We start from the raw sequence: 72,089 nt of genomic DNA on the forward strand, positions 1-72,089 counted from the left end.
ATATCAAAAGTTATAACACTACATAAAAAGTTCTGTATTGTTGGTTGTGTGCATTATGCCCTGGGAGCAGGGAGGAATACCAATCCAGCACTATAGATCAGAAATAGGTTCCTATATATGGTAATTTCTTTTTTTTTTTCTGAGCCCAAATAATAAAGAGTAATTAGCTAGAGAAGGAAGGATGTTCCAACCAAGAATGTGTAAAAGCAGAGAGCCCTGAGAAATTGGCATTCATTTGGGAAAAGACAAATGACCTTTTGTGGCTGGAATATAGCCTATCTAGTGAGAAGTGAAAGAAGCAGTTTGTTAAGCAATTTGGATTTTATCTTGAGGATAATAGGAGAGAAAATGATAGGTTAAAAATAGGGGTCAAGTTTAGGTCTGAATAAAGGATTTGCAGGGACTAGAGAAAGGAGGGAGTGGTGATATTGGAGGCTGAAGATAAAGGTAGAAATGTAGAAATTTGGTGGAATGAATTTGTGTAATGACAGTAGGGTAGTGTGGAGGGAGATTGAGAATGTAGAGTTGAGAGAACTTTTGACTACGTGAGGGCAAGAGAAGGAGGGCTGGAGAACAAGTCTCAACTCTTTTATTTCATGAAGAATATTTGAAAAGTATGAACAGATTTTGCCTATGTAGTGAGATTATCCGTACTGAGACTGAGGGGTCTATGTTTTATCCTAATGGATAGTTAAGTATACATTTGGATGTATGTATGTCTGGGGCTCAAAAGAAAGGGAATCATCTACATATAGATGATGTGAGCCCAGGGAAGAGTTAGAGGAAAAGGAACTAGTAGAAAAGTAGGAAAAGGTAGAGAGATAGCAGGAGTGAGGAAAGCTTCTTCATGGAAGTGAAGAGAGGAAGTAATATTAATGGAGAAGGTTGTGCATGGTATTGGAGTCAAAAAGAAAGCAACCAAGTGTTATGAGAGGTTCGGGGATTCGATCAGAGATGTAAAAGACACTTTCCACTCCAAACAAATGGACTGAAGGTTTATTTTATTATATAGAGGATAGTAAAGGCGATAGTCTGCAAACAGATCCGAATAGGTCAAATATTAAGAGGGAAAAAACATCAGCTCGACTGGAAAGGGAAAACATCCACATCAGCTGAAGAGAAATGACACAAATCAACCGGAAAGAGAAACACCAGGTTGACCGAAAAGAGAACACATCAGATCAATTACTTCATATCAAATCAATTACTTCACATCAAATCAATTACTCACAATATCCACGCCCCACTGCCGGGAGAGCCCTGTCAATCGACGCGGCTGGGCAAGGATCACACGTCCTGGGCAGGGTGTCCCTTCCACAGGTGGAACTCTCGCCAGGTCTCAGTTTCCAGCAGTTTATATAAGCAGTTTCAGAGTTTACAGAGCAAGCATCTAGTGTTCCCATGCACAAAATGGTTATCAGTGGCGTACGTGCACTGAGCCCCTTGGCTAACATCCCAGCCCAGCTGTTGTGTACATGCATCGTTCTCTTTGGTTATCGTCTTAGCCCGGCACAGATGGCTAGTCCATCCCGCGCTACGATTCTCCAAGAGCCTTGAAATGTTACAACTTGCAACTCTCTCCGTGGGAGAAAGGCCAGTTTCCGGGAAAAGGCCAGTTCCCACTACACAGAAAGCAGCTTTGTATTTCTTTGTGTGCTGGTGGCTATAGGTCAATGGAGCGGCCAAACATGGCTGTACTCATGTCAAGACACCAAGGAAAAGGTCCAGTGAACTTGGCCACTAGGAAATAATTGATGACCTTCAGGGGAGCAATTCCAGGATAATGTATCTGTACAGATTTCTGAGGATTGAGATAAAAATATAAGGCAAGGAAGTAGAGATGTTGAACTCAGGGCTAACGTTTATTAAACCAGATAATGAAAGAAAGAAGGGCATTTGGGCAACACTAAGATTGTCTATTTTCTTAATGTCTGTGGAGACTCTAGCTTTCTGTCTGTCAAGTGTTGGGAGGTGGTAGCGTGGTGGAGAGGAAGATAATGACTTGAGACGTGATGCTAGCTTGAGCAAGGCCCTGAGGAGGAGGCATGGATTGAATGTGGGAGAAATTACAATCAAGTGAAAAAGCAAAAGACTATTCATCTTTTAAAAAGAAAGGAGACAAAGATATTTATGAGAATGTACTTAGGGATTATTACTAAGTTTTTAAGTGGTAAAATTAAAGTTTTGTAGCTTTCAATTTATCTATATATTTTGCTTTTCATTTTATATGCCAAGATTTGCACTGCTGAGCTAAACAGCAATCTGAATTCTCTGAAAAAACCCACAACCAGAAATAATAGAAACAATAAGTATTGATTGGATATATTAAATCAATTATCCTGTCTCAGAACGGGACTGAAAAATAATTACTATGGGGAATTACACTCTGACCTCATAGAGCACAATGTGATTGTCACATTTAGCCTGCAGTCCTGTATTTTATGTATTGTCAGGCGGATCTCCTAGAGGTTATAACTTTTCAGTTATGATTTATGATGAGTAATAATTTGATCTGTTTTTAATAACTCATTTCTAAGTATGAAGTACAAAGTGACACTTCACCATGAAATAGAAATTTTATTTTTGCCATATATTAAAATATACATCCGGCAAATAAGTTGTAATTTGATTTTTGAAATGATTATTCTTAGAAGCAGCATTGCTTAGTAGATGAGACAGCAATAATGGCACTGTTAATAAAGACTGTGTAAGCTACTGCCATATTTATTCACTCTAACCCTCATAACCAATTGTAAATAGAAAATGCAGAGATCAATAATAGAATATTATGAATTGTCACAACATTTAAAAAATATCATCAAATGAACCAAAGAATTTAATCTGTAGATCTAGCATTCTTGATACCTAAAGATACATGGCTGGGTTAAGAGAAGGGGTTAGGGAAGCAGACTGGAGGGGAGGGACAGGTGTCAGGGCTGTGCAATTTAGACTCTGCATGTAGGAGTGAAAGGGTTCTAACACCCTTGATAGCTCCTAAGGTGAGGAATCTAGGTAGTGTATCTGAGCCAGTCCTGAAGGCCAGTCTTTTTGTATGGCTATACTCATTAGTCTTATTCTGAAGACTAAACTGCATGAGTTACATGGCCTATTCTCCTCTCTGAAGTATATCCCATTTCCTTTTAATATCACAAATTTCTTTACCAGAAGAAAAGTTAAAAGTCTTTTGTTGTAAATGAGTGTTAACAGGGTTAAAATGTAAATACACCCAGGAGAGATAGCACTTTTATGTAACACGGTTTCATCAGAGACAATAACCACAATTACAGGTTGGTATTTGGTTTTTTTTTGTTTCGAGGCTTAAGCTAAAAGGAGGATTTTAAAAGGGAGACAAAAGACAGGATTCACACTCAATTGTACCTGGGTTCCTGTAGAAATTCAGCAGGTCAATAGAAAGCCAAATTTGAAAGTATTTTTGCCTTGTAGAAGCAAAACAGACAGATCTTTATTAGATATAACTTTTTTTTTTTTGCTTGCTTTTAACTAGTCTCACTTCATATAAAGACATTTTGATACCAGGGACTTGTCAATGTACAAAAGAATTTGTTAGAAGAATCTCTTTTGTTTCGCACTATCTAGTAAAACGAAAGTAAGTCATAAATACGTTGGCACTTTTGTCCCTCTGTCAGCATAATAGGCCTTTTTATATTTTCTAATCCTTCACATATTGATTATAATAAAAGTTATTTTCAAGTAAAGAACATACTATCTCAAATGACCACAATTTGAAATGCAAATGTAATTCCTTAATGTATAATAGCAGACAATTCAGTGTTAGGAAGGGCTGTCTCTGAATTCCATTTCCACCTCTTATTCGTTGTGAGACTGGGTAATTTATAGTTTCTAAGCCTTAGTTTCTATATACACTTAGTAGCCACTTCATGCAGTGTTAATGAATATCAAGCATATGTAGCACATAGTAAATGCTTAGTAAATGCTAGTGAAGAAGAATCCTGCCAACAATAAAGTGGTGAGTTGCTTGCCTTTTAATAGTAGAATATAGTATTTGTTGCCTATTAGTATCATTTGAAAAATGATCTTTTTCTTGAATTTAAAAGAGATTTGGAAGCATAACTACAAAGACAGCAATTTTTTATTATATATGTATATATGTACGCATATGTATGTGGCACAGATTTATTAGCAATAGAAAATTCTCAGTTTTTACTAGTTTCAAGATTTTGTTTTAACTAAGATAACATCTTTGCCGTGAAACTCTTTTTTCTGCATATTATTGTATTTTCTAATAAATGGTGGTGGATGATTGGAAAGAGTCCACAGAACTGGGCTTCTGGAAATGGGTGAGGTTAGTGACAGGGGCCATTGGGAGTCTTAGGTAGACAATATCTGGATGAAGCAAACTTGGCGTGGGAGCCAAGGGTAAACATGGCTGACATCCTCCGTGTCTAAGGTCGGCTCTGGGCCCTGATTCGTATCCAGTGAACTGATACTGCTACTTTCTACGTACTGGAAGTCGACAAACTTCAAGAGATTGTTGATTCCTGCTTTCATAGACTCTACCTGCTCAGACATGAAAACTAGACCTATGCTATCTTACAGAAATGAAAACGTATTGTTTTGCAATATCATTAGACAATGAGTTAATTTTTAAATAAACGTTGTTGCCAGAAAAACAGTCTTCCTATATTACCAATGTATTTCATAACAAATCATTTATTATTTATCATCTACTATGTTCAATGCATTTTTGTACCACAATTCCATTAGATCCTTACAGCAAATTTCTTAGTCTCATTTTAATGACGACGACTTTGAAGCTCAGACAGTTGAACAGTTTTGACTAAGGATGCACAACTGGTGGATAGCAAAGCAGAGTTACACTGCTAATGAGTTACCATGACTTTATGTTCTTTTTTCTATTCTCAGTGACAGTAGGTAACCGGTTGTATAAAGCCATTTAATGAGTCTTCTCATATGAACTATAATCCTAGCCATTTTCCCTCCTTATCAAAGAAAATGCTTGCATTGCAAATAAATAAATATGTGTATACTTTTTTTTTAATAAGGAAGTTTCCACGAGCTCATTCTCAGTGGAACGTTCCATTTGAACTTTGTTTCCCAGTATTGGTAATGTGTGTTAATGAGACACTTTGCTGTTCAGGACCAAAATACAGTCATGTGTCGTTTAACAATAGAGATACGATCTGAGAAATGTGTAGTTAGATGATTTCATTGTTGTGCAAACATCATAGAATGTACTTACATACACCAAGATGGTGTAGCCTACTACGTGCTTAAACTATATGGTGCTAATCTTATGGGACCACTGTCATATATGCGGTTCACCAATGACCGAAGTGTCATTATGTAGCGCATGACTGTATAATAATTTAGCATCATTGTTAAGAGTATAGCTGGGAATTCACCAGACCTGAAATTAAATGTCAGTCATGTCACTTCCTAGGTAAATTACTAAGTAAATTTTGCTAAGTTTCCTAATCTGTATAAAGCACACTTTCCTCACATTAAAAGAAGAACTATAATAATACCTTGGTTATTATTAAAGGAGACACTGCACATAAAGCAAAAGGTAAGCGTTTAACGAATGGCACCATTAGTATTATTTTCTAAATTCTCTGAAAGTGATGTTGATTTAGTCAAAGGCCAAGCTACATTTTTTCTCTTACACATCTCATTTTCTTCAACAAAATAAAGTATATTGCATTTTTCAAAATTCATCATCTCTTTCTCCCTAGACTACTCAAGGGCTCAAATTTAATAGCCAGTGAATTATAGTATTTGTTTAATTTAGTGGTCAGCAAACTTTTTCTGTAAAGTCCAAAAGTAAATATTTTAGGCTTTGCTGGCCATGGGGTCAGTTGCAGCTACTCAGCTCTGCCATTGTAGCACTAAAGTAGCCACAGACAATACATAACAAAAAATGTGACTCTGTTCCAATAAAACTTTATTTTCAAAAACAGGCTGTGGATGTATTTGGCCTGTGGGTCATAGTTGGCTACCCTTGATATAAATTATTGATAAATAATCATGGATTATTTATTGTTATTCAGGATACATATGTATAATCCCTTGTATTTATGCACAATTAAACATTTTAAAATACTACACATTAATTACTTATTTAAAGAGAATTACCTGTAAAAGTTTTCTGATGGATTCTTTAGGGTTTTCTATATATAAAATCATGTCATCTGCAAATAGTGACAGTTTCACTTCTTCCTTTCCAATTTGGATCCCTTTTATTTCTTTCTCTTGCCCGATTGCTCTGGCTAGGACTTCCAATACTATGTTAAATAGGAGTGGTGACAGTGGGCATCCTTGTCTGGTTCCTGTTCTTTGAGGGATAGCTTTCAGTTTTTCACCATTGAGGATGATATTAGCTGTGGGTTTCTCATACATGGTCTTTATTATGTTGAGGTACTTTCCTTCTATCCCCATTTTATTCAGAGTTTTTATCATAAATGGATGTTGTATCTCGTCAAATGCTTTCTCTGCATCTATTGAGATGATCATGTGATTTTTGTTCTTCATTTTATTAATGTGGTGTATTACGTTGATTGATTTGCGAATGTTAAACCATCCCTGCATACCTGGAATAAATCCCACTTGATCATGGTGTATAATCTTTTTAACGTATTGTTGTATGCGATTTGCTAGTATTTTGTTGAGGATTTTCGCATCGATGTTCAACAGTGATATTGGCCTGTAATTTTCTTTTTTTGTGTTGTCCTTGTCTGGAAGTAATAAACGAATATGGTAAAGTTGCAGGATACAAAATCAACATACAAAAATCAGTTGCATTTCTGTACACTAACAACGAAGTAGAAGAAAGAGAAATTAAGAATACCATCCCATTTACAATTGCAACAAAAAGAATAAAATACCTAGGAATAAACTTAACCAAAGAGGTGAAAGATCTGTACACCGAAAACTATAAAACATTGCTGAAAGAAATTGAAGAAGACACAAAGAAATGGAAAGATATTCTGTGCTCTTGGATTGGAAAAATTAACATAGTTAAGATGTCCATACTTCCTAAAGCCATCTATAGATTCAATGCAATCCCTATCAAAGTTCCAACAACATTTTTCACAGAAATAGAACAAAAAATCCTAAAATTTATATGGAACAACAAAAGACCCCGAATAGCTAAAGGAATCCTGAGAAAAAAGAACAAAGCTGGAGGTATCACACTCCCTGATTTCAAAATACACTACAAAGCTATAGTAACCAAAACAGCATGGTACTGGCACAAAAACAGACACACAGATCAATGGACTAGAATCGAAAGCCCAGAAATAAACCCACACATCTATGGACAGCTAATCTTTGACAAAAGAGCCAAGAACATACAATGGGGAAAAGAAAGTCTCTTCAACAAATGGTGTTGGGAAAACTGGATAGCCATATGCAAAAAAATGAAAGTAGACCCTTACCTTACACCATACACAAAAATTAACTCCAAATGGATTAAAGACTTGAATGTAAGACCTGAAACTATGAAACTTCTAGAAGAAAATGTAGGCAGTACGCTCTTCGACATCGGTCTTAGCAATATCTTTTCAAACACCACATCTGACCAGGCAAGAGAAACAATAGAAAAAATAAACAAATGGGACTACATCAAACTAAAAAGCTTCTGCACAGCAAAGGAAACCATCAACAAGATGAAAAGACAACCTAACAATTGGGAGAAGATATTTGCAAACCGTACATCTGATAAGGGGTTAATCTCCAAAATATATAAAGAACTCATGCATCTCAACAACAACAAAACTACCAACCCAATTAAAAAATGGGCAAAAGACCTGAACAGACATTTCTCCAAAGAAGATATACAGATGGCCAACAGACACATGAAAAGATGTTCAAAATCACTAACTATCAGGGAAATGCAAATCAAAACTACAATGAGATATCACCTCACGCCCGTCAGAATGGCTATAATTAACAAGACAGGAACCAACATGTGTTGGAGAGGTTGTGGAGAGAAGGGAACTCTCATACACTGCTGGTGGGAGTGCAAACTGGTGCAGCCACTATGGAAAACAGTATGGAGATTCCTCAAAAAATCAAGGATAGAACTACCATATGATCCAGCTATTCCACTGTTGGGTATTTATCCAAAGAACTTGAAAACACCAATTTGTAAAGGTACATGCACCCCTGTGTTCATTGCAGCGTTATTCACAATAGCCAAGACTTGGAAGCAACCTAAGTGCCCATGAAGGGACCAATGGATAAAGAAGCTGTGGTATATATACACAATGGAATACTACTCAGCCATAAGAAACAATGAAATCCAGCCATTTGTGACAACGTGGATGGACATTGAGAGTATAATGCAAAGTGAAATAAGTCAGAGGGAGAAGGTCAAATACCGTATGATTTCCTTCATTAAGTAGTAGATAATAACAACAATAAACAAACACATAGGACAGAGATTGGATTGGTGGTTACCAGAGGGGAAGGGGGGAGGGAGGAGGGTGAAAGGGATAATTCGGTACATATGTGTGGTGATGGGTTGTAATTAGTATTTTGGTGGTGAACATGATGTAATCTATGCAGAAATAGAAGTACAATGATGTACACCTGAAATTTTTACAATGTTATAAACCAATGTTACTGCAATAAACAAAAAATTTAAAAAAAAAAGAAAAAAAAATAAAGAGAATTACCTGTTTTATCAGTTGGCATTTTTGCATACATTAATGTCTCTCTCTTTTTTAAATGTAATTCTGGATTTGGAATAAAGGAAGAAAAGAAGTTGCAAAAAATGGGAAAAAATAATTGTCTAGGTTAGATAGCTTTCAATAATTTTCACTGGACTCACAATAAGAAATACCTTTCATAGCATGACCTGGTAGTTATTTACACAGATCCACAATACCCATGTGTGTGTTTATTTCACCTTGATCTATTCTCTGCTATGCTATTCTGTTATACTATGCTATGCTATGCTGTGCCATTTTATTATATTTTATTTCCAGCAAAAATACCACACTAGACTCACTAAAATGACTTCGTGATCTACTAATGAATTAAAAACTACAATTTAGCGAATGCTAGCATAGGGATCTGAAAACTCAGGGGACAGACCTCTAGGGGATTCCTATTCCGCAAACATCTTCTCTCATCATGTCTAAATCATACCACCTGTCACAAAATTAGAAATTCACTCAGATCAAATCATTCATAAAAATGAAAGTAGTACATGCACCTGAAAGAAACATAAAAAAATAACAAAATTTTATTCTGAAAAAAATCCCTCCTGTCCTCCACCTATTCTCATCTCCACTTTATAGAGGCCATCACTTAGAACTATTTTTGCTTCGGTTGTTACTTCCATATCTTTAAGTTTATATTGTTATTTCTTTTTTTTTTTTCTTTTGAGGTATAATTGACATAGAACATTATATTAGTTTCAAGTGTGTAACTTGATGATTTGATATTTGCATATATTGCAAGTTGATCACAAGTCTAGTTAACATCTGTCATCATACATAGTTACAAATTTTTTTTCTTGTGACAAGAATTTTTAAGATTTACTCTCTTAGCAGCTTTCAAGTGTACAATACAGTATTATTAACTACAGTCACCACATTGTGCATTACATCCCCAGGACTTCTTTATTTTATAACTAGAAATTTGTACCTTTTGACCCATTTCACCCACTCTCTCAGCCCCCTGCCTCTGGCTACCACCTGTTCTCCGTATCTATGAGCTCTTTTTTTTTTAGATACTACATATAAATGAGATCATATGGTATTTGTCTTTCTCTGTCTGACTTATTTCACTTAGCATAATACCCTCGATGTCCATCCGTGTTGTCATAAATGGCAAGATTTCCTTCTTTTTTATGGCTGAATAATATTCCATTGTGTATATATACTACATTTTCTTTATCCATTTACCCTCAGTGGACGCTTAGGTTGTTTCCATGTCTTGGCAATTGTAAGTAATGTTGCAGCGAACACGGGGGTGTGTATATCTTTTCAAGTTAGCGTTTTAATTTTCTTTGGATAAATACCCGGAAATGGAATTACTGGATCATATGGTAGTACTATTTTTAATTTTGGGGGGAATCTCCATACTGTTTTCCATAGGAGCTGCCCAATTTACTTCCCACTGACAGTGCACAAGGGTTCCCTTTTCTCCACATTCTCACCAACATTTATTTCTTGTCTTTTTGGTAATAGTCATTCTAGCATCTATAAAGAGGTGATATCTCTATATTGCTATTTCTTAATCTATTGTTGACTGCCATTTTTTTATAATAGCCATTCTAACCTCTATGAAGAGAAGATATCTCTACATTGTTATTTTTTGATGTGTCAATTTTGGACATTATCTAATTGCTCCCTGCCATGGAAATCACCATTATTATCTTCCCCAACTCCTTTTCCCTATAGCCTTATACCCACATTCATATGATGAAGATGAAAATGGATATTGGGAGGCAGATAGAGTTTCTCCCACATATAGTTTTTGTTTTATCCTGAGATTTCTAAGTGTCATTCTTCCTTTGTAATAACAATCTTTCTTTTGTGTGTGTTAGTCTTACACATATTACATCAAGTATTTGAGTTTTATTATTTTTTTCCTGAAATCCTCCTTCCTAGAGACCCAATCCTCTGAGGCTTCTGCCTCTACTTTAGGTGGTTTGCTCTTTGGTTGATCTTGAGTTTCATTCCATTCTCTCCTGAGAAGCAAACATTGTTTTCTGATCACGTGTCCTCCCTTTCTTTTAAAGTCCCTCATTTGCTGCAACACAGGTTGGGTGGGAGAGTGATTCCTGAATATCTGAAAATGTTTCATTCCATCCTTACTGCTTTTTTAAAACTTTAAAAACATTTTTTGAAACAATTACAAGCTTACAGAAAAGTTTCAAATACAGTACAAATAATTTTCTTCTTCCCTCCTTCTCTCCCTTCCTCTTTCTTTCTCACTCTCCATTTCCTTTTTCCCTTCCTTCCTTCATTCCATTCTTCCTCCTCCCCACCCTGCCCCTCCCCTGCTTTCATTCTTTCTCCAAATAACTTTCCAGAAAATTTTCAGTGTAACCTGCCGACATTACTACATCACTCTTAAATACTTTATTATGTATTTCCTACAAACCAGCACATTCTCATACATAACCAAATACAATTATTAATATCAGGAAATTACTACCTTTTAATCTTCAGACCTCAATTTTCTTCAGACAAGTTTCAGCAACTGTCCCAATAATTTTCTTGGTAGAGAAAGGATCTAGTCCAGAATTTCCCATTGCTTTTAGTTAGCATGTCTCTTTATACTCCTTTAGTCTGAAGGATTCTTCAGTCTCTTTTTGACTTCCATTCACTTGACACATTTGAAGTGTACAGGCAAGGAATATAGGCCAGTTATTTTATAAAATGTCCCGTAATTTGGGTTTATCTGATGTTTCCTCATGTTTAGACTCAGTTGTGCATCTTTGGCAGGAAAATCACACACGTGTTGCTGTGTTCCCAATGCAAACTATTGGGTGACAAACAATTTTAATTCATCCCATTAGTGGTAATGTTAACTTTGATAACTTGAGGTTGTGTCTGCCGAACTCCCATTGTAAGCTAATCTTTTTCCCTTTGTAATTAATAAATATTTTGTTGGGAAGTCTATTGATATTTATTTTATTCAATGGGTTGTAATTTATTCCTACTACTATTTAATTACTCGATTGCTCCATATTTGGCTTGCAGAAGCCCCTTCAGTTTGAGTTTCTGTATCTTTTTGACATATCTTCATAATCACACACGTGATGCTGTGTTCTCAGTGCAAACTATTGGGTGACAAACACAGACACTTACTCTGTGGCATAAGATATTCCAGGCTCATTTTGTTCTTTCTGTAACCTAGCTCTGCAATCAGCGATTCCTCCAACAATCCCTGCTTTGTTTTAGTGGAGAAAACTACTTAGAAATAAAAATCTGGGTGCTAAGCTTATGGCTGTTGGAGTGTCACTGCTCACTGGCCATCCCAGTTGTCAGAGTTAAGGAACTAAGGAATATATGTGTGTATATGCATATATATTGAGAACTGAAACCACTACATCAACATGCCTTACTTGTTACAGGAAAATGTTCTTCCAGCAGACATAATTCTATAAATCATTAAATAACTTTGTTTTGGGAAATTTCTTTGTTCATTTCAGGAAATTTCTAAAAATTTATCTGAGAATACACCTGGGCAAAGAGCTAACTAATGAATCAACAGTTTAGTTCATAAATCTTGCTTTAAGACCCTTGTCTTATTGTTTCCCTGAATCCTAATCTATTTAAGCTAAACTATTAAATTCTAACTTATTTGAAACTAAAATCCTGAACTTTCCCCAATCTAATCAGATGCCTACCTTGAAAAGTATCCTTTAGGGCCGGCCCCATGGCTTAGCTGTTACGTGCGTGCACTTTGCTACTGACAGCCTGGGTTCAGATCCCGGGCACACACCGACGTACTGCTTCTCCGGCCATGCTGAGGACGTGTCCCACATACAGCAACTAGAAGGATGTGCAACTATGACATACAACTATCTACTGGGGCTTTGGGGGGGAAAAAAAAGGAAGAGGATTGGCAACAGATGTTAGCTCAGAGCCGATCTTTCTCAGCAAAAAGAGGAGGATTAACATGGATGTTAGCTCAGGGCTGATCTTCCTCACAAAAAAAAAAAAAAAAAGAAAAGTATTCTTTAAATCACTTGAATCCAGATCACAAAATACTACAAATAGCCCACTTCCTCTAAGAAGCTGTCTTCCATATTTTCCTATATGATGGTATCCTCCCATATTGCATAAACTCAAATAAACTTAATTTTCATTTATTAATAAGTTGTCTGCTGATATTTTGGCATCTTCACCTGTACACACACGTATATATCCACATAAATTTCTCTAATTGTATATCTTATTTCTATATCTACATATCTATATCTAGATTTGCATCTGTATGTAAATTCATATGTCTATGTGACACACATATATGTGTGTGTGCATATACATATATAATCATAGTAAAACACGAGAGTTCCTCAGGAGTTAGAAGGAGAAGTATTCTGACAGAATTGCTGGGGTTGAAGTAACTCTTATATCAGATTACTATATCCCCATTAAGCACTAGGAAAAATGAGGTACAGATGACCTGCTCCTGTAGGTTCATCCAATATCAATACACCAGAAGCACTTTGTCAAGCGAAAGAGATCAAGATAATAATAGATTCCACTATTATTAATTTTCACATTGAACAATTAAATGAGTATTTCAAAGAACATATTAAATATTTAAAAATGAGGATACAGTGCTGGGGCTCCCCATGCCCAATAAAGTGACTGAAGGGACCATAGAAGCCATGCACAACTGAGCGTTACAACTAGCCAAGCAGGGGGACAGCCTAGCCTACCCGTGCACTTGCAGCAAGAACAACCATGCTACAACAGAAGGACACATGTAGCCCACACAGGGACACTCCTGAAATATTTGGAACTGGTGGTGATAGGAAAGCACACTCCTGGGCCTCATGAGGCATCTCTTACATAACACCACCTCTCCAAGATTGAGAGATGTAGCTGATCTACCAAATACGTAGATATAAGAACAGAGAAAGAGGCAAAATGAGGAGACAAAGGAATATGTCCCAAATAAGGGAACAGGATAAATCCTTAGAAAAAGAACTACACAAAACAGAGATAAACAATCTACCTGATAAAGAGTGTAAACTAATAGTAATAAAGATGCTCACTGATCTTGGGATAAGAATGGATGAACTCAGTGAGAACTTCAACAAAGAATTGGAAAATATAAAAAAGAACCAATTAGAAATAAAGAATACAATACTGGAAATGAAAAATTCACTAGAGGGACTCAGTAGCAGAATAGATGATACAGAACAATGGATCAGCACGCTGGATGAAAGACTAGAGGAAATCAGCCAAGCCAAACAGATAAAAGAAAAAAGAATTAAAAACAACATGGACAGTCTAAGGGACCTCTGGGACAATATCAAGTATACTAACATCCATATTATAGGTGTCCCAGAATGAGAAGAGAGAGACAAAGGGGCAGAGAATCTATTTGAAAAAATAATAGCTAAAAATTTTCCTAACCTAAGGAAAGAAACAGACATCCAAGTACAGGAAGCACAGAGAGCGCCAAACAAGATAAACCCAGAGAGTCCCACATCAAGATACATTATAGTTAAAATGTCAAGAATTAAAGAGAGAATCCTAAAAGCTGCAAGAGAAAGTCAACAAGTCACATACAAAGGAAACCCCATATGACTATCAGCTGACTTCTCAGCAGAAATCTTACAGGCTAGAAGGGAGTGGCACGATATGTTTAAAGCACTGAAAGGAAAAAAACTTCAGCCAAGAATACTCTACACAACAAGGTTATCATTCAGAATGGAAGGAGAGATAAAGAGTTTTCCAGAGAAATGAAAACTAAAGGAGTTTATCACTAAGAAACCAGCCTTACAAGAAATGTTAAAGGGACTTGTATAAGTGGAAAAGAAAAGACCACAAATAAGAATAAGAAAATTGTCCAAAAAGCCCACAAACAATATAATCACTAGTAAAGGCAAACATACAATAAAGGTAGCAGATCAACCACCTATGAAGCTAATATGAAGGTCAAAAGACAAAAGTACTAAAATTTTCTAATTCCACGATAAGAGGGTAATGGACACACATGCACAAAAAAGAGGATAAGTATGGTATCAAAAACATAAAATAGGGGGCCGGCCCTGTGACTTAGCAGTTAAGTGCACGTGCCCCGCTACTGGTGGCCCAGGTTCGCATCCTAGGCATATACTGACGCACCGCTTCTCTGGCCATGCTGAGGCAGCATCCCACATACAGCAACTAGAAGGATGTGCAGCTACGACATACAACTATCTACTGGGGCTTTCTGGACAAAAAGTGAAAAAAAGGAGGAGGATTGGCAATAGATGTTAGCTCAGATCTGGTCTTCCTCAGCAAAGAGAGGAGGATTGGCATGGATGTTAGCTCAGGGCTGATCTTCCTCACAAAAAAAAAAAACATAAAATAGGGGCCGGCCCAGTGGTGTAGTGGTTAAGTTCATGTGCTCCACTTCAGCGGCCTGGGATTTGCCGGTTTGGATACTGAGCGTGGACCTACTTACTGCTCATCAAGCCATCCTGAGGTGGCATCCCACATACAGCAACTAGAAGGATGTACAACTATGACATACAACTACCTACAGGGGCTTTGGGGAGCAAAGGAAAACAGGAGGAAGATTGGCAACAGAAGTTAGCTCAGGGCCAATCTTCCTAAAAAAAAAAAAAGCATAAAATGTGGGAGGAGGGGAGTAAAAGAGAACTTTTAGCAAGAGGTCAAACTTAAGAGTCCATCAAGTTATTATAGATTGCTATATACGTAGGTTATTGTATACGAACCTCAGGGTAATCACAAACCAGAAATCTATAGTAAATACACAAAAAAGTAAGAGAAAAGAACCCAAATATAATACTAAAGAAAGATATCAAACCACAAGGGAAGAGAGCAAGAGAAGAAGAAAGGAACAGAGAAGAACTACTAAAACACCCAGAAAAAGAATAACAAAGTGGCAATAAGTACATGCTCATCAATAGCTATTTTAAATGTCAATAGACTAAATGCTTCAATCAAAAGGCCGATTGGATAAAAAACAGACCCATATATATGCTGCATACAAGAGACACACTTCAGACCTAAAGACACTCACAAACTGAAAGTGAAGGGATGGAAAAAGATACTCCATGCAAATGGCAATGAAAACAAAGCTGGGATAGCAATACTCATACCAGACAAAATAAACTTTAAAATAAAAACTGTAACAAGAGACAAAGAAGGGCACTACATAATGAAAAAGGGAACAATCCAACAAGAGGATATAACACTTGTAAATATCTATGCACCCAACATAGGAGCAGCTGAATACATAAAGCAATTATTAACAGACATAAAAAGAGAAATAGACAGTAACACAATAATAGTAAGGGACATAACTCTCCACTTACACAAATGGATAGATCATCCAAACAGAAGATCAACAAGAAAACATTGGCCTTAAGTGACACGTTAGACCAGATGGACTTAGTAGATATATACAGAACATTTCATCCAAAAACTACAGAATACACATTATTTTGAATACACATGGAACATTCACTAGGATAGATCACATATTAGGCCATAAAACGAGTCTTGATTAGTTTAAGAAGATTGAAATAATACCAAGCATCTCTTCTGACCACAAAGATATGAAACTAGAAATCAACTGCAGGAAGAAAAATGGAAAAGCCACAAATATGTGGAAATTAAACAAAATGCTACTGAACAACAATTGGGGCAACAAAGAAATCAAAGGAGAAATCAAAAAATACCTGGAGACAAATGAAAATGAAAAAATGGCATGCCAAAATTTACGGGAAACAGCAAAAGTGGTTCTAAGAGGGAAGTTTAGGGCAATACAGGCCCACCTCAACAAACAAGAAAAATCTCAAATAAACAATCTAACAGTGCACCTAAAGGAGCTAGAAAAAGAAGGACAAACAAAGTCAAAAATCAGTAGAAGGAAGGAAATAATAAAAATCAGAGCAGAAATAAATGAAATAGACTAAAAAAAAAAAGAGAAAAAATCAATGAAATGAAGAGCTGGTTATTTGAAAACACAAACAAAATTCACAAACCTTTTGCTAGACTCACAGAGAAAAAAAGAGAGAAGGCTCAAATAAATAAAATCAGAAAAGAAAGAGGAGAAATTACAACGGACACCTCAGAAATATAAAAGATTATAAGAGACAACTATGAAAAGCTGTACACCAACAAACTGGATAATCTAGAAGAAATAGACAAATTCTTAGAATCATACAAACTTCCAAAACTGAATCAAGAAGAAATAGAGAATTTGAATAGACCAATCACTGGTAATGAGATCAAAACAGTAACCAAAAACCTCCCCAAAAACAAAAGTCCAGGACCAGATGGCTTCCTTGGTGAATTCTACCAAACATTCAAAGAAGACTTAGTATCCATCCTTCTCAAACTCTTCCAAAAAATTGAAGAGGAGAGGAAGCTTCCTAATTCATTCTACGAAGCCAACATTACCCTGATAGCAAAACTAGACAAGGACAATACAAAAAAATAAAATTACAGGCCAATATCACTGGTGAACAGCAATACAAAATTATCTCAACAAAATACTAGCAAATCAAATACAACAATACATTAAAAAGATCATCCACCATGATCAAGTGGGATTTATTCCAGGGATTCAGAGATGGTTCTACATCTGCAAATCAATCAATGTCATACACCATATTAACAAAATGAAAAAAAATCACATGATCATCTCAATAGATGCAGAGAAAGCATTTGACAAGATACAGCATCCATTTATGACAAAAACTCTGAATAAAGTGGGTATATAAGGGAAGTACCTCAACATAATAAATGCCATATATGACAAACCCATAGCTTATATCATACTCAACAGAGAAAAACTGAAAGCTAGCCCTCTAAGAACAGGAACCAGACAAGGATGCCCACTTTCACCACTTTTATTTAACATAGTATTGGAAGTTCTAGCCAGAGCAATCAGGCAAGAAAAAGAAGTAAAAGGGATCCAAATTGGAAAGGAACAAGTGAAACTGTCACTATTTTCTGATGACATGATTTTATATATAGAAAGTCCTCAAGAATCCACCAGAAAAAATTTAGAAATAATAAATGAATACAGTAAAGTTTCAGGATACAAAATCAACATACAAAAATCAGTTGAGTTTCTATACACTAACAATGAAATAGCAGAAAGAGAAATTAAGAATATAGTCCCATTTACAATTGCAACAAAAAGAATAAAATACCTAAGAATAAATTGTTTTCTTTTTCTTTTTTTGTGAGGAAGATCAGCCCTGAGCTAACATCCATGCCAATCCTCCTCTTTTTGCTGAGGAAGACCGGCCCGGAGCCAACATCTATTGCCAATCCTCCTCCTTTTGTTTTTCCCTTTTTCTCCCTAAAGCCCCAGTAGGTAGCTGTATGTCATAGTTGCACATCCTTCTAGTTGCTGTATTTGGGACACCACCTCAGCATGGCGCGACAAGCAGTGCATTGGTGCACATCCGGGATCCAAACCCGGGCCACCAATAGCGGAGTGTGTGCACTTAACCACTAAGCCACGGGTCTGGCCCCGGAATAAATTTAATCAAAGATTTGAAAGACCTATACACAGAAAATTGTAAAACATCGCTGGAAAGAAAATTGAAGAATTTTTGAAAGAAATTGAAAGAGACACAAAGAAATGGAAAGATATTCCATGTTCTTGGATTGGAAGAATTAACACATTTAAAATGTCCATACTTCATAAAGCAATCTATAGATTCAATACAATCCCTAACAAAGTTCCAACCACAGTTTTAATAGAAATAGAACAAAGAATCCTAAAATTTATATGGAACAGCAAAAGACTCAGAATAGCAAAAGGAATCCTGAGAAAAGAGAACAAAGCTGGAGGTATCACACTCCTTGACTTCAAAATATACTACAAGGCTATAGTAACCAAAACAGCATGGTACTGGCACAAAAACAGACACACAAATCAATGGAACAGAATTGAGAGCCCAGAAATAAACCCACACATCTACGGACAACTAATTTTCTTTTTTTTTTTTTATAATTTTATTTATTTATTTATTTCCCCCAAAGCCCCAGTATATAGTTGTATGTCATAGCTGCACATCCTTCCACTTGCTTCACGTGGGACATGGCCTCAGCACGGCCGGAGAAGCGGCATATCGGTGCGCGCCTGGGATCCGAACCCGGGCCTCCAGCAGTGGAGTGCGTGCACTCAACTGCTAAGCCACAGGGCTGGCCCTGGACAGCTAATTTTCAATGAAGGAGCCAACAACATACGATGGAGAAAGGAAAGTCTCTTCAATAAATGGTGTTGGGGAAACTGGACATCCACATGCAAAAGAAGGAAAGTAGACCATTATCTTACGCCATACACAAAAATTAACTCAAAATGGATTAAAGACTTGAATGTAAGACCTGAAACTTCTAGAAGAAAATGTAGGCAGTATGCTCTTCAACATCAGTCTTAGCAGCACATTTTCAAGTACCATGTCTGACAGGGCAAGGGAAACAATAGAAAAAATAAACAAATGTGACTACATCAAACTAAAAACCTTCTGCAAGGCAAGGGAAACCATCAACAAACAAAAAGAGAACCTAACAATTGGGAGAAATTATTTGCAAACCATATAGCTGATAAGGGGTTAATCTCCAAAATATATAAAGAACTCATACATCTCAACAGCAAAAAAACTAACAACCCAATTAAAAAATGGGCCAAAGATATGAACAGACATTTTTACAAAGAAGATATACAGATGGCCAACAGCAGTTCGACAACACTAATTATTAGGGAAATGCAAATCAAAACTACAATGAGATAGCACCTCACGCCCATCAGAATAGTTATAATCAACAACACAGGAAACAACGAGTGTTGGAGAGGATGTGGAGAAAACGGAACTCTCATACACTGCTGGTGGGAGTGCAAACTGGTGCAGCCATAATGGAAAACAGTATAGAGAATCCTCAAAAAATTAAGAATGGAACTACCATAAGATCCAGCTATTCCACTGAGAGATATTTACCCAAAGAACATGAAAACACAAATGCATAAAGATATATGCACCCCTATGTCCATTGTGTCATTATTTACAATAGCTAAGACTTGGAAGCAACCTAAGTGCCCATCAAGGGAAGAATGGATAAAGAAGATGTGATATATATACACAATGGAATACTACTCAGCCATAAAAATGATGAAATCTTGCCATTTGTGACAACATGGATGGACTTGGATGATATTATGCTACGTGAAATAACTCAGAGGGAGAAAGTCATATACTGTATAATCTCATTCATAAATAGAAGATAAAGACAACAGCAAACAAACACAACAAAACAGACCTTGGATTGGTGGTTACCAGAGGGGTAGCGGGGAGGAAGGAGGATGAAAGGGGTGATTAGTACATGTGTATGGTGATGGATTGTAATTAGTCTTTGGGTGATGGATGTGATGTAATCTACACAGAAATCAAAATATAATGATGTACACCTGAAATTTATATAATGTTATAAACCAATATTACCTCAAAAAAAAGAAAAAACAGTAAAGCACTGGAAAATAAATTTTAAAAAATTAAAAAAAATAAAAAATAAAAATGAGGATACATTAAATCTATACAATTGCACACTCATTTAAAAATAGTATATACTTTGTATAAAATTATACAATTATGCATTATTTGTTTAATGTGTACAGGTATATTCACTTATTATTCCTACTTTGCTTGTCTTACGATGAATAACGTCTCTATTCTGCACTTAAAGAAACTAGGCTATTGGATGCTAATTGACTCACACCTAGGAAGTGATATAACTAGGAAAATTATCTACATTAAATGTATCTTTTTTAATCTTGGTATAATTTTCTACAATATTAGGCTGCATATTTTATTATATCATTCTTTTATGGTTGGACATTCAAAATTTATCTTGTTTTGTTTGTTTAGATTCTAAGAATTATAGATGCTCAGTCAAAGTTTAGGAGCATTTAAATTTTAATAAATTTTGCTGGTGTATTTATACAACAATTATTTTAAACATTTTTTTGTAATCTAAATCGTGAATACGCAGAAAATGATGACACCTCCAAGTGCTTCAAGACTAAGTGTTCAGTGCATATTTTGCATTTGTAAGGGCTATGGAATATAAAGATAATAAAATACAAAAACTCAGTTCTCTAGAAAACTGCATGTGGAATAAAGATTTAATATTATTTTCAAAGATACATTTAATTTAATTCATATTATGACTCTATAGATAGTGAGCAAAAATGTAGGATAAAAGTGAATTTGAAAAGGGTTACTTAGCCGAGACTTTTTGAAGATGAGTTTTCAGCTGCTTTTAGTAGAAGAGGAGAAAGTATCACTGGAAATCAGTAATGTGAAGATATTTTCTTGTTATCACCAACTACGGCAGCGTACAAAATCCCACCAACTATTAAAAGTAGCTTCTTCATATACATTTTCTCACCAGTTATGATAAATTTAATTTTCAAAAGTTATTATTTATTACCATGGAATCATTTCCTGTACTCCTTTTGAGCAAAGCTTTCATGGATAAATTTAGTCACAGTACAGTAGCCCTCTCTCCTAGGCTATATTTGGAGCTTCCCCTCATTTGAAGCATATAATTTTTTATAAAAGGTTACAGCTATGAAATAGCCTCCTGTTATAAGCAAATTATAATGATGAAAAATATCACCTCTATTTTGGTACCTGTGTGAAATTACCAGCAGTATTTCATGTAGATGAAAAAGTATACATTGACATTTAAATCTATTATATATTATGCCCCTTTCTATATTTTTGATTTAGTAACATAAATCTTCATACAACTTTGTTTTTTACTCTACATACTATAATTATAGGGAACAAATTTTGCAGAATAAATTGGGGAAATTTTATTTCTGGAAACATCTTCAGGGGGGAGAATAAAGATTATATATGTTCTCATAACCACATAGAAAAATCTCCAGCGTTCAATTGCTCTCAATCTCTTTATAGACGACCCCCTTCAAAAAATAAATAATAAGATTTGCCCTTTGGGCCAAGTTTATGTTATACTCTAAGATACTGTGTTTAAATTGTGGCTTGGAGTATAGTGTCATCTATAGTTATAACCCCAACAAGTCCTGCATTGTTGTTTTGAATGCGGCCAGATGAAAGAACTTTTGGGTTCCCCATAGTTCTCCTCATAATAAAGAGGTCAATTTCACCTTTAGATCTAACCTTCTGTTTGGCAATACTTGTTATGTAGGCTTTGGGAATAGATTTGTTTCTCTATAGAATGCTTGAGGTCTGCCATTGAATAAAAGAAACAAACATTATCTTCAATAGAATCTGTGTTTGTGTGTGGAATAAGATAGGAATTGGCCTTCCATGTGGTTTTTTTCCTCAAGGCTTTTTTACCTGACTCCTGTTTCTGCTTTTTGAAGTAGCCTGTGAAAATTTAATAAGCAGTTTCTGGAATCCTTAAGGAATGCGAGCCTTTTTGTGTTCTGCTGTTGAAATATAGAATTCTCACTTCGTGTCAGAAGTGCTACCTCTATTAATAAGTTGACAACTGTTCCAAAATATATCTTTTTGGAGAACATTTTTGAATTAGAGAAATAGACCAGAATAGAAATATAAACAAATCAAAAAGTAGAACATTAGCCATTTTTGATTTTTCTACTTTTTGCCTAGTGGCAATACAACACTAGGCAGCAAGTCTGTTTTTTTTAAACAACCTTCTCCCAAATTCCTTTTTTTTTTAATTCATAAAATTTATTTATTAGGGCAGTTTTGGGTTTACAGAAAGATTGAACACAAAGTGCAGAGTTTTCTCATATATTCCCTGTTCCCTCCTGCCTATCCCCTCCCGGCAACAGTTTTCCCTATTATCAACATCTTGCATTGATGTGGTACATTTGTTACAGTTGATGAACCAATATTGATACATTATACTAAAGTCAGTAGTTTAAATTAGGGTTCACTCTTTGTGTTGCACAGTTCAAGGGGTTTTGACAAATGCATAATGTCATGGATCCACCAGTACAATATCATAAAGAGTGGTTTCACTGTCCTAAAATGCCCTGTGCTCCACCTAAACATCCCTTCCTCTCTGTCCTCCTCAACTCCTGGAAACTACTCATCTTTTTATTGTCTTACATAGTTTTGCCTTTCCCAATATGTCATATAGTTAGAGTCATATAGTACATAGCCCTTTCAGACTGGTTTCTTTCACTGAGCAATATACATTTAAAGTTCCTCCATGTCTTCAGTGGCTTGATAGGTCATTTACTTTTATCACAGAATAGTATTCCATTGTATGGATGTACTACCATTTGTTTATTCATTCGCCTATTGAAAGACATCTTGGTTGCATCTAATTTTGGGCAATTATGAATAAAACTGCTGTAGACATTTGTGTGCAGGATTTTGCGTGGATATAAGTTTTCAACTTATTTGGGTAAATACCTATGATCGTGATTGCCGGATTGTATGGCAAACTATGTTTAGTTTTGTGGGGAAAAAAAACCTGCCAAACTGTCTTCCAACTGTACCATTTTGCATTCCCACCAGCAAAGAATAAGAGTTCCTGTTGGTCCATATCCTCACCAGCATTTGGTGTTACCAGTGTTTTGGATTTTAGCCATTCTAGTAGGTACGTAGTGCTATCTCATTCTTTAATTCACAATTCCCTAATAACATATGATGTTGAGCATAATTTCATATGCTTATTTCCCAACTGTTCAGATCTTCTGCCAACTTTTTAATTTGGTTGTTTGTTTTCTTATTATTGAGTTTCAAGAGTTCTGGCATATTTTGGGGATACAAATATCTATTTTTTTATCAAATATCTATTATGCAAGTGTTTTCTCCTGGTGTTGGACTTGTCTTTTCATCTTTTGTAACAGTGTTCTTTGCAGAGCAGAAGTTTTAATGTTTAGTGGAGTGTAACATCAATTTTTTCCTTCATAGATAATGCATTTGGTGTTATATCTAAAACTCATTGCCATAACCAAAGTCATCTTGATTTTTCTCCTGTTATCTTCTAGAAGTTCTTTGTATTTTCTATATAGACAATTATGTCATCTGCAAACAAAAACAGTTTTGTCTCTTCCTTTCCAATAAATATGGCTTTTAGTTCCTTTTCTTTGTCTTATTGCATTAGCTAGGACTTCCAGAATGATATTTGACAGGAGCTATGAAAAGGGACATCTTTGTCTTGTTCCTGGTCTTCTAGTTTCTCACTATTATGTGTGACGTTAGTTGTAGGTTCTTTGGTAGATGTTCTTTATCAAATTGAGGAAGTTCCCATCTATTTCTTCTGGAACATCCAGGGGAGAATATATTTTCTTGCTTTTTCCAGCTTCTAAGGCCTTCTGCATTCCTTGGCCTTCCTCTATCTTTAAAGCATATCACTCCAACCTCTACTTCTATTGTTGCATCTCCTTTTTCTGAATTTGACGCTCTTGCCTCACTCTTAATATGGTCCCTTGTGATTACATTGGACCCTCCTCCAGATAATCCAGGTTTATCTCCGCATCTCAAGATCCTTAACTTAATCACACCTGCAAAGTTCCTTTTGTCTCATAAGGTAACATATTACAGCTTCTGGGGATTAGGACCTAAACATCTTTGGGAGGCCTTTATTCTGTCCACCGAGTAACCTTCCTTGCTTCCATTTTGGCTGTTTAAACATTCTAAATTACTTTAAATTCAGCTGAAATATCACTTCCATGGTGAAATTCCCTGAACCATTTAATGGGATTTGTTTTTTCCTTCCTGTATACAATGTATACTTTTTTCCCCAGACTTGTGTGTGTGTGTGTGTGTGTGAGGAAGATTACCACTGAGTTAACATCTGTTGCCAATTCTCCTCTTTTTACTGAGGAAGACTGGCCCTGGGCTAACATCCGTGCCCATCTTCCTCTACTTTATGTGGGACACCACCACAGCATGGCTTGACAAGCAGTGCGTGGGTCCATGCCCAGGATCCAAACCCGTGAACCCTGGGCCACAGCCGAAGTGGAGTGTGGGAACCTAAATGCTACACCACCTGTCAGGGCTCCTGGGAATTATTACTTATATTAGTTTAGACTCACTAAAAAGTCCCTTAACTCTTCTTGTGTTTAGTATTACTTCCTTTTAATCATCTTTCCTCTTTAATTGCCATAAGATCTTGAAAATACTTTTTCAATCAACAAATGTTTATTGTGCCCTTATTATATGTCAAGTCCTACGATAGGCACTAGGAAAAATGTAGTAAGCAAAAGAGACAACTTTCTTGTCTTAATAGAGCCTACATGTCACAAAACTATTTAATTATCATATGAGGTAGGTTTAATGGAGATAAGATGATATGAACTGATATAGTGGAACTGAGCTGCACTCGTGGAGGCAGGAGTGTTGGTAGTGATGATGCGTGAAGGTTAGGGGAGGCTTAGACTGTTGGAAGGATATTAAAGTGATACTTGAGGTTCGAGAGATGTTCCAAGCAGAGAGAACAGCATATACAGAGGCTTTGGGGAAGGAAAAACGTTCAAGGAACTAAAAGATCAGAGTGATTGAGTATGGAGAAATGAAAGAAGGCATGGAATGGGGCTTTAGATGTAGGCGGGGGCTAGATCTCAAAGGGCTTTTTAAGCCATGTTACTAGTTCTTAGCAGTATCTGTGGGTTTTAAGCAGTGAAGTACCATTATCATATCCAGGTTTTAAATGGGGTCAGTATAATTACATTCCTCTTCTAAAAATATTCTATAGTTCCTTATACTCTGATTATATTCTGCAAAAGTTTTTCATAATACCTTCTATATATCCCCACTGGTTAGGATTTTTTCAAGATTTCCTGCTGGGAGTCTTTTTATTTTAAGAAATCAATTTTTCAAATTTTCCTTGAAGAAAAATTTATTGAGCATAGAATTTTAAATTGAGGGGGAGGGGAAGTCAGATGCTTTGCTTGCTGTGCAAACCTCTGTTACACCACTTGTTGCTTTGTGTTGAGCTTATCAGTTTACCAACTTTCTCAAATAGCCTGCAAAGAGCTCAGAAAAGATATTTTAGTCGTGTTTGTACACTGAATTACCAGGAACATAGTAGGTGTTCAATTCATGTGAATTAAATGGCAATATTTAATTTAATTGAAAATGTTACATGAAAAATATTTGCTTACACTTAATGCAGGGAAGTACAAAATTTCACACAGAGAAATGGAATTAAATGAAAAAGAATTTGGACATATGTTCTCTTTTTTATTGCCTTAGTAAGAGTGCATTCTTCAGTGTGTCCTTATAATATTCACCAGTTTTCCACTTTGTTGTCTTTAAAAATAGGAAGAAAAACACACTGTCCACCTGGAAAGAAAAGAAAATAATAAATACAAGATTAAATATAATTTAAAATAACATATTCAATCATTTTTACTGGGTGTCTCTATGTCCAAAAATAGTAAAAGATGTATTTTATAGTATAATGCAATTAGTCTGAAAACTCGTGGGAAAATTTATGACATCTCACATGTATTAACCACTTAACATGATTTTGTGGTTTTTGATGACTCTATTTCTATAAGAAAGCATGGTAACTTAGGTACTAGACTTCTTTTCTGACAATCTCACCAACCTCAAGTTATCTGTAGATCTTAAGGCTCCTCTTTATAGGGTCCTGCATCACAATCATGCCAGGCCAATACAGCTGTTGTTCTCTGCAGAAGGAAGCTTCCACCAAAAATTACGTGAATTAATGTTAACATGTTTGTTGCATCTAATTTGGTATATGTCTGATTTGAAAGACTACTTCTCATTTTAATAACATACATTAGATCAGGAACAAGTAAATTTAGCATATGGATGAGATTGATTTGGCAATATATTTCACAAAGAGTAAAAAATGCAAGTGTCCACAGGGCTAGTGAAGGAGGGGAACGAATGTTAAGCATATGTGTGTAAGTATGAATATATGTGCATACCTGTATATATGTTTATACATACAGACATATGTTGCACTATACATGTACATATATACACACATAAAATAATTAACATACAAATTAATAGTATGAGACCAATGAATTAAGCATAATCCACATAAACAATTATCTACCGTGCCCATAGGGGAAATATAGTCCTATTTCAGTGAGGGTAAAAAGAAAAAAAATGAGTAGTTATTATATGCTTATTTATATTATAATGAAGAGTATCTCTCTTCAATAACTTTGTCTCAAATTCATTGACTAACCAAGTTCAAGGAGAGAGGTGCCAATACGTGCTAGAAAGCCCAAAGATTATGGGGCCAAGCATAGTGCATTCGACTTTATGTAGGTTTCATAACTACTTCATATCTAAAGAGTGAATGATGATGATTCCTGTCTTGTAGCATTAGTGGTTATGAATATTAATAAGAAAAGTGTTTATATAGTGATCAGAGGATGCTATTCCTCTCAAATTTGAGATTAAGGAACACAGAGATTAAGAGTTATTTGGGAATAAATCATAATCTCCCATATCCCTCTGGTTTTAGTTTAATGCCACTTTTAATATAGGTATAAAAGGAAATCTACGTAATGTGATTTGAAATTTGCCAAAAATGTTTATCCATGCTTTGCAAAATATTATCCCAGAACAGCAGTGATCATGTGTGAACCTTTCATACATATTATTTTTTTTGGTATCAAGACCTTGTAAGCTCTAGTAAATTGATAATTCCTTACATTTGTGTCATGTATTAAAATTTATTTTACTCTTTACTCAAATCTGTGATTTAGGCATTTTAAATATAATCATTTCAAAGTTGGAGGTCTGGTCCATGTCAGACCAGGCCCATGTCAGAACTGAGATATGAACTCAATGCTTTTAACTCCAATGATCATGAGTAGTGGTCTTTTCACAGTGCCCTGGCTCACTGAAAATGATATCTGGAACAGTTTTCTCCCATGAAGAGTTTAAGGCAAATTAAATTAGCTTCTATCAACAAAGATATATCCCAAGGTAAATGGACATTGGGAGATTATGTTGGGAAATTGCATCAAGAAAATTATACATTACAAAGACAAGTTCTAGAGGGCAAGTGTGAATAGGAGTGTCGATTACTGAGAAGCAACGCTATGCTATTACCTCATATCCCAGAGCTGGGAAGGGCCTACGTGAGAAAAAGTAGTAAAAAAGGGTCGCTAAGGAACACTTAATGATACTTTGAGATCTCGTTCTATTCCAAGCTCATATTTCTCTGTTCCTTGAATTGTATTTTATAATCTAATCATTAATTCAATTATTCATTCAATCAGTAGTTACTATGTATTAGGCACTGTTCTAGATACTGGGAATGCATCTATGTACAAAAAAGATGAAGACTCCTGCTCCTATGAAGATTAAATTGTAGTTGGAGATATTAAAATACTTATAAATCTCTCATAAATGTCTTTCTTTTTCACCTACAACCTCTGTACCTTCAATGCTCTTCCCTTCCTCTTCACCTAGATAATGTCTACTAATCTGTAACATTCTGCTTATTTCTCACATCTTTCAGGAAGCCTTCCTGAATCTTATGATCTGGATGGTATTCCCATATCTTATGTGCCTCTAATATTACACTTAGCATATTTCTTTAAGGCTGTCAGTTTTGTGTTTTTATTTATTTTTTTACTTAAAGGGAGAGTCTTGGTCTTCTTTGTTTGTGTACTACTCATGCCAAACCCAATGTTTTACACACCTGCAGAGTACAGATTTGTTTAATGAAAGAATAAACTTCCTTTGCAAATATATCCAAAAGCTATCCTTGCTTTATTTTACAAAGATATATCTGCTTTGCTGATTGAATTTGGGTAAATGTTTAGCCAAGTTTTCCAATGTATTGTTCTCTATTGATCAAATGTTTAGATACCTGCCAAATTTCTACATCAACTTGAAACCATGTATACATGTTTTTCTCTGACCTTGAAGATCCTTGAAATAAACAAAGGAATATATAAAATAATTATATTAGGAGAAACATAAGAAAGCATGATATTCACAGTTAACAGAACTAGCACAAAGTAACTGTTCTTCTATACCTTTAAATTCCCTGTGTAGTAATAGTAAGATAATAGTTTGTGAATTAAATACACACACACACAGAGCTAATGACTGACATTCTTACTACCATTTCCCGAGATTTTGAGCGGCACATTAGCCCAAAGATAATAAAAAAAGAACAAATTCCAAACTCTTTAGGGAGCAAAATTACCTATGGAGCTGGAGCTGATCTGATATATCCAGCAAAATTGGGGACAGCAACTTGAATAATGATCCGGAAGACTGACAGAGTGATTGATAGACTTCTATAAACCCACAGGGTTCGCAGAGGATTTCTTCGCTCTGTGTGTGGAGTCACAGCAACCGGCATGGTTCCTTTATTCTGCTGCTGAAGCGTATTAGAATACATGATGAATTAACATGGATTTTTCATTTTTTCACTGTCAGTTTTATAAAAATAGGAAAAATATAGTATTAGACATATACATTAAACAGTCATGTTGTATTTAATAATTATCTTTCCTTGGTGATTTGTTTCCTTATTACCTATCACTCCTTCTCATCAGTTTATTAAGTTTTATTTTGTTCTGCTAAATGAGCAGACACTTAAATAGCTGCTCAGAGCATCTATTAGCCTATTCTTCACCCTTCCGTTCATAATTCTTGCTTTAAGACCAAGAATCCTTTCCTATTACTAACAACCTTTGTTCTTCAGAAGCCATGTGCAGAGCAGGCAGGTGAGCATACCTGGACTGACTGCTGCTCTGTGACTTAACAGTTGGGTGAGCTCGGCCAGGCTACTTATCTTTTCTGCAGTTGCTCACTTGTGGAATAAAGATATACCTCACAGAATCATAATGAAGATTGAAGAACACTGCAAGCAAATCAGCTAGAACTCTCTAAGCACCTAGAAGTGTTAATTCCTTCCCTGTCCACAAATACAGCTCTTTTTATGACTGTTTTCACACTGTATTTATTTTTTATTATAACAACAAGCAGAGAGAAAACAAAGCATATATGTGAACTCTCATTTTATGCATGAAGAAACATAGTTACCAGCTCAAGTTCACTTAACTAGAAAGGCCTAGAGACAGTAATCTTAGATTATAGATTTAAATTATAATCTAGGCAATCTAGCTGCTACAATTCATAGAATTTTAGATTGACAATGGGGAATAGTGGGAGAAAACTAATATATTTTGATGCCTACTACATGCCAGGTTCTGTGCCATACACTTAATTTCCATAATCCCCACCACAATCCTGAAAGATGGATGTTTATTTCAAGAGTAAATTTAGGCTCATGAAGGTTAATTAACTTGGCATTGCTCACTCAGCCAATATGTGGTGGATTTTAGATTAAAATCCAGGCAACAATGACCTCAAAATCTGTATTCTTTCTATCTTATCATGTTACCTTTTATGTATGGAGGGATTTTGGAGTAATTTATGTCAACCTTCTCCTTTTAGATGAAGTTTGGTTTAAGGAAATCAGCTTATTCAGGGCAAAGCCAAAACTTGTCTTCTCAAACTTTGTCTCCTATATGTTCATTAGATTTATTTTAACTTTTATTTGACTGATTGCTTTCTTATAGCCATATTTATATATTTCAACAATTTTTCTCTATGTTTTAAGTCCATCATTGTTTTTGAGTCTACATGTCCTAGATCACAGTTTGTATCAAGAAGGGATCACTGGGTTCTAGCCCTCAGCTGACCTCCAGTATTCAGTAGCACATAACTCAGTGTCTTCATCTCCTTCTTATATTGCCTTCTACTGTGAAGAATGCTAGTGAATGATTTTAAAGTATTCTGCCAAGTACTGTGACGAAAGTGACCATAGCTTCATATATCTAATAATAGTCTTGACAGAACCACTTAAAACTACTTCAAGTATATTACACAAATAAATATGATTATTTAAATATATATATGTAATTCATTCTTTTTATCAGAGAGTCTATATTTATCAGAGAGTCTATATTTTTTAGTTGCCCCATAAAAGCACTCCCATTTTTTTCTTCTATGTTTTTTGAATTTCCAAAAATTATCCACCTTTTCAGATCATCTACTTTTTGGCCTGACTGTCTTAGCAATCCTCTAGTTCTTCAAAATAATAGCCAAGAAGTTTTAAATATGGCCCTCTTCTCAGATATGTGAAGCACTGTTGTCATAATGGCTGACATAGATGACATCATTTTAACATCATAATAGAATGGAGAATTCTTAGTTCTGTCAATATAAAAGTGGTGCTAGAAAGTTCATTATTTATGTTAGGCCCAAACTGGATAAAACTAAGCACATAACAACACTTATTACTAATCTTAGCATGACTTGAAACAATGACATCTTTGGCAATTTCTTTATGATAGGTAATACCTTGTAGAAATGTACCTGGCCATGAGTAGAAAGCAAGTTTGCTTAGGAATGGTCTGCCATTGAGATTGGAAGCTATCAGTATTGATAACATTTTTTTCTTTCTTTCTTTTTTTTTCAACAGCTCTTTTTTTTTTTTTTTTGCAGGGGAAGTTTCACCCTAAGCTAACATCTATTGCCAATCTTCCTCCTTTTTCTTTTTTCCCCCCTAAAGCCCCAGTACATAGTTATGTACAGTTATAAATTCTTCTTTTTCTTCTACGTGAGCTGCCACCACAGCATGGCTACTGACAGACTAATAGTGTAGTTCCATACCTGGGAACCAAACCCGGGCCGCTGAAGCGGAGTGCACCAAACTTTAACCACTAGGCCATCAGGCCTGGCTTGATAATGGTTTATATGTAGCCACCCAAGACTCACGGCACCATTCCTGCTGTAAAGGCACCCCTTGAAACATTCTTACTCCTTTATCCCATTCAGTTTCAAGATACATATTTGATCCTCCCCTAAATTCCACTAGACAAAGTAAGGTATCTCACTCAATATGACTTTTTAAACTAATGGTAAAATATAAACTGAAATGCTGAGAGCTCAGTAAATGCTGCTCTTTCTTCTACCTCTTATAAATTTTAGTGCAACAAATTTTTCGGTAGCACATGTATTAATGCCCCAGCACACGGTGAGGGCAAGGAGTCAGGATTAAGCATTGTTTCTCTAGAACAGGTCTTGTTCAAGGCATGAGTTCAATACATGCTGACTGAATCAGTCTATGTAGTTATATCACTTTATTCATCCATATGTGGGTATGTAAAGATCTATATATGATTACATGTTAATGCTACTGAAAGTACTTGTATATACTCCCTTCAACATATATTTGAGCTTATTCTAAGAAATAAATTATGGATTAATTAGGATATCACTTTTATTTGCAACTATGATCTTTATTTATTTGAACTGAGGTCTATTTATGTCAAAACTTTATATTTATGTGGCTGCTTTCAGGTTTCAAATTAATTTCACAAACATTTCCCCATTTGATCTTTCTAATATATCTGCAGAAAGGAAAGGTAGGTATTAATATTCCTATTTCATAACTAAGGAGAAGAAGATTGAATTTTAGCCAATCTGTTTATCAGTGCTAAGGTGGTGAATAGTTATTTTTGCAAGAAAATTAGTCTGCCAAATATTTACGCTTAGAAAATTCATCAAAGACTTTTTTTTTTTTTTTTCGGTGAGGAAGACTGGCCCTGAGCTAACATCTGTTGTCAATCATCCTCTTTTTGCTTGAGGAAGATTATCACTGAGCTAACATCTGTGCCAATCTTCCTCTATTTTGTGTATGGGACACTGCCACAGCATGGCTTGGTGAGCGGTGTGTAGGTCTGCACCCAGGATCCGAACCTGTGAACCCTGGGCTGCCAAAGCGGAGCACACGAATTTAACCACTAAGCCACCGGGCTGGCCCCTCAAAGCATTTTTTATATGTCAACACATATATCAACACACATTTGTATGTCAACGCAGTTATTCACCATAGCATTGAGTGTGTGTCAGAGAGGTGAATTTTGGATCTTTCCAGAAGGCTCTTATCAAAAAGGATATTCAATATCATTATTGTAGAAATCAGCAATAATTTTTTTTTCTGTAATATCAGTCTCCTTTCTTCAGATTCTTTGTGCTTCTGAGATGACAGAGCATCCCTTTGGAGTAAGGATGCGGTCATTGCATATTCTGTGAAGAAGATGTAAGCTGTGGACAAATGAGAGCTGCTACTGTGCTTTATCTGGCTTCTTAGAGAGAAGCACTCTAAGGTCAAGATAAATTATTATGCTCTTGTGCTCTTTATTAATTGCTTTAAATTATGATAAGAGGTCAAAACACAGGAGTCCTTCTAATTTATTTCCTAATTATTATATGTGTGTGTGTGTGTACACATATAACGTCTCAGAGGAAAAACGCAAAAAAAAGAAAGTTGTATATATAATGAATTCAGAGACTAGAAATGAGAAAGGTGATATGATGCTTTAACAGCCAGAGTGGTATTTATTAGAGTATGGTTTGTGGCCATGTTAGAGGCAGTTTGTCAGTTTGAAGAGGAAGAATCCAAAATCCATAAAACTATTTTGTTCACAGCCTTAAACAAATCTGAAAAGTAAGATTAATTTTTATTTACATAGAAATCCCATTACTCATGCAATTAATGACAATTATGTCCTCTAAAGTTACACGTGTCCTTTGAAGGACCACATTGCTTTGTTTGTCTGCAAACATCTAGCTAATAGAATCCAGTTTGTCTCACCTAATATATTTTCATGCTACTGTTAATGTTATTAAATTTATAATTTTGTTTTTATGCTTGTGCTGCGTTATATCCCCAATTCTCAAAAATGGACTCATGACTAAAAAGAGGTTCACTGAAGCATAAAAAATAATGAAAACAGTAACATAAATAGTACAACCCAAAATAACATCATAAGCAAAGAGTGAACCGGTCTCCAGTGGTGAATATGGAATGCAAATCTGTATGTGCTGGGACACATAAATCTGCAAGTGTCATGATTTCACATATGCGGCGGGAAAAGAAAAGTGCACATAGGAAGTACGTTTATGAATATCTTAAAAAATTGAATTATATTTGACTGGAGATTCATTTACTACTATTCTCCAGTTCATTTTCTGTTATAAAGACTTGTCAAACAGGGGCATAAACGTCTGGCAGGACTCTTTCTTGTAGGATTAATGGAGATGTTCCCTGTGCTTCTTTGTGAAGTCTCCAGCTCGTACCTTGAGAAATATCCCCTCTCCTAGACCGCATGAGCAAGGGAACTCATCCACTTTAGAATCATCTACAAAAAGTCTAAGATAGTACAGAAAGGGAAGAAAAGAGGAAAGAAAGGAAAAAATGGAGAAGGGAGATGAGAGAAAGGAAGGGAAAATAGAAAGGAAAGCAGGAAAGGCAGGGCTTGAAGAAAATACCCTCATTTTAAGGCAACAGAAGCCTGCATGGATCCTGGCTAACTGCTGAGCTATTGTTTTTGTTTCCCATGGAGAGGTCCATCAACAGATAACCTACAGCCTTTTGATTTGAACACCCAGTTGCAAGGAAACTATCCTGTAACCTAGAGATGCTGCCTTAGTTTGCCCACTCCCAAATGTCTCATTATCTGTGTCTAGCCCACCAACCTGTAATCTAGGGCACTTTCTAAGGTCCCCCAACAGAAGGGAACTTAGATACCAGGTTGGCTGGTGGGGTATTGGTGGTAGTGGTGGTGAGGGTACTCTCTCATTGCAGGGGTGTGGGGGGGAGCTGGAGAGATAAGTTGGAAATTGTCATTTGATCTGGAGCATCTGTGATCATAGGATCCGTATTTTAAAGCCATTGATTCTCTTATGCTTGAGCTGGTAAACTAAGGGAGATATTTTTTATAACATTCATAAAATAATTTCCATGTAGTAAAACTGATTAATTTTGTGGCTAAAGTTCAGAAGAGACCAAAAGAAGGGGAAATATTTTAAGGCTTTACTCTTTATAGCAGAAACAGCTTAGAAAACTGTAGACAACTGCAATATTAATGACAAATATGCTCAAAGAGAAAGCAGAAGAAGCTATTGTTAAAAATCTTTTATTGAATGATATTTTAGAATGGGGCATAATATTAACTATGTATTAAAGGAAGAGGAATAATTACTATGTGGTAGGTGCCTGCAGATATTTTGCTAAACAGTTGAATGAAACCAACTGTGCAGACTATAAATAAATTCTTGGCTTATGCACAGTACATATATGAGAGAATCGTAGATGAGGACTTTTTATTCTGTTCATCGTTGAAGAACTTGCGCTACAAGATAAGATATTTTTTATTTGATTACCACTTATTTTGTGGCCTTGGTCTTTGTGGCTGTGGCCTTCCAAGGAGGGTTGGGAGGAAGGAGAGGGTCTATTCTGTGAACCAGTTTGAGCGTACTTTAATTCTGATCTACATATGGTTTCATTCACAGTGAATATTTTGTGAACATTGATATGCTTCCCAACTTTGATTTTATGTATCAAGAAATAGTAAAAATGTTAATTCAGTTCCATTGTAGCCACTAAACCCGTTGCTTAGTGAAAACGTGGGTAGTGAGTTCAAGAATCTGCTTTTCCATGTTCACGTACTCCCTCTGTGCTGGGTAAGGTGCCTACATGACTTTCGGAATTCTTGTTGGGCCGGCCCCTTGGCTTAGGGGTTAAGTGCGCGCGCTCCGCTGCTGACAGCCTGGGTTCGGATCCCGGGCGCGCACTGATGCACCACTTCTCCGGCCATGCTGAGGCTGCATCCCACATAGAGCAACTAGAAAGATGTGCAACTATGACATACAACTATCTACTGGGGCTTTGGGGGAAAAAAAAGGAGGAGGATTGGCAATGGACTTGAGTGCAGAGCCAGTTTTCCTCGACAAAAAGAGGAGGATTAGTAGGGATGTTAGCTCAGGGCTGATCTTCCTCACACAAAAAAAAAAGAAGAATGAAATTCTTGTTGATGTTAACATACTCTGTCCACAGACCAACGTTGTCCCTAAATAACATTCACATATTTCAAGTAATTTCTTCAGTAGCCTATCAATCACATGTATTGAGCATGTTCAATTACTCAAGCCTATCCTTCAGAGCTGAAACAACAAAATGTTTGATGTTGAGGATTAGATATTAGGATTTCTTAAGTTGATTGTGCAGCAAATTCTTTACCTTTGATGTTTTGATTAATTTCCTGTCAGTTGATTACATTTTTCACTTGTTGAAATACATCAGTGAGATAATATCAAGTGAACTTAAAAAATTACATTAAAACACAGTAAAAGAACATGTAAACAAGAATTATAAAATTGAATCTAACATAGAGTGGATTAGGAATTCATCCATTGATCTTCAAAGATACAGCATACATACCCATTTCTCTCATCTTTAAAATTAATTTAGAAAATAAATATTTTTAATTGAATAGTTATAAGTCCTTAGCTAATATTATTTAGCCATTATTGAGGGTAGGAGTACTCTTAATGTTCAACCTTAATGCTGATATCTTATCCACTGCCTGTCTTAGTGAAGACTCTACACTTCAGGGAGGGGAATAGTAGAGTGGATGAGCAATTGAACAATAGGGAACTCTTAGTCCAAAATCCAGCCATTATTGAAAAAGGTGACAAAATCATCTCCAGCATCAGGAGGTGCCTTAGAACCAAACCCCAAAGCCTATGAATTCATAGTGAATGCTATTTCACTCACGGCCTGCAGGGCTGGCCTGCAAAGTATTTGTTACTGGCACATGAGAAGAGAAACACAGAAATTGAAAAGAAGAGTTTGGAATCTTTTATAGCAATTTGACTATCTATTGCATACAAGCATGTGATCAGTGGACTCACTTCATTGAGCAACTTTAGATCAGTTTGGTAGAAGTTCATCTTGTGGAGTGAGTCGATGTGGGGTGAGATGCTTATGTGCAGTAGGATCACAAAGTAATGTGTGGTACTTTAAAGTTAGTTTGTAAAGAATAACTCACAAGGATATGTATATCAGAGAAAATGTGTCATTTGTTTATTTTTTTATGCCTTGTTATTTCTACATCATTTTGTTTTAATTAAGCATGGTTTTTAATTTATAGTTTAACAGCAGTCAGTCAAATAAGGAAGTGACATTTATATTATTTATTGTCATTCCTAACTTATAGGTGATGAAACATTCTTCACTGAACTACTTTTTCAAGAAAGGTAAAACTTTTCTAAATGTCGCAGAATGGTAATGTAGAAAAACCCTGAATTGCGGTAAAGATAGTCTTTACTCAAAAAGACAATTGAAATAGAGGGAAGAGGGCTATTGCAGTAGGGAGAGGGAATCCTCTGACTGTAAGATCTGCAAGAGTCTCCAACATCAGGCAGAAAGGAACTTTTTTTCATAGGGATGAGTAACAAGGCTAGAAAGAACTGAGTGTGGAGGAGGGGAATGAGTGGGTGTTGTGATCATCAGACAGTGGATCAGAAAATGTCTTTCCTTGAGGTGAGGGATTCCTGATTCTCCGTTGGGGCTGATATGAAAGAGTTGGTCCACATTCTGGTGCTGGCTTAGGTTGGGCATGGGTCAAAGTTCAGTTCAGTTCAGTGTGTTCTGAAGGGAGGGAAGAAACTTATCTAAAGTTTACTCAAATGAAGTTAGCAGGTGTTTTGTCTAGATTGGTCAGAGGGTACAGAGAGTTCAGCTAATCATGGATGAAATAAAGGGGAATTTGGAAGGTCTGTGTCTAGACTTGTCATTGATAAACAAGGCAGGGGTGTTCTTGATTCTTATCTAAATCATATGAGGAAGAGTGGTTCTTTGCAGTAACTTTTTTTACAAAACACAATAAGATGGGGGGATTTCTTAACTGTCTCTGTTTTCCAGGAGCACAGGGCTCAGGTAAAGTTTAACACTGTCAGTTCCATCATTTGCCTAAACCAAATGAATATCATTCATTGCCGAATAACTCAGAGGTGATCGTATACCAGAGTGGGACAAAGCAAGTTCTAAGAAATAGTCTCCTGAGAACTCTTGTTGGCCTTGTTTCTATAAAATCATTTAAACCATCTGTTGAGAGGTGTTGGCAAAGGTCAGTTGTGTTAGGTTCAGGCATCTTAAAAGTGGGATGTATAAAATGAAGAAGAGAGGGGCCAGCCTGGTCGCGTAGTGGTTAAGTTTGTGTGCTCTGCTTCTGTGGCCTGGGGTTCACGGATTTGGATCCTGGGTGAGGACCTACACACCGTTCATCAAGCCATGCTGTGGCAGTGTCCCACTTACAAAAAATAGAAGAAGGTTGGCACAGCTGTTAGCTCAGGGACAATCTTCCTCAAGCCAAAAGGGGAAGATTGTCAACAGATGTTAGCTCAGGGCAATCTTCCTCACCAAAAAATCTAAAAAATAAAAAAAATAAAATGAAGAAGAGAAATATTAATGTAAAAGTCTGTATTAAAGATTCAGAAGTTGAAGCCTGGAAGATATCCAGTCTGATGAATCCCAAGAGTTTGATGGATAATGATCTTTCAGTTATGCAACAATGCTCATTGAGTTTCTTGAAGCTAAGATGTCAGTGTATCTGGTGATGTTGTCTAGTTATCTCTCCTATAAGGGCACACATGACCTGAGCATTTTACCAGACTTCCTTGATAAGCCAGACAGCAGATTGTCCGAGGAGAAATATGGCCCATGCGTGTTCTACTATGGTGATGAGTCCTTCAAGGTTATCAAGTCTTCAGAATTTAGCTCATAGTGCTTCTTTATATGTTGGGAGAAAATGCCTGCTACAAGGTAACCTAGAGTCCAGATAAGGATCTGATTAGTCAGGTTTTAGTTCTTGTTGATACCAATTAGGAAGGAGGGAGAAAAATTGGAAGCATTAGCTGGGGTTATAAACAGTTATTGATGGAAATTTGAAGAATTAAAAATATTGTTAGGGTTGACAATGCATGCCAGATGAAAGGATCCAGTAAAATTTATATACAGGAAACAAAACTTGGTTTTTAAACCCATCAGTTACTTATAATTTGCAAAGTGGTGCAAAATAGCTCAAAAACAATGAACAGGTCCAGAATATCATAACCCATATGGGTGTGTTATAGTTTACCACTGAAACACAAAATTTCTCTCTATAGTCATCCCTCTTTTGATTAAAGACAATGTCAAAGGTTATTATAGATCATAAATTAAGGCTTCTTTCATTAGATTTGGCCTTTTATTATGTAGGTATAGTAAGAATGCTGATTCACTGTTATAGGCTTTTTCCAATCTGCTTTGCTGGAAATTTTCATAAGAAATCTCCAATTGGGGTTTTGAAAGCCTCTTGAGGCCAGGAAGGCAAGCCAAGAACTTACCATCAGATTTCACCTGCAGTACCTATAGATTTGCATGAACTCCCTTCTTGAGGTCCCCCAAATATCCTAAGTGTCCTGTACCTACAAGGAAATAATTTTCCTTACTCACCTATAAGGCTGGGAGCTCTAAGCTAGGTACCTCACTAGTTTTTCTAATAGGGCTTTGTGAGTATTGGCTCCATAGAGTCAACTTTAACTTCTTAAAAGTGGCTGGTCGTATCTTATGGAAAGCACCATTCTCAAATATGACATTTCAGTCAAAGCTTTGGTTTATTACTGGCGTTTCCAATTATGTTCTATTAATAAAGGAAGACAGATTCTTACTGAACCTAAGCAAAAATTATATTGCCATGAAATAAGAATATTAACCAATAAAAGTTTCCAAAATCTGGAGGGATCCAGTAGAGAGAGAAGGATAAATGTTTCATTTCTGTTTACAAAAGCATAGTCTCTTAAATTGTTAGGAGTTATAGAGAGCAAAAGAGAAAAGAAAAAGAGGTTCCTTATATCCAGAAAATAGGATATTAAAGTATAAGCAATATTCCAAGCAAAACTCATAACCATCCTTCATTAGTTCATTCAGTCCTATGTAATTAATTCTTGTTCTGATCGATTTGGGGTTAGCAGTCTCAAGAATGCATTTGCTTCTACAGTAGAGTTCTGGAAATCCTGACTCAGTACAATGGTATGATTTCAAAGTTATCCAAGCAATGCTCCCTGAAGCCTATGCCCAAGAATACCTGGCATGGTCATTTTCTAAGCATCTCTGAGACAGTCCTTTTTTGAAGACAAAGCATTCTGGTCTGAGCTGATTTGCAAGTGTTTTCAGGAAAGCATGAGAATAAAACAAAAAATGTGTAGATGACACAAGACTTAAAATAGTCATAATTAACTTACTATTAATAATTTTCAAAAATGAAAGATCTGATGAAAGTTCACTATAAAAATATTGCAGCTGACAAGGAAATTTGCTTGTTTTGTGGCATGTGAAACAAAATGAAGTCAATCGAAAATCAAAGTGAAAATAAAAGATTTTATAAGTATAAATAAGATGTAACATGGTCATAAATAACCTTAGCACACAAGTGAGAAAATCTTGTTTTCTTAAGTAATTAAGGTCACAATAAAGTAAAAATAAAGCACAAGGAACTGTTCTGATATGACAGAAAAGTTTTTCCTTCTAGGCAGATTATTCAGAAGGTAAAAATACACCTTTTATAACCTCTTACGAAGAGCAGACAGATAACTCAAGAAAATTTGTCATTCTAACAGAATGAAAAACAGATTCTAGTTTTGCATTAATACACTATTTTATATAAAAGTCCTTTTCAAAAAATTCTTATAAATAAACCCATCAATCCTTGATAGCTTGAGCACAATAAATAAAATTGCCTTTCTGTGGGATTTCTACAGCTTTTTATACCCATTCAGGTTTTGTCCTACGCTTTCCTATTTGTCATATGGAACAACTAATCATTTTACTTTGGGACAAAACTACTCCCTTTTCTCTTAACAAACACACTTCCTGCATACTTCAAGTAGAAAATTGTTCTTCTCTGTCACTATTTCTTTTAGTAGCATCTCATTAACATATATTAATTATAAATTAATTTCTATTTCCCAGAGAAAACTATAAAGTGGATAATTGTGAACTGTCTGTCATAGACCAGCATTTTGTAGTAGAGCTTAGGAATATACATCTCCCAAATTTTTATAAGCGTATATATCCTCATAATATAACTTGTCAATGTGACCAAAAATGAACATATTCATTAACAGATGCAAATACATAAAGCCTTATACTAGGCTTAGTAATTTATATTTCAGCATTTTATCTTAGTTAGAAATGATTCAGGTAGTTAAAGAATAGTCATTAATTAACCTAATTTAATATAAGTCCAAGATTTTAAGTTACCAAAAGATCTTGGAGATTATACCCTGACACTGACATACCATAAAACATAATTACTGTTGAAATAAAGTTTGTCAAAATAATGGTTCAGTTTGATTAATCATAAACTTATATTTTTCATGATCTTAAACATCTAGCAGATGTAACATAAGCTTATTTTGTTAGTAAGCATGTGTAATTTTAGGAAGAACATATCCAAATAAAAAAATATGTGATTGTATTAGCCTTAAGTTCTGGGACTTTTAGGAATATTCAATTTATATTTGTATAAGCATTTGTTTATCTCTAAGCCAATCAGAATAGAGCTCCTTTGAGAAATTTTGTGATTTAATTTGGTAATACCATCCAGAAGTAGGAAGATATTATACATACATAACTTATATACACACATACTATATTAGTCTGCTCAGGCTGGCGGAACAAAATACTCTTTGTGGCTCTTTGTGGTGGTCCTGCCCACACAGCTCTCTGTAGAGGCCTTGCCCCCTTGGCTCTTTACATGGGCAACCTGGCCTGCTGAAACCAAAGATGTGGTTCCACCCTTTGAAATTGAGGAATCAGCCTTGCCCTCTGGGTCTGTGAAGGGAGTGGCAGACCTGATAATTTTTGAATTGCCTTGGAAGTCATTCTTCCCTCTTTTGGGTAGATAACTCATGCATTATTCACAACTGGATAACTTTATGGTCCTGTCCTTTAGAATCCCAAGTCCAACAGCCTTCCTTCTAACTCTCCTGTTTTCTGTGTCCCCTTTAGTTCCAGCTGACTGTTTCTGCTGGTATAATCCCATTTCTATTCCTGGCTGCTGCTGAGATGGCTGATTAAATTCATGAGTTGTACCCACGATCTGTTTATCAAATGGTTGCTAAGCCACATACTTATTGTTCTCTTCAGAAGCTTCCTTTGTTTTTGCAATTTGAGTATGCTGAGAATTTTCCCAATCTTCAAGTTTTGGTTCCTTTTTGCTTAGCAATTCCTTAAATTTATATCTCCTTTTGCATTTTACCATAAGGAGAAACCAAGCCTCTCCAATACTTTTCTTAGAAATCTCCTCAGCTAAATATCCAAATTCATCACTTGCAACTTCTACCGTCCACAAAACACTAGAAAACAATTCAGTGAAGTTCTTTGCAACTTTATAACAACGATCACCTTTCCTCCAGTTTTCATTAACCTGTTCCTCATTTCTGTCTGAGACCTCACCAAAATCACCTTTAATGCCCATATTTCCATCAAGTCTCTTCAAGACAATCTAGGGTATTTCTATCATGCACCTCAAAACTCTTCTGGCCTTTACCCATCACTCAGTTCTGAAACCACTTTGGCATTTTTAGGTATTCGTTATGACAGTATCCTACTTCACTATATCAAAACCTGTATATTAGTCTATTGAACTGGCATAACAAAATACCACAGACTAAGTGGCTTAAACAGCAAAAATTTATTTTCTCACAGTTCGGGATGCTGTAAGTCCAATATCTAGTGCAGGCATGGCAGGGTTCTGGTGAGAGCTCTCTTGCTGGCTTGTAGAGGGCTGCCTCTCACATGTTCTAGTGTCTCTTTCTCTTTTTATAAGGACACCAGCCCTATCAGATTAAGGTTCCACACTATTGACCTCATTTAACCATATTACTTCCGTAAAGGCCCTATCTCCAAAGACAGTCACATTGGGGATTAGAGCTTCAATCTATAAATTTTGGGGGAACACAATTCAGTTCATAGTACAAAAGTTAAAAATGAACATTCTGAGACTGACTGAAATCACTTTAAATTTCATCTTCCATTCAATTTAACAAACCTCTCTGAGAGAGGCTTTTCTACCCATGTTATTAAAACAAAATATAAACACCACGTAGATATACATTATCCCATCCATACGTGACCACTGTCATGAATCACCCAGATTAGATAAACTAACAAGCAAGAAGCAAGCTCATTTGTCACACTAAATACTTTAAGTATTGATATGCATGGTATTCATCAAAGTGTTTGTGAAGAGATTTGACATGGAAAACAGCCATTTCACGCATAACATTTTGTTAATGTACAGTTTGAAACGACAGAAAGGTAGGAGTATAATGGTGATTCTTTACATTACCACTTTTAAACAGTCAATGAACAACATGTATAGTTTTGGTCATTCTTCTTCCATATGTCTGTGAAATTTGGTCTTTTCTTTCATATGTATATTTTCATTTTATTTTTTTCTAGTAATCTATTGTTATATTTTATAAAGCTCTCTATGACAGATTATCAATTAAAAATGATAAAACTAGTTCTTCATTAAATATAGCTTGAAAAGCACTATTCTAGAGCATTCTCTGATATTCTGTCCTAATTCTGGGCTCTTCCCTTTTACTCTCACTCCCATCGACTTCTATGAATTAAAAGCTAATGTCTAATGTTGCAACCCAGGCCACTTCAGCCTCCCTCAGTGAGCTAAAAATCACCCCCAACTTAAATTCATCTCTGATAACTTCACATTCTCCTCTTCATATTTAGATATGACTTGGCTCTACCCAGTTATTTTCTATCAGAGACCAGCTTCAAAAAGTAGGCACAAATCTGCAAGTTTGAAAATGGCAAGGAACACAGGTTTCATAAAATATACCCAAAATTGTTTAATTTTGCCATTTGAAAACATTTTCAAGACTTCAAAATGTAGAAGTCGTAGTTGTCAAAAAATATCCACTCTCAATTATATGCCAGGCATATATATGTATTTCAATGCATTCATAAAGAAAACAAGAAAGAAAAGTAAATATTAAACAAATTATTACAAATAAATAATTTTGATTCTGCAAAGACTTAGCAGATGTTTCTGATTATAAAAATACTTTCAGGTTATGTATTATAGTCTATAATAAGGGGCTATGATAGGATGAATAATGGCACCCCAAAGATGTCCACATCCTAATTCCCAGAACCTATGAATGTTATCTTATATGGCAAGGTGGACTTTGGAGATGTAATTAAGTTAAGAATCTTGAGATGGCGAGATCAATCTGTTAGATCTGATGTAATCACAAGGTCCCTTATAAGAGGAGGATATCAGAATTGCTAAGTGGAAGATGTGACAAAGGAAGCAAGAGTTTGAAATGAAGGGCGAAAGGAGTCATGAGCCAAGGAATGCAGGTGGCTTCTAGAACCTGGAAAAAGCAAGGAAATACAGCCTCCAGCAGGAACTAGCCCTGCTGACACCTTGATTTTAGCCCATTGAAAATGATTTTGGACTTCTGACCTCCAGAACTGTGTTGTTTTAAGCCACGTAGTGTATGATAAATAGGAAATGAACAAAAGGGCCTAATGTTTGTAGGTGAGAGGCAGAGAAAGCTTTCCATAGGAAACGATATTTAATCTGAGGCATAAAGAAAAAGCAAAAATTAGGCAGGTAAAGAGGAGCAGAGGATTGGGACTCAAGATGGCGGCGTAGGCAGACTCTGAACTCACCTCCTCCCGTGGACACAGCCAATTTACAACTACTCGTGGAAAAATTACCCCTGAGACAGAACTGAAAACTGGATAAGAGGAACTCCTGCAACAACGGACAATCCTAACTGGGGTAGAAGAGGCAGAGACTCCCCTCTGGAGAGGAAAAACGCCGCCTTCACAAGCCGCCAGCTTCACGGCCGCCGGGAGCAGCTCACAGGTACGCAGCCTCCCTGGAGGCGCGGGGCCCTGAGCCGGGAGCGCCCCCGCTGTGGGCATTTGGTGGACCCAGCACAATTGAGACCAGCGGCATAATATCTGACTTTGCCTGCTACTAAAGCATTGGGTAGCACCCCCAGAAAACCCGGTTCACAAAGAAACTAAAACTGGCTCTTAAAGGGCCCGCGCACAAACTCACCCGTTCCAGAAAGCATCCTGAAATCACCAGAAAGAAAGGTGCACAGTGCTTCGGTGACAAGAGACTCACCTAATAGGCCCTGAGTGCATCTCGGTGAGGGGTGAGACCTCTCCAGGGACTGGGACATGGGCGGCGGCCATTGTTGTGGCCTGGTGTGAGCGTGCTGACACAGACGCCATTGGAGTTCTCCCTGAGACCTGCTAGCCCAGGGTCTGCTCCACCCGCTAGAGCACCAATTTAATCCAGCTCAGCCAGGGCAGGCAGCCCACCCTAGAGACTAGCCCCACCCAACAACAAGCCCTCAGGCAACGTGTGGGCCTGCATAGATTGGTGACTGGATTCTCTGCAACCTGGCAACTGAGCTGACTTGAGCGGGGCAGGGTGTGCACAAGGAGCGGGTGGAGAGTGTGGGGCAGTGGCAGAGTGTGTGGGGCTCCCACCGTGGAGAGACTGGGTCCACTTGGGGAGGTCGGGGCGCTCACACGGGGCAGGACTGTGTTGACTGTGTGTGTGGACCTGTGGGCGGCAGGGCTTCTCAGCCGCAGAAGACTTGTACTTCTCAAAGACCCACATAGGAGGTTTGCCCCACCTTCCAAAGCCTGAAAAAATTGGGTGCTCCTGTACCTGAGGCCAGCCCCACCCAGCTGCAATCCTCAGAGAGCTGACAAGAGACCTAATAGGCTAGAGGCTTACAGCAATTGTAAGGCCCTGAGCCTAACAACCTGCCACACTGGGGGCCTACTCACTTAAAAGAAATACTGCAACACAAATGTGGTATTAGAACTTGCAGCCAACTGTGCTGGGGCTCCCCACAGCTGATAAAGAGACTGAAGGGCCCACAACAACTACAAGCAGCTGAGCATTACAACAGCTGGCCAGGAGCATAACTCAGCCTCCCTGGGCGCCTACAGGGAGAGCAAACAGGCCACAGCAGAAGGATACACGTAGCCCACATAGGGGTCACCCATGGAACATTGAGAACTGAGGGAAGCACACTGGAAGCCTCCTAAGCCATCACTTACATAAGGTCACCTATCCAAGAGCAGGAGACGTAGCTGACCTACCTAATACGTAGACACAAGCACAGGGAAAGAGGCAAAATGAAGAGGCAAAAGAATACATTCCAAGTAAGGGAACAGGACAAAACCCCAGAAAAGGAACTTAGTGAAACAGAAATGAGCAACCTACCCGACAGAGAGTTCAAACTAAGAGTGTTAAGGATTCTCACTGATCTGGGGAGAAGAATAGATGGACTCAGTGAGAATGTCAACAAAGAAATGGAAGATATAAAAAAGAACCAATCAGAAATGAAGAATACAATACTGGAAATGAAAAACTCATTAGAGGGACTCAAAAGCAGAGTAGAGGATACAGAAGAACGGATCTGTGAGCTGGAAGAAAGACTAGAAGAAATTACCCAAGGTGAACAGGTAAAAGAGAAAAGAATTAAAAAGAGTGAGGACAGTCTAAGGGACCTCTGGGACAACATCAAGCGCACTAACATCCGTGTTATAGGTGTCCCGGAAGGAGAAGAGCGAGACAAGGGGGCAGAGAATCTATTTCAAGAAATGATAGATGAAAACTTCCCTAACCTAAGGAAGGAAACAGACATCCAGGTACAGGAGGCACAGAGAGCCCCAAACAAGATAAACCCAAAGAGGCCCACACCAAGACACATCATAATCAAAATGTACAGAATTAAAGATAAAGAGAGAATCCTAAAAGCCGCAAGAGAATGTCAAGTTACATACAAAGGAAACCCCATAAGGCTATCAGCTGACTTCTCAGCAGAAACCTTACTGGCTAGAAGAGAATGGCATGATATATTTAAAGTGCTAAAAGGAAAAAACTTACAGCCAAGAATACTCTACCCAGCAAGGGTATCGTTCAAAATGGAAGGAGAGATCAAAATTTTCCCAGATAAGCAAAAATTAAAGGAGTTTGTCACCAAGAAACCAGCGTTACAAGAAATGTTAAAGGGACTGATTTAAGGGGAAAAGAGAAGACCACAAATAGGAAAAATTATCTATTTCCACGATTAGAACGTAATGGATACAAATGCACAAAAAAGAGGTTGGATATGATATCAAAAACATAAAAGGAGGGAGGAGGGTAGTTAAAGAGTACAGCTTTCAGACAGAGGTCAAACTAAAGTGACCATCAATTCTGTATAGAAGAAGTAAGGAACAGAGAAGGACTACTAAAACACTGAGGGAAAAAAAAAAGTTAAAAAATGGCAGTAAGTACATACTTATCAATAGCTACTTTAAACGTCAATGGACTAAATGCTCCAATTAAAAGGCATAGGGTGGCTGACTGGATAAAAAAACAAGACCCATATATATGCTGCGTACAAGAGACACACTTCAGACCTAAAGACACTCACAAACTGAAAGTGAAGGGATGGAAAAGATACTCCACGCAAAAGGCAATGAAAAGAAAGCTGGGGTAGCAGTACTCATATCAGACAAAATAGGCTTTAAAACAAAAACTGTAAAACGAGACAAAGAAGGGCATTACATAATGATCAAGGGAACAATCCAACAAGAGGATATAACACTTGGAAATATCTACGCACCCAATGTAGGTGCACCTAAATATATAAAGCAATTATTAACAGACATAAAAACAGAAATAGACAGTAACACAATAATAGTAGGGGACTTTAACACTCCACTTACACCAACGGATAGATCATCCAAACAGAAGATCAATAAGGAAACATTGGCCTTAAACGACACACTAGAACAGATGGACCTAGTAGATAAATACAGAGCATTCCATCCAAAAACCGAGGAATACACGTTCTTTTCAAATGCACATGGAACGTTCTCCAGGATTGATCACATATTAGGCCACAAAACAAGTCTCCATAAATTTAAGAAGATTGAAATAATACCAAGCATCTTTTCTGACCACAAAGGTATGAAACTAGAAATCAACTATAGGAAGAAAATCAGAAAAGCCACAAATACGTGGAGATTAAACAAAATGCTACTGAACAACGACTGGGTTAATGAAGAAATCAAAGAAGAAATCAAAAAATACCTGGAGACAAACGAAAATGAAAATACGACATGCCAGAATTTATGGGATACAGCAAAAGCGGTTCTAAGAGGGAAGTTTATAGCAATACAGGCCTATCTCAACAAACAAGAAAAATCTCAAATAAACAATCTAACAATGCACCTAAAGGAACTGGAAAAAGAAGAACAAACAAAGCCCAAAATCAGTAGAAGAAGGGAAATAATAAAAATCAGAGCAGAAATAAATGAAATAGAGACCAAAAAATAGAAAAATTAATAAAACCAAGAGCTGGTTCTTTGAAAAGATCAACAAAATAGACAAACCTTTAGCTAGACTCACCAAGAAAAAAAGAGAGAAGGCACAAATAAGTAAAATCAGAAATGAAAGAGGAGAGGTTACAACAGACACCTCAGAAATACAAAAGATTATAAGAGAATACTATGAAAAACTATATGCCAACCAATTCGACAATCTGGAAGAAATGGATAAATTCTTAGAATCATACAACCTTCCAAAACTGGATCAAGAAGAAGTAGAGAATTTGAATAGACCAATCACCAGTAAGGAGATCGAAACAGTAATCAAAAACCTCCCCAAAAATAAAAGTCCAGGACCAGACGGCTTCCCTGGTGAATTCTACCAAACATTCAAAGAAGACTTAATACCTATCCTTCTCAAACTCTTCCAAAAATTGAGGAGGGGGAAGCTCCTAACTCATTCTACGAAGCTGACATTACCCTGATACCAAAACCAGACAAGGACAACACAAAAAAGAAAATTACAGGCCAATATCACTGATGAACATCGATGCGAAAATCCTCAACAAAATACTAGCAAATCGCATACAACAATACGTTAAAAGATTATACACCATGATCAAGTGGGATTTATTCCAGGGATGCAGGGATGGTTTAACATTCGCAAATCAATCAACGTAATACACCACATTAATAAAATGAAGAACAAAAATCACATGATCATCTCAATAGATGCAGAGAAAGCATTTGACAAGATCCAGCATCCATTTATGATAAAAACTCTGAATAAAATGGGTATAGAAGGAAAGTACCTCAACATAATAAAGACCATATATGAGAAACCCACAGCTAATATCATCCTCAATGGTGAAAAACTGAAAGCTATCCCTCTAAGAACAGGAACCAGACAAGGATGCCCACTGTCACCACTCCTATTTAACATAGTATTGGAAGTCCTAGCCAGAGCAATCAGGCAAGAGAAAGAAATAAAAGGGATCCAAATTGGAAAGGAAGAAGTGAAACTGTCACTATTTGCAGATGACATGATTTTATATATAGAAAACCCTAAAGAATCCACCAGAAAACTTTTAGAAGTAATAAACGAATATGGTAAAGTTGCAGGATACAAAATCAACATACAAAAATCAGTTGCATTTCTGTACACTAACAACGAAGTAGCAGAAAGAGAAATTAAGAATACCATCCCATTTACAATTGCAACAAAAAGAATAAAATACCTAGGAATAAACTTAAGCAAAGAGGTGAAAGATCTGTACACCGAAAACTATAAAACATTTCTGAAAGAAATTGAAGAAGACACAAAGAAATGGAAAGATATTCCGTGCTCTTGGATTGGAAGAATTAACATAGTTAAGATGTCCATACTTCCTAAAGCCATCTATAGATTCAATGCAATCCCTATCAAAGTTCCAACAACATTTTTCACAGAAATAGAACAAAGAATCCTAAAATTTATATGGAACAACAAAAGACCCCAAATAGCTAAAGGAATCCTGATAAAAAAGCACAAAGCTGGAGGTATCACACTCCCTGATTTCAAAATATACTACAAAGCTATAGAAACCAAAACAGCATGGTACTGGCACAAAAACAGACACACAGATCAATGGAATAGAATCGAAAGCCCAGAAATAAACCCACACATCTATGGACAGCTAATCTTTGACAAAGGAGCCAAGAACATACAATGGAGAAAAGAAAGTCTCTTCAACAAATGGTGTTGGGAAAACTGGATAGCCATATGCAAAAAAATGAAAGTAGACCCTTACCTTACACCATACACAAAAATTAACTCGAAATGGATTAAAGACTTGAATGTAAGACCTGAAACTGTGAAAGTTCTAGAAGAAAACATAGGCAGTACGCTCTTCGACATCAGTCTTAGCAACATCTTTTCAAACACCACATCTGACCGGGCAAGAGAAACAATAGAAAAATAACCAAATGGGACTACATCAAACTAAAAGCTTCTGCACAGCAAAGGAAACCATCAACAAAACGAAAAGACAACCTAACAATTGGGAGAAGATATTTGCAAACCATACATCTGATAAGGGCTTAATCTCCAAAATATATAAAGAACTCATGCATCTCAACAACAAAAACTACCAACCCAATTAAAAATGGGCAAAAGACCTGAACAGACATTTCTCCAAAGAAGATATACAGATGGCCAACAGACACATGAAAAGATGTTCAAAATCACTAACTATCAGGGAAATGCAAATCAAAACTACAATGAGATATCACCTCACGCCCGTCAGAATGGCTATAATTAACAAGACAGGAAACAACAAGTGTTGGAGAGGTTGTGGAGAGAAGGGAACTCTCATACACTGCTGGTGGGAGTGCAAACTGGTGCAGCCACTATGGAAAACAGTATGGAGATTCCTCAAAAAATCAACGATAGAACTACCATATGATCCAGCTATTCCACTGTTGGGTATTTATCCAAAGAACTTGAAAACACCAATTTGCAAAGGTACATGCACCCCTGTGTTCATTGCAGCCTTATTCACGATAGCCAAGACTTGGAAGCAACCTAAGTGCCCATCAAGGGACGAATGGATAAAGAAGCTGTGGTATATATACACAATGGAATACTACTCAGCCATAAGAAACGATGAAATCCAGCCATTTGTGACAACATGGATGGACATTGAGGGTATGATGCAAAGTGAAATAAGTCAGAGGGAGAAGGTCAAATACCGTATGATTTCCTTCATTAAGTAGTAGATAATAACAACAATAAACAAACACATAGGGACAGAGATTGGATTGGTGGTTACCAGAGGGGAAGGGGGGAGGGAGGAGGGTGAAAGGGATAATTCGGTACATGTGTGTGGTGAAGGGTTGTAATTAGTATTTTGGTGGTGAACATGATGTAATCTATGCAGAAATAGAAGTACAATGATGTACACCTGAAATTTTTACAATGTTATAAACCAATGTTACTGCAATAAACAAAAAATTAAAAAAAAAAAAAAAAAAAAAAAGAGGAGCAGAAATAGCAGAAATTTCCAGATAAGGGACATATAGTATATGTAAAGAATTTGAGGCAAGAAAGAGCATAATGAGTATATTAGTTACCTGTTGCTTCTGTGAGAGATTCCACACACTTAGTGACTTAAAACAGTTCTGGAGGTCAAAAGTCCAAAACTAGTCTTACTAGGCTAAAATGAAGGTGTTGACAGGGCTGTGTTTCTTCTGGAAACTCTAGAGGAAAATCCATTTCTTTGCCCTTTGCATCTTCTAAAGGTTGCTTGCATTTCTTGGCTTGTGGCTCCCTTTCAGCCAGCCATCACATCACCCCAGCCTCTCCTCTGACTTTCCTGCCTCCTTCTTTTATTTATAAGGACACTCGTGATTACATTGGGTCCACTGGGGTAATACCTTCTCATCTCAAGATTACCTCCCTATCTCAAGATCCTTAACTTAGTCACATTCGTAAAGTTCCTTTTACCATGTAAAATAATATATTCACAGGTTTCTGGTATTAAAATGTGTACATTTTGGGAGTGGGGGGATTGTTCTGCCTACCACAGTGAGTTTAAGAAATAGAAAGTATAGTAATGTCTAGAGAACAGAGTATAAGGAGAGAGTTGTAAAAGACAGGCTTAAAAGATAAGCAACAATGAAGGGCACGTTAAACAATGTTAAAGGTTTCAAATTTTACCCAAAGTCATTTTATTCTACCCTAGAACACCTACACCTGGAAGACTTCCTAGAAATTCATTGATTTTTTTTTTTTTAACCATAGAGGTAATTTTGACTTCCAAGTGAGGAACTGACTAAATGTTAAGTCAATAGGAGGTAATTTCAGAGACTAAGAGAGATGGTGAGACCAAGGTGGTGGAATAGAGATGGAAATAAGTGGATAGATTCAAGAAAATTTTCAGAGGAAAAACTGAAAAGAATTGATGAATGATTGGAATGATAAGGGATCAACCAAGCTTGGACATCCTGATTTCTGTAAAAACATGGCATGCATGTAGGCCATAAATCAAGAGAAGAGAAACTGAATGAGGGGCAAATTGGGAGTGAGGAAATCTTGGGTTTAATTATAGAAATACTGTGTTTTGTGTCACAGATACATTCAACTGAAGATAATTGTTTTCACAGTTCGGGAGCGCCGATATGAGGACTAGGCTGGGGATGATATGTTTGTGATTCATAGACCTAAACACATCATATTTCAAACCAATGGAGTGGAGGATATTGCTCAGGGAAGGAATGTAGATTGAGAAAATAAAAGAGTTGAGCAATTCCAACATTTAGTGGAGTAAGAGAAGGAAGAATAAAAGTGACAAAATATTGTCTAAAGGAGAGTAGAAAGAAGCCTGAAGGATGAACTGTCATGGGAACCAAGAGTATTTTAAAAATGAGATTTTTCAGCTGTGATGCAAGTTGCTAAAGAGTTTAATGAATGAAAACCAAAAATGCCCATGGGTTTATTAATGTTGAATTTCTTGGCAAACTTAAAAAAGTGTAACTTCAGTGGAGTTATGGGGACTAAAACAGTCAGATTTTAGTGGATTGAGAAAGTGAAAACTGTTTACAGCTCTATGTGACTATGAAGAGGAGAAAAAGGATGTGCAGTTAATTGGAGTTTGGTATGTGTTTTTCCTTTTGTCTTTTTTTTAAATGATAGGAGAAACTAAATCGTGCTTCAATGCAGATGAGAAAGTGCAGGATAGAGAAAGAGAAGGGGAGGGAGCGTGTCATGGTGTAATATTCCTGGAGACCTTGCTCACAAAGGTGTTGCCCAGCTTGAAGGAGAGAATTTTGACCAAGGAAAGTGTAGGATTTAACCAAAAACTTGTCATGAAATTTTCTTATTTTAGAGGCCTGTCCCTTGCCCAACCTCCAACCAAGGTAAGATATCATTATTTTCTTTTGAAAATAATTTCTGCAATTCTTTTTATTATTTTGTTTTTTAAAAAAGTATGCTTTTTCTTTCAGTTTTTAATTCATGTTGTCATGCCTTGATTGCGTGAACTTCTATAAATTCTCATTTATTTAATCTATATATCTCAAACTTTCAATTCTTTTTCTTTTATAAAGTTAACTTGTGCTTCTCATCACTTTTTCCTAGTATTTTTTTTTTTTACTTCATCTATCTTGTGTTTACCCTTGTGGGAATTTTAATTTTCTTTTATTCTATTCTTTTTTCTTTCAATATGTCACCATTTTTTGTTGTTATTCCTTTCATTTTGTCTTAAACCCAAATCACACCCTCTTTGAATCACTTTTTTAAAAATCCACTTCTCCATTTCAATTTTTTCAATGTACAGATTTTGAATTTTTAATGATTTTTCTTTTTTTTTGGTGAAAAGACTAGCCTTGAGCTAACATCTGTTGCCAATCCTCCTCTTTTTTTTGCTGAGGAGGGTTGGCACTGAGCCAACATCTGTGCCCATCTTCCTCTATTTTATGTAGGATGCCTTCCACAGCATGGCTTGATAAGTGGTGCATATGTCCACGCCTGGGATCCAAACCTGTGAACCTGTTTTCTTTCTTCTGTCTTTTATCATTTAATATTGTGTTGTGAGCACTTTACCATTTAAAATGTTTTAAAATGAATAATATTTCATCATATGGATGATCTATAGTTTAACATTTTCATATTATAGAACTCTTACATTGCTTCAAAATTGTGCATATAGTACACTTTTTCTATTACCTTCAGATACATATCAAAAAATGAAATTGTTGAATGCAAGTGTGTAACCATTTTAAAAGGTCTTGCAACTTATTGCCAAAATGCATTACCACACCAGGTAAGGAACGCATGACTGTCCCCTTTGTTTTAACCAAACCGTTATCAATTAGCCTCTGGTTCTGCTCCTTGGATTGGCTTCCCAGTTCATTGTGCTCTGTTGCTCTTGGCCTCTGATATATCCCCCTTTCTTTATCACCTGCTTTGGCTACTTTTGAAGAAATGACTCCCTTGGACATATGAGTAGCCTTCTAAGTCTATTTCCTGCTAGTAGAAAGATGGGAGTCCCAGAGTGTTTTTACATTTTTAATAGTCTAAATCCCTTTCAGTCCAGGTTCTGGAAGCTTTTGCCTTTATAGCTTTTTAAAAAATATTGTAGTGTCTTATCTATCTTGAATTCATCACATGAGCCAAAAAACCATATCCACAATTCTTTTAGATGTGACTCTTGGTTATTAGGACAATGCCTTAAAGTCCCAAATCATGTGGCTGACCCCAGAGTAAGAAAGGGAGCACATTGCAGAGTTACATGGTGAAGGGCAAGGCTATAGAGAGGGGTGAATAACTGTGGCTGTTTTTCCAATCTACTACACTATAGTAGTAGGAAACAACGGAACGTAACAAGGAGTCCCTGCCACAGCTATACATGAAATTCTTAAGCCACGTATTAATTTCTTTTTAAAATTCTGTATAAGTTGTTTCACACACTCCTAATATTTAGTATTGCAGATGAAAAGACTAGGGCTAGCCTGGGTTTTACTCTCTTAGATAACCATTTTTATGTTCACTGCTTTTCTTTTTAATTTGCAATGCAAAAATTTTTGTCTGTTGTGTAGATGTATCTCTTAAATAGTTTATCATGAAGAATGAAGGATGTTTTTAATCTGTATATTCAGAAAGTTTGGGAAGAGTTAGAATATTTTTTCAAATTATGTTTCTTTTTTAAACTACAAATTCAATTTTTTAATAGAGACAGTTATATTCAGATTTTCTATTTCCTGTTTAGAGTACTTTGTGTCAATCAAGGAATTTGACCATATCATCTAAGCTGTTGAATTTATTGACATAAAGTTGTTCACAATATTTCCTTATTTTCCCTTTAATGTCCATAGGATCAGTAGTGATATCCCCCTCTTTCATTACCGATATTGGTTATTTTTCTGATAAATTTAGCTAGGGATCTATCAATTTTATTGATTTATTAAAAAAACCAACTTTGGTTTCATTGATTTTCTTGATTGTCTTTCTTTTTCTGTTTCATTGTTTCTTCTCTTATCTTTATATCATTCCTTCTGCCTACTTCCAGCTTTATTTGAAGTCTTTTCCTGGTTTTGTAAAGTGGAAGCTTAGATCGTTGATCTGAGATCTAATTTTTTAACATAGACATTTAATGGATAAATTTCCCTCAAAGCAGCGGTTTTGCTGCTTTTCATATATTTTGGGGTGTAGTGTTTTCATTGAGTGAAATGCAGTGCAAAACTTTTTTCCAAATTCTATTGTGATTTGTTCTTTGCCTTATAGATTATTTGGAAGTATGTTGATTAATTTCCAACTATTTAGGGATATTTCAGTTACCTTTATGATATTGAGTCCTAGTTCACAGAACATACTTAGTATGATTTCAACCCTTTGACATTTATTGAGACTTGTTTTATGGTCCAGATTACTGTCTTTATTGGTGAATGTTTCATGCACACTTGAAAAGAATGTCTATACTTCTATTATTTGGTACATCTTTCTCTCTTTCTTTCTTTCCTCCCTCTCTTCCTTCTTTTCTCTTCCCTCCCTCTCTCCTTCCGTCCCTCCCTCCCTCCCTGCCTTCCTTCCTTCTTTCTTTCTTTCTTTCCTTCCTTCCTTCCTTCCGCTCTTCCTTCCACCCTTTCTTCCTTCCTTCTTTCCTTTCTTCTACCTGCCATTAAGATTTTCTCTTTATTTTAGCTCTCAGTAATTTGACTATGATATACCCAGGTGTTTTTCTTTATATTCATGTATTTATTCTGCTTGAGGGTCTGTGAGCTTTTTGACTCTAGATTCATTTTCTTTTCTCAATTTAGAAAATTCTCAGCCATTATCTCTTCATATATTTTTCTTGCTTCATTTTCTCTCTCCTCTCTTTCCTGGATTCCAATCATACATATATTTTAGGCCCTTTGATGTTATCCCAAGTCTTGGATGCTCTGTTATTCTTTTTTTCATTTTTTTTTATTGTTGGTTTTTTGGATTTCAGTTTGGATAATTTCTATTGACCTATCTCAAATTCAGTGATTCTTTCGATTGCTATATCCAGCTTTGTAATAAACCTCTTAATAGATTTCCTCAACTCTGTATTTTTTTTCCTATAGCATTTCCATTTGATTCTTTTTTCCTAATAGTTTCTATTTCCCTGCTGAAATTCCTCACCTGGTCATGGATTTTTTCCCACTTTTTCCGTTAGATTATTTAAATGTTAATCATAATTATTTTAAAGTCCCTGTTTGATAGTTCTGACACCCGACCTATCTCTCATCTGGTTCTGTAGACCATTTTATTTCTTGACGATTGATTCTTTTTGTTGCTTTTCTATATGTCTAATAACATTTGATTGAATACTGGATAATATGTGTAAAAGAACAGTGGAATCTGAGGTAAAATTATTTATGTTTGGAAATGAGTACACTTCTTGTCAGGCCATTTCTATGGTTGGTTGTGTTAATCAAGTCAGTAGTTGAGCTACGTTAGGGTTTTGCTGTTAGTGTATCTACCTTTAATACATCCTGGGATTCAAATGCCTCCAGCAGTGGGCTCTTGCTACCTTGTGCATAATGTGAGAATACTAGTTTGCTAAGGCCTCCCTAACAAAGTACCACAAACTGAGTGGCTGAAACAATAGAATTTTATTATCTCATAATCTGGAGGCTGGAAGTCTGAGATCATGGTATCAACAGAGTCATTCTAGGCCTCTTTCCTAGCTTCTGGTCCTTCCTTGGATTATGGCAGCATAACTCCAATGTTCACATGGTATTTTCTCTGTGTAGGTGTCTGTCTCCAAATTTCCCTTTTTATAAGAACACCAGTCATATTGGATCCCACTCTACTCCAGTAAAACCACATCTTAACTTAACTAAATATATCTATAAAGATCCTATTTTCAAATAAGGTCAACTTCTGAGGTACTATGGGTTAATTATTCAAAGTATAAATTTTGAGGGGGTCACAGTTCAACCCATAGCAGTGAATATGGCAGTGCTTAATGGTTTCATGCGGTGCTCCATCCTTTATTTTCATCAGATCCTGCATACCTGTGTCACAAAGAGATTGCAAGCTTTTGGCCCTCCAGTTGTGGTAAATCACTGTTGCTTGTTATTTGATGCAAGGCTTGTTTTAGGAGGCAGATGTGCTGCTCTGTCAGTCTTAGGCATGCTCTGTGTGCCTGAGACTCAGGAGTGAGACTTTCTCTGAATTCCTGGTCCTTTTCTCATGGCAGACGAACTCTCCTTCATATATGGTACAGAGCCTATAGGGCAGGTGTGTTTACTGCTCCTCAAACCATGACATCCAAACACTTCCTTTTGTTGGTAGAGAGTCTCGGCTGTGAGTGAACTTCCTGCTCTTATCCCAGTGGCAACAGTTTTTGTTTTTTATCAGTGTAGGTTCTAGGCCTGAGCAGGTTTCCTGTCTTTGCCCCAGTGGGAGATGGCTTTCACCTGTTGTTACTTCAGAGTAGAATTGGGGGAAGTGGTTTCTATCCTTCCCTCAGAGGCAACAATTCTTTGCCTGGAACCAGAGAGTCAAAGGATCTTCTGTCCCACTCCCAGCAGATAGCTTTATCTTCCACTCCTCACATCAGTAGCCAACAGTCTTTGCCTTGGATCTGGTGAAGGGAGGGATTTCCTCCCTTTTCCTCGTGGCAGTCAGCTTTTCCTGTCCACGCAAGGTTAGGTCCCAGGCAAGAGTGGACATTTCCCCCTCCTCCCGAAGCAGCTTGCCTTTGCTTTGTTTCAGAAAAAGGTCTGACAGGTTTCTACCCTATCCCTCAGTAGCAGCTTACAATCATCTAGGATTCTTGCACAGCCTGAGTCATTGGCGTGCTTTTCTAAGGATGAATACTCCACTCTTAAACCTTGGCAGGGCCTCCAAGCCTGCGCCACAAGCAGAACTCATTCAGTTCTCTTGCCCTTCCCCCAATCTTTCTCATGAACCCCTCCCTGGTGAAGGCCCATAGAAAAAAGCTGCAGAATGGGGCAAAATTACCTTGTACATGAGGCTCCCACGCATTCTACACAGTCACTCTAGCCTATGAACGTGTTTGTCACCATTTGGAAGTTTATCTTATTACCCGGTAATCTCAGCTCCCTAATGAGTTAAAAAAATATGATGTTGTAGATTATCCAGACTTTTCTCATTGTTAGGGTGGGAGTGAGATTCTTTTTGCAGATTTACGCATCTTAAGTATTAGTAGGACTCTTTCTAATTATACTTTGAATTATTCTTATATCAATATTTCTGGTACATTCCTCAGAAGCACCTATAATTTTTATATCAGATTTCTATTCTGTCTTTCATAGTTCTTATATTTTCTTTTATAAGTTCTTCTTGTTTATTTCCTCTTTGTTATCTATTCTAGATCTCTGATGATGATTTCCTGTGAATAATTTCTTATTGCCTCAATGGTTAAGATTTAATTTTCATCCTTCCTCAAGACAGTTAGCTTTTTAGTCCAGAGAATCTCACATGTTGGCTTTGTTTGTGTATTACTCCTCCTGCTTCCTGCTCTTCTTTCATAGCAGTCAGAGCTTAGAATCTATTAGGACAATGAACAAGTGTTTCTAACATTTCTTAACGTTACACTGTAGAATCTTTTCCTGATATACTTTTTGTTTGAGTTTTGAGATGTTCTTTTTATTCTGTGCTGAAAGATTTTTTTTTCGCTATTCCCAAATTTTGTTTATTTTCAAACTATTCTTTGTTTAGAACTGATATTTGCACCCAGAAAGCATGTACGTAATCTATAGTTTTGCTAAGTGTTCTTTGATCTTGGTAGATTTGCCATCTCATTGCTATGACTAGAAGACAAATTGCGTTATACAAATTCTAGCATACTTTCTAGCGAGATTCTCTTACTAGTTAGGAAATGGGTGTGGAGTATTCTGGCCAAGACCAAAAAGCATCCACACTGATGAGTACAGGTCTGCTGCCTCTGATCAAGAAATTAATTGTGGCCTAGAGCCACATTCTACCTACTTCCAAGAACAGCAAGTTTGTTTTGTTTCACAGGATGGAGCTTCAAATATGGTTTAACAAATTGGGTTTGCCAATGTAGCTACATGGATTTTGTTACTTCAACTTCCTCTTTATTTCCAGCAGTGAGTTTAATGACTTGGTTTTAATACTAATATCTAAAACTTTTTTCTCCTCTTCATTTATGAGCAACTAGAGGGAAGTTGAAAACGTTGGATCAGAGACTATTAGTAAGACTCCATTTTTAAACTGAAAACCTAACATGAAGTTTTCAGACGATGACATATATTCTATGGTCATCATATTGATGCTGAAACTGATGAATTTTGAAAAAGTAAATAAACAGCTATTTGTTACTGATACGGCGTAAGAGGTGTGTAGTACTTAATCATTAAACTGCGTCTGTAGTTTAATCAATTTATTTATTGAGTGCCTAGCAGGTGGTCTGAGCTATCAAACCTCCACTGTGGCATTACGCTATGAATTTCAGAGTTTTGAAAGTTGACAGAGCATTCTTAGAGCAGCCCTACTTAAATTTGGCTTTCAGGCTGTTACGTAGTTAGATAATATATAACTTTTGTCAATTTTAATCTGTGCTAGGAAAGAACATCTAAATTAAAATCAAACAAAAATGGTGTGCTCATTTCCCTTTCAGTTTTTCTCCCAATTTAACAGCTACTTTACCCTCTAAGTCTGGCAGATACATAGTATACCTCTGTGCTGTGATGCCTAAGTTATCTGCTCTGTATTTCTAGGAACAGTCCATCTGGGTCTGAGTTCTTTGATTTCTGATCGGGCTTTGCTGGAGATAGCAATGAGGTACTGAAATCCTGGTGAAAAGCAGTCCTGGAAAATGATAAACATTCTAGATTCTTAATCATAAATTGGAACAACTTGGTAAGTATGGGGGCTCCCAGAATGAACCAGACCATGAGAAACTTCATACATTCTAGAGTTTGAGGCAAGTAAAGTGGGATGGGTAACTAAGAGCTGTTAAGCAAATACCTTGTCTCAAATGTATTAGGTATTAGTACCTACATATTCACTCTCCCCATTTTCCACTCTTTCAAATATGATTAATCTAGGGGTGGAGAGTTAAATAACTTGCACCACCATAGCTGCCATTTGCTAGAGTCGCATCTTGCACTTAGGTCTTAATGGGTGCAAATCCTATGCTCTCTCTCCTCTAATATTCTGCCTACGATATGTAGGATACCATTTAGGCTTTGGGATTACAAAAGACTAGTTTGACTCTTCTAGGTTTAATGTCTAGCTTGGGAATTTGGATATATCAATTTAAACAGTAAATTTGTATAAAAGATAGTACATGAACGAGATCATTCCAATAAGGAGTAAAACTTCATAGGAAAGAATATTCATGACTGGTATAGTTGACTATATCTTGTGATTTGGCAGAAAGTAATTAAGATATGTAGTAAGTATCAGGCTGGCCTGAGTGTCTCAAGAGTGAGTTCAAACACTAAGATACAACAACAAAAATATTTAGAATTATAATTATAAGTCAAAATAGAAGCAAATAATATGATACTAACTTATCAGGACTAATGAAAAATGAACAGTCTTCATCTTCTGTCTTATTTCTGTTTTCACTTGAGATGCATAGTCATGTGAGTGCTTTTTAAACTTTTAGGTGACATGGTAAACACAGTTAAGACAATAGTGTCTATCTGGAGCAGCCTGCAAGTGCCATGTCAGTGGAAGCTACTAAAACCATATTAAAATGTCACTCACCATTTGTGGCTTACAGGACTTCGGGATTGAAGGGCAGGGGGTGCCATCTTCACTCAGCCCTCATATGGACATCAACAGCCTAATCCTCCTACAGTATTACGAAGCACCTTTAATGTTCTGCACAAGAAACAACTATTATTTATAAATATTTTAAAACTTTCAAATATTTATCGCTCAAAAGAGAGGATAAGAAGGATACTTTAAGAAAGGAGGTGAGTAATGAGCTATAGGGCAAACCAGAAAATAGATGATAATGTCTTAGGAGCAATAAATCCATCTGTGTGCTGGAATATATAGGTTCATTTTTAGGTATATTTGAAGATAAGTCAGGAAAGGTAAGTAGTAGCCAGGTTATGAAGGATCAGGTTAAAACATTTGGATTTTTCATAGGTGATTGGGAACAATAAAACATTTGAGCAGGAAAAGGGAGAGTTCCAGAAGTAGTATAGGAGGTTAAAACTGGCCAAGGTGCATTCTATCAGAGGAAAGAGAGCCTAAAGGCAGAGTATTAGTCAGTTTTTGTTATACAACAAAGAGCCTCAAAATATCAGTGGCTCATGACAATAAACGGTTATAGCTTCCTTTCGTAGTTTTATAGGTCAGCCGAAGCACTTTGGCTTCAGGTTGCAAGTTGTGTAGGCTTGCTATAGACTGCAGGTTGGGTTCAGGTCTGCCCCACAAGTGTCTCATCCTGTGATCAGAGTCTACCAGGGGTATTTCTTTTCTCTTGGTAATGACAAGCAGAAACACCTGCTGATTCTTAAAGCCTGGGCTCAGAACTAGTTATTGTCACTTCCTTCCAAATTCCATTGACCAAAGCAAGTCAATGGCCAAGGTCAACATCAGTGAAGTGGGAAAATATACTTTGCCCATTCTAGTAGTATCACAATGTCACATGGCAAAGGGTGTGGCAATATAATTCAGGGAAGTAAAGAACTGGGACCAAGGACTATATATACCACATTGAGAGAGACTGGTTGGGGACCTACTGCAGTAATCTAGACTTACAGTGACAAGAGCGTTAACTAGGGTAGTGACACAAGAGATTTATAATTATAGGAAGGAAAGAATTCAGGAGACAATCCTAATGGAGAAGGAAGAGTATTTACTGACTGACCTGATGTCAGGAATCCTGGGAAAAGATTCAAAATCAATACAAATTTCCAAGTCTAGGGGACCCAGTGGATGACACAGAATAAGTAATTTGTCTTAAAGACATGAAATTTGAGGAGCCAGGCTGGTGATGTAGTGGTTAAGTTCAGCATGCTCCACTCTGGTGGTCTGGGTTTGTGGGTTTGGATCCCAGTCACTGACCTACACTGCTCATCAAACCATGCTGTGGTGGCAACCATATACAAAATAGAGGAAGATGGGAACAGGTGTTAGCTCAGGTCCAATCTTCCTCACCAAAAAAAGAACATGAAATTTGAAAGTTATGGTGACTCTGAAAATCGCGTATGATCAAGTCCCAAATTCATAATCTCAACCACTATGCTGTGTCACTATCAGTCATATCATTACCAGAAATAAAGCACAATATGGGTCAGATATGGAGGAAATTGTTCAAGTTATCATTGCTCTTCAGTTCTTCCCTGTACCTGTTGGAATCTGAACATGTCAATCTAAGTTTTTAAGAACCAAATTCACATATTCTCTTCAGAAATGACTGGGATCAGAGATATTGCAAAACAGCTGGAGTTTAGGAGAATTTCCCCAAGAAAATTTTGGCTTGCTCTTTTTTGGCCCAATTCTGTGGGTTCATTTAGAATTATATATTTTAACTCATTTGTTGGCTACATATATTATTCTTTTTTTACTGCTCACTTATATTGTGGTTTTTGGATGTATCAATTTTTTCCTGACTCCAGGCTAATTTCTTCACGTGTATAATTGAGGAATAAATTAAGGAAGGTGAAAATATGTGGTATGAAAACTTATTGAAAAAACTAATGCAAATATGAAAATAATTATCTTTTATTTAAAAGGATCTTAGAATAGACTATTATGTATATATAAAATGAGGCATGGAAATTTTTGGAAATTTTAAATGGATCTTTAAAATTTATAATAATATTTGATAAATTTTTTTAAAAAAATCATATTGATTTGATTGACTAAACTTTAGTTATACTTAGACAGTTATTAATAATTAGGTAAGTAAATTTATACCACTTCTTTGTAACATAGAAGCTATTATGCCTATGAACCAGAACCCAGATAATTTAGTGAAAAAAAATCCATCAATATCATCATTTGACATCATGTGGAGAAATCAATAGGTTTCTTGAATGTGTTTGTCAATACATATTTTGGTGTTCTATTGCTACAGTCCAGCAGTATAGCCAAAACTTTTCTGTATATTTTTCTTCTCTCTTTCAGGCCATCAAGCATCCATTGCCCTGTTTTCCAGTTATTAAAATATAATAAAATAGAAAAGGAGGAACATCATGGCATTTTCCCAGAATATCACATTTATGACTTTCTTAATTTACCTTTTTTATCTCACATAGGGGAAAACTGCATATGTGATAAACATAAATAGACTATCAAAAAAAAGGGAAAAAAGAATATATTAGCATAAAAGAGTAGTTATAAAGAATACTTTACTTGGAAAATATAATTAAATATATTTACCACTATTTGCATTATTGTCATTAAGCCAAAATTTAGAACAGTGAAACACAGAACTGAATGAAATTATAACTGGAAATCTAAGTATTTTACAGGCATAGAGACCTTAACTTATGAAAAAATAAAAATTTTATCCCTTTACTGCTGTTGAAGAGTAATAAAAGTTGTTGAGTGGCTTGGACTTAAATTCTATAGCCAAGCTCAGGAGGTTTGAACCCTTCCCACCAAAGCTGAATTTGTAGCTCACCTTTTGATATCCCCTTATAAGGAAAGGGAAAATACAAAAGGATTGAGGCAGAAGAGCCAAGACTGAGTGTCATCAAAATGTCAATAAATGCTATGTTTACACAACATGAATGGGGCCTATAAATTCTTAAAACTCACCATGGATCAAAATATAAAGTTGGGGTTTAGAAAGAAAGAAATAAAAAGGAATTCAGCATTTTAAAAGATTGAATCCCTGGCAATTCCAGTGGTCAGAATGGAAAGAGCGATAGAAACACTTTTGGAATCTTCAAAGCTGCCATACACCTAAAGTTGTTGGAGATTGAATTCTTTATATGCATGTGAAAAACGTAGATTTTGTGTGTGTGTGTTTTTGTTTGTTTCTTTGTTTGAAATCTCCTCATTAACATAAATTAACACAACAGAGACCGCTGCAGCTGAGGAAGTAATTGAGTATCAAATTTGTCACCTTTGTGTAGGACTATAAATTGCTTGTCTTATTTCAGAGCATTATATTTCTCCCCATATTTTATAATTTCTATCACTGTTGAACTCTCAGGCTTACAAGATATAAGATTACATTTTTTTCCTTTGAGCAATTAAAGAGAAATACAATATAATGTCAAAGAAGAAGTAATAGTGTTTTTATTTATTGTCTGAAAAAGGCCTCTATAGTCTTTCCAAACTTCCCCAAACTTATTGTTTAAAAATTAAAGAAAACAGTCATTAAAGAGATTCAAGTTCCAGAATGAGGAAGCAATTAATTAACAGAAAATGAAAATTCAGCAGTCTCTGAGCAAGCTATAGGATATAAAATATTCTAAAAAAAGTTTTTTTTTTTTTACCTTTTATAATATTAAAATTCAATATATGAAAATTGTGGGCTTAAAAATATATACATGTAGGCAATAGGACAACCATTTTAGATATGAACATATGAGAACTTTTAAATGAAAAGACCAACACAATTTAGCTGGGGTCACACAGAATAAAGCCAAAACTGAGGCTTTACCAGTCACTGCTTACACGACTACATTGTTTACTATCTTCCCTTAGACTTAATGTCTACGTCTCTTAAATGAGGGAAATTAAAAAACAAACAAACAGAAAAAAACTTCATAGGTTTGATCTGATGATGAAATTAGATCATACACACATTTAGCTTAGCTCTGTAGCACAGTACGTCGCATGTAGTAAACTAAAAGATCTGTTACTGTTATTATTGTTATATTATTCTCATTGCAGAAACACATTGAGGGCCAGTGCCTAATACCTGAAGCTTGATAATCTGAAGATCATAGCATTAATTCTAATGATTTACAACAATTATTCTGTATAACTTTTTAAAGCTAGTTTAAAAAAATTAACTTACCTACACTGTCTCTAGGTGATTTTATTTACAATCTGTTAATCTAATTGCTAATGCTTCTATATTTATATCTCTGGGCTAAAGCTTTTCCTTTAAATTCCAAACTCATATTCAACTGCATATTTGACATATAACTTGCATATCTTTCAGGTACATGTTCAAAATTTAACTCTTGATAAGATGCATAAACTGTCTTCCTCCAAAAACCACATGCACGTACACACAGACACGCACACACACACTAATAACAAAAACACTAACCAATCAACCTTTCCACATACTATGCATGCATAATAAATAACTCCAAAACTTGGTGACCTAAAGCATGATGACATTTATATTGCTCACAAGTCTGCTATTTGGGCAGGGCTTGGTAATGATAGCTTATCTCAGTTGTACTTGGTATCTGCTGTGATCACCCCAAAGGCTGGGATCTGGAATCATCTGAAGCCCTCTTCCCTCTTATGTCAGGTGGTTGATGCTGGCTTGCAGCTGAGACCTTAACTTGGACTGTTGGTTTGAGCATCTACACAGTCCTTTCCATGTAACCTTTGCTTCCTTACAACCTGATGGCTGGCTTCCAAGGGTGAGCCTCCTGGGAGTGAGATTGCCTTTTACGACCTAGCCTCAGAAGTCATGCAGCACCCTTTGTGTTGTCTTCTGTTTGTCAATGTAGTCATAATGATCCAAATGGGTTCAAAGGAGGGACAATAGTCTCTATCTCTAGCTGGGGAGTTGCAAGGTTCTGGAAGTGCATGTGGGATGAGAAATGTTGCTATAGCCATTTTTTGGAAAATACAATCTGCCACACCAACGAAGAAACAGAATACAATTTCTTTATCAGTCATTCCAATCTCAGTAAATGTCACTATCATCCTCCTATTTGCTCAAACCAAAATCCAAGAAATCAGCCTTAATTTATCCTTTTCTTTCACGCCTCACATCGGTAAATCCAGATGATATCACCCATATTATTTATCTTGAATCCCTTTCCTTCTATCCATTTTCTTTGTCTCTACTAATCCCAACATACTTATCCTTTCTCCTAAACCTTACTAGTGTATTCCTAACACAACACCTGCTACTTTTTTGTCCCTGTACAATCCATTCTCTGCAAATACGTGTTATCTTTAATAAAAAATTTAGTGAATGTCACTTTTTTGCTTAAAACAGCCACACATAAGCGTGGAATATTTTTCTTAATTTTCTTGTATGGAAGTATGATATGGGTGTATGAAATATTGCAGTGCTGAGAGTTGTGTACAATGGAAAAGAGTAACAAAATCTTTCAAGCACTTTTGATTGTTTAAAGATAGCAGAGTTTATATTCGGCTGCTTTCTGCCTTGAAATGATATAAAGAAAGGAAAGATGAGACGTGTTGTTTGAACACCCAGAACATCATATGTTTTGTTATTTCTCAAAAAGTATATAGTTATTTTCTGCTATAAATAAGTATACAGGTCACAAACTTTTTTTTTCCTTTCTCTACCCACAGTTTTGGGTTGGATCCTAGAGCTCTAATTTTCTACCTATTAAATGTTTCCAGCATATAATTACATAAGGCAAATAGCCATCTTGAAAAGACACAGACGTTTATATACTGTTCACTATTTCTGTTGTGCTGCTTCATGTTCATATAAAGTATATTTATTTTTATATCAACTGAGGGTAAAATGTAATAAGATTTTAGATAAGTTAAAAACATATTTCTCAATATCCTCTGTATTTTATCTGCTTTTCACGCTTGATTTTCCTTATGCTCAATAATATATTTATACAATAAAAGTGATGTCTTCAAATATAATCTATAATTTATAATCTTTAATACAAAATACATAGCATATTTATAAACATATACAGTCATGCATCACTTAACAATGGAGATACAGTCTGAGAAATGCATCGTTAGGCGATTTTGTCACTGTGTGAACATTGTAGAGCACATTTACACAAACCTAGATGGTATAGCCTACTGCACACCTAGGCTACATGGTACTACTCTTATGGTACACTGTCGTGTGTGCAGCCTATCATTGACTGAAACATCATTATGCTGCACATGATTGTATTTATTTATCCACACACTTCTTTGGCAAGAATTTTAAATTCTTACATTTTCTTTTTTTTATTGTGGTAACATTTGTTTATAACATTGTATAAATTTCAGGTGTACATCATTATACTTCTATTTCTGCATGGATTACATCATGTTCACCACCCAAATACTAATTACAATCCATCACCACACACATGTGCTTTTATCCCTTTCACCCTCCTCCCTCCCCTCTTCCTCTCTGGTAACCACCAATCCAATCTCTGTCTCTATGTGATTGTTTGTTGTTATTGTCTACTACTTAATGAGTGAGATCATACGGTATTTGACCTTCTCCCTCTGACTTATTTCACGTTGCATAATACTCTCACTGTCCATCCACGTTGTCACAAATGGCTGGATTTCATCGTTTCTTATGGCTGAGTAGTATTCCATTGTGTTTATATACCACAGCTTCTTTATCCAATCGTCCCTTGATGGGCACTTAGGTTGCTTCCAAGTCTTGGCTATTGCGAATAGCGCTGCAGTGAACACAGGGGTGCATGTATCTTTATGCATTGGTGTTTTCACGTTCTTTGGATAAATACCCAGCAGTGGAATAGCTAGATAGTACGGTAGTTCTATCCTTAATTTTTTGAGGAATCTCCATACTGTTTTCCATAGTGGCTGCACCAGTTTGCACTCCCACCAGCTGTATATGAGAGTTCCGTTCTCTCCACATCCTCTCCAACACTTATTGTCTCCTGTCTTGTTAGTTATACCCATTCTGACAGGCGTGAGGTAATATCTTATTGTAGTTTTGATTTGCATTTCCCTAATGATTAATGATGCTGAACATCTTTTCATGTGCCTGTTGGCCATCTCTATATCTTCTTTGGAGAAATGTCTGTTCAGTTCTTTTGCCCAATTTTTAATTGGGTTGTTAGTTTTTTTCTTGTTGAGATACATGAATTCTTTATATATTTTTGAGATTAACCCCTTATCAGATGTATGGTTTGCAAATATCTTCTCACAATTGTTAGATTGTCTCTTCAATTTGCTGATGGTTTCCTTTGCTGTACAGAAGCTTTTTAATTTGTTGTAGTCCCATTTGTTTATTTTTTCTACCATTTCTCTTGCCCGGTCAGACATGGTGCTTGAAAATATGTCGGTAAGACTGATGTCGAAGAGCGTACTGTCTATGTTTTCGTCTAGAAGTTTCATTGTTTAGGGTCTTACATTCAAGTCTTTAATCCATTTGGAGTTAATTTTTGTGTATGGTGTAAGATAATGGTCTATTTTCATTTTCTTGCATGTGGCTGTCCAGTTTTCCCAACACCGTTTGTTGAAGAGACTTTCCTTTCTCCATTGTATGTTCTTGGCTCCTTTGTTGAAGATTAGCTGTCCATAGATGTGTGGGTTTATTTCTGGGCTTTCGATTCTATTCCATTGATCTGTGTGTCTGTTTTTGTGCCAGTACCATGCTGTTTTGGTTACTATAGCTTTGTAGTATATTTTGAAATCAGGGAGTGTGATACCTCCAGCTTTGTTCTTTTTTATCAGGATTCCTTTAGCTATTTGGGGTCTTTTGTTGTTCCATATAAATTTTAGGATTCTTTGCTCTATTTCTGTGAAAAATGTTGTTGGAACTTTGATAGGGATTGCATTGAATATATAGATTGCTTTAGTAAGTATGGACTTCTTAATTATGTTAATTCTTCCAATCTAAGAGCACGGAATATCTTTCCACGTCTTTGTGTCTTCTTCAATTTCTTTCAGCAATGTTTTATAGTTTTCAGTGTACAGATCTTTCACCTCTTTGGTTAAGTTTATTCCTAGGTTTTTTATTCTTTTTGTTGCAATTGTAAATGGGATTGTATTCTTAATTTCTCTTTCTGCTTCTTTGTTATTAATGTATAGAAAAGCAACTAATTTTTGTATGTTGATTCTGTATCCTGCAACTTTACCGTATTCGTTTATTACTTCTAAAAGTTTTTTACTGGATTCTTTAGGGTTTTCTACATATAACATCATGTCATCTGCAAATAGTGACAGTTTCACTTCTTCCTTTCCAATTTGGATGTCTTTTATTTCTTTTTCTTGCCTGATTGCTCTGGCTAGGACTTCCAATACTATGTTAAATAGGAGTGGTGAGAGTGGGCATCCTTGTCTGGTTTCTGTTCTTAGAGGGATAGCTTTCAGTTTTTCATCATTGAGGATGATATTACCTGTGGGTTTGTCATATATTGCCTTTATTATGTTGAGGTACTTTGCTTCTATACGCATTTTATTTGGAGTTTTTATCATAAATGGATGCTGTATCTTGTCAAATGCTTTCTCTGCATCTATTGAGATGATCATGTGATTTTTATTCTTCATTTTATTAATGTGGTGTATTACGTTGATTGATTTGTGAATGCTGAACCATACCTGCATCCCTGGAATAAATCCCACCTGATCATAGAGTATAATCTTTTTAATATGTTGTTGCATGCAATTTACTAGTATTTCGTTGAGGATTTTAGCTTCGATTTTCATCAGTGATATTGGCCTGTAATTTTCTTTTTTTGTGTTGTCCTTGTCTGGTTTTGGTATCAGGGTAATGTCAGCTTCATAGACTGAGTTAGGGAGCTTCCCTCCCTCCTCAATTTTTTGGAAGAGTTTGAGTAGGATAGGTATTAAGTCTTCTTTGAATGTTTGGTAGGATTCACCAGGGAAGCCATCTGGTCCTGGACTTTTATTTTTGGGGAGATTTTTGATTACTGTTTTGATCTCCTTACTGGTGATTGGTTTATTCAAATTCTCTATATCTTCTTGGTCCAGTTTTGGAAGGTTGTATGATTCTAAGAATTTATCCATTTCTTCCAGATTGTTGAATTTGTTGGCATATGGCTTTTCATAGTATTCTCTTATAATCTTTTGTATTTCTGAGGTGTCTGTTGTAACCTCTCCTCTTTCACTTCTGATTTTACTTATTTGAGCCTTCACTCTTTTTTTCTTGGTGAGTCCAGCTGAAGGTTCATCAATTTTGTTGATCTTTTCAAAGAACCAACTCTTGGTTTTATTAATTTTTTCTATTGATTTTTAGTCTCTATTTCATTTATTTCTGCTCTGATTTTTATTATTTCCCTTCCTCTATTGATTTGGGGCTTTGTTTGTTCTTCTTTTTCCAGTTCCTTTAGGTGCATTGTTAGATTGTTTATTTGAGATTTTTCTTGTTTGTTGAGATAGGCCTGTATTGCTATAAACCTCCATCTTGGAACTGCTTTTGCTGTATCTCATAAATTCTGGCATGTTGTATTTTCATTTTCATTTGTCTCCAAGTATTTTTTTATTTCTCCGTTGACCCAATCATTGCTCAGTAGCATTTTGTTTAATCTCCACGTATTTGTGGTTTTTCTGATTTCTTCCTATAGTTGATTTCTAGTTTCATACCATTGTGGTCAGAAAAGATGCTTGGCATTATTTCAATCTTCTTAAATTTATGGAGACTTGTTTTGTGGCCTAGTATGTGATCAATCCTGGAGAATGTTCCATGTGTATTTGAAAAGAATGTGTATTCTTCAGGTTTTAGATGGAATGTTCTGTATATATCTACCACGTCCATCTGTTCTAGTGTGTCATTTAAGGCCAATGTTTCCTTATTGATCTTCTGTTTGGATGATCTATCCGTTGGTGTAAGTGGAGTGTTAAAGTCCCCTACTATTATGTGTTACTGTCTATTTCTCTTTTGATGTCTGTTAATTGTTTTATATATTTAGGTGCTCCTGTGTTGGGTGCATAGATAGTTACAAGTGTTATGTCCTCTTGCTGGATTGTTCCCTTGATCATTATGTAGTGCCCTTCTTTGTCTCTTTTTACAGTTTTTGTTTTAAAGTCTATTTTGTCTGATATGAGTATTGCTACCTCAGCTTTCTTTTCTTTGCCATTAGCATGCAGCATCTCTTTCCATCCCTTTACTTTCAGTTTGTGAGTGTCTTTAGGTCTGAAATGTGTCTCTTGTATGCAGCATATATATGGGTCTTGTTTTTTTTATCCAGTCAGCCACTCTATGCCTTTAAATTGGAGCATTTAGTCCATGAATGTTTAAAGTAGCAATTGATAAGTATGTACTTACTGCCATTTTTTAACTTTTTTTTCTTCGTGTTTTTGTAGTTCTTCTCTGTTCCTTTCCTCTTCTCTTGCTCTCTTCCCTTGTGGTTTGATCGCTTTCTTTAGTATTATGTTTGGGTTCCTTTCTCTTAGTTTTTTGTGTGTTTATTATAGGTTTCTGGTTTGTGATTACTACGGGGTTCATATATAGTAACCTATGTATACAGCCGTCTATATTAAGTACATAGTCTCTTTAATTTGACCTCTGTCTGAAAGCTCTACTTTTTGACTCCCCTTCTCCCGCATTTTATGTCTTTGATACCATATCTAACCTCTTTTTTGTGTATTTGTATCCATTACCCTATTATCATGGAAATAGATAATTTTTCCTATTTGTGGTCTTCTCTTTTCCCCTTAAATAAGTCCCAGTAGCATTTCTTGTAGTACTGGTTTCTTGGTGACAAACTCCTTTAATTATTCCTTGTTTGGGAAACTTTTTATCTCTCCCTCCATTTTGAATGATAACCTTGCTGGGTTGAGTTTTCTTGGCTGTAGGTTTTTTCCTTTTAGCACTTTAAATATATCATGCCACTCTCTTCTAGCCTGTAAGGTTTCTGCTGAGAAGTCAGCTGATAGCCTTATGGGGTTTCCTTTGTACGTAACTTGTCTTTCTCTTGCAGCTTTTAGGATTCTCTCTTTATCTTTAATTCTGGACATTTTAATTATGATGTGTCTTGGTGTGGGCCTCTTTGGGTTTATCTTGTTTGTTGCTCTCTGTTCTTCCTGTACGTGGATGTCTGTTTCCTTCCTTAAGTTAGGGAAGTTTTCAGCAATTATTTCTTCAAATATATTCTCTGCTCCTTTGTCTCACTCTTCTCCTTCCGGGACACCTATAACATGGATGTTAGTGCACTTGATGTTGTTCCAGAGGTGACTTAGACTGTCCTCACTCTTTTTAATTCTTTTTTCTTTTATCTGTTAAGCTTGGGTGATTTCTTCTAGTCTTTCGTCCAGCTCGCAGATCCGTTCTTCTGTATCCTCTACTCTGCTTTTGAGTCCCTCTAGTGAATTTTTCATTTCCAATATTGTGTTGT

General features: G+C 36.2%; 1 long non-coding RNA gene across 1 annotated transcript; it reads right to left on the bottom strand.

Moving 5' to 3' along the window:
* Positions 1 to 25,549: 25,549 nt before the first annotated feature.
* Positions 25,550 to 44,848, bottom strand: LOC106801309 (uncharacterized). Its single transcript, XR_015552924.1, has 4 exons — positions 44,722 to 44,848; positions 28,854 to 29,030; positions 26,256 to 26,350; positions 25,550 to 25,987 (listed from the first exon to the last, which is right to left on the bottom strand). It is a non-coding gene; the product is annotated as an uncharacterized LOC106801309 (long non-coding RNA).
* Between the last annotated feature and the right edge of the window lie 27,241 nt (positions 44,849 to 72,089).

This window comes from Ceratotherium simum, chromosome 8 (genome assembly GCF_057802395.1).
Source record: "Ceratotherium simum simum isolate JZ-2026a chromosome 8, ASM5780239v1, whole genome shotgun sequence".
NCBI classification, from domain to species: Eukaryota; Metazoa; Chordata; class Mammalia; order Perissodactyla; family Rhinocerotidae; genus Ceratotherium; species Ceratotherium simum.